The following is a 69,434-nucleotide window of genomic DNA, read 5'->3' on the forward strand; positions in this document are numbered from 1 at the left end:
GTCTCAAAAATCAGTTCGCCAAGAAAGAGGGGAAGCAGCATTGGCATCAAATCAACGTAACACTAGGGTAATTCCAACACGCACTAACATACTCCCAAAAGTTTAGTATCAAAACATAGGAAATATAATTACTGAATAAGCACAACGAGTAAATCACGTACCGAGCCTAATCTTCAGCTGCTCTTTCTGGATATCTTTGAAATATCGTCCCAAGTAACCCAGAAGCAACTGATGAACCAGTCCTTCAAACATTGCTGGAGAATTATCTTCGCAGTTGCAACATTACTATCTTAGTTTGATTTCACTCAAATCAAATACCAATCGAATATGGTGTTATAGATTTTCGTGTTTGATATCGTTGTAGTGATTCGAGCGATGATCGTTGTGGGCGGAAGAAGGGAGCAGAGAGAGAAAAGAGGAAGCCAGTGCTAGTTTTGAATCGAATAGAAAATGGAATACGCTACTTTTTCTGTTTTATATTTATTTTCTCTCTTTTGTAGGGTTTTTTCGGGTTTTCATGGTAGGAGTGACACGTCATTGGCGCTGGAACCCCGCGTTGGCTGAGGCGGGTAAGGAAATGGTAAAGCATTTCTTCTGCCTGCACAATTCACATTCTAAGTGTGAAAGTTTAAAAATCGAGCAAGCGGGCTGTCGGGCCGGCCGGCACTTGCGATGTTAATTGAGCAAGTGTACTGGGTGACCGGCCGGCAATTGCGATGTTAATCGAGCAAGCGGGCTTTGGGCGGCCGGCACTTGCGATCTTAATCGAGCAAGCGGGCGTTGGGCGGCCGGCACTTGCGATCTTAATCGAGCAAGCGTAGTGAGCGGCCGGTACTTGCGATGATAATCGAGCAAGTGTAGGTGGCGGTCGACCGGTACTTGCGATGATAATCGAGCAAGTGTAGGTGGCGGTCGACCGGTACTTGCGATGATAATCGAGCAAGTGTACGTGGTGATCGGCCGGTACTTGCGATGATAATCGAGCAAGTGTAGAGGGCGGCCGGCAATTACTTGCAATGATAACCGAGCAAATTTGGTAAGCGTTCGGCCGGCACTTGCGATGTTAATCGAGCAAGCGGGCGTTGGGCAAGCGGGCGTTGGGCAAGCGGGCGTTGTAGACTTGGCCGAACGACAGAGATGTCGAGACCTTTGGAGACTTAACCAAACGACCGAGAGGTTTGTAGACTTGGCCGAACGATGAAGATGTCGAGACCTTTGGAGACTTGGCCGAACGACAGAGATGTCGAGACCTTTGTAGACTTGGCCGAACGACAGAGATGTCGAGACCTTTGGAGACTTGGCCGAACGACTGAGATGTCGAGACCACGGGTATTTGGCCGACGGCGGAACCCCATTTCAATTAACGCTCAAACCGAGATCAGTGAAGCTAATCCATCATTAAGAATTAGGTAATGCAACCCTAAGCGGTACCCACCTCGATAAACAGGCCCAACAAGGAAGGCCCACTAGAATACTATAAATAGCGCACATCCCAGAGAGTAAGGTATGTCATTTATCACTCTGAGAGCTGATCACCAGCTTTACTGACTTGAGCGTCGGAGTGCCTTCGCAGGTACCCCACCATTCGGTGTTCAGCCGAGGCCGAGGGCCGAAGGAGAAGCAGGAGAAGCAGGAGGGCGAAGAGAAGCCCAGCTCACTACCCAGTCACCTAATCGACCGAAGGAAGGAGAAGAAGACTTCAATAGTTCTCTAGGTCCCATCTCCCTAGCAGGAACAATTACTATTTTAAGTCTTAATAGTGTTGGAAATTTCTTTTTTGTAATTTTTCATTTTTAAAACTTATAAACATAATATTTTGTATGTGTATGTTTCCTTCAATATTTTAATGTATTTTTTAAGTTAATGTTTCTATTCATTATTTTATATTTATAAATCTTCAAAATAGTATATTTTTAATAAATTAAAACAATGACCTTTTTTAAAAGATATTATGAAATTTATCATGGTAAACAGGTATTTCTTTGAAGGTTAAGAACTCAATGGTCATGATTTGCCACTAGGAATTGGCAAGGTATTTCACCTTCATTTGATGAAGCCATGACTATAATAATGGTATGTGTACCTGTATGGATATTGGGGACTGAGTAATGTTGATCCATATAATCATGATGGCTGTTAGCGGTTCAGCCTCAATCCATTTAGTAAAGTAATCTATGCCAACCAACAAGAACTTGCATTGTCCCTTTCCAGGTGTGAAAGGTCCGATAATATCCATGCCCCACTTCACAAATGGCCAAGGGGATAGGATATAGTGTAGGTGTTATGGCTTTTGGTGCGATAGGGTGCCGAACTCCTGACACTTTATACATCTTTGAACGTATTCGGTGCAGTCCCCTTGTACGGTCGGCCAGTAGTATCCGGCTCTATGCAGACCTGCGATCACTAGGGTCAATCACCGGCATCCGAGGTATTGTCCGCTTTGGAGGTCGGTGCTCCGTCACGGTTTTGTCCTTAAAAGGCGCCTCGAAGGGTGAAGGGAGGAAGGAGTATATAAACTGCCCTTGACCTCGATTCCTGAGCGATGTGGGACTGTATTGGCATACGGGAACAAAATATATATATATATATATATATATATATATATATATATTTGATATTTTAAAGATTATATACATCTGCATATTCATGTTGTATCACTATGTTAATGTCTCTCTTACATAGTATTAACAACGTATCAGTGTCTGAATTAATTAATGTGTGTACTAAATAATTTTAAAAAGGGTTATGATATTTTGACACTCATTGCTCCACCTTACATCCACAATAAATATTAATATTTGTAATAAAAAAAATTAAAAAAAAAACACCTTAATGAAAATACAAGCCAAATACAAAATATTTCAAAATTAAAAAAATTATAAATTTTTATAAATAATTAAAATATTAATATTTAGGGTTTAGGGTGTAGGACGGAGTATGAATGCCAAATAAACATTTTTGTTTTAAAAACTGAAGAAAAAAAATAAATAACCTATTTTATTTCATCTAGTGGAGCAAACTCTTCGAGCAAGGACACAACACTGGTCTATTAACTGCACTATCTGCTGTCACAATCCTCAACGTTTTTCAAGTAAAAAAAATAAAGTATTTATCAAGCCATATGATTGGCTTGGTTTTTAGTTAAAAAAAATGATTTAGTTTGATTTGAATATAAAAAAAAAAAAATTGAATCAAACTTAATAAATTTTTGTGGTTTGATATGAATTGGTTTTTATAGTTACATAGCATAATTTTTTATTTATTAATACATGTATTTAGTTTTAAATTTCTAGTCTAATGTTATATTATAATAAATATTTGTTTCATTATACTTAAGTATTCCTGTTTTTAATATTATGTATAATATTAAATAATTTGTGACATAATAAAAAAAATTATTACTAAAAGAAACTATAATAAAATACAAGAACATAATGAATATGCTTTTATGACAAAGAAAATAAATAAAGAACAAATTATAACTTAAACATGCTGTGTTTTTCATCACAACTTTATAGGCATTAACTACATTATACATATTAAAATTTCTTTCAGCACACAGTTTTTGAATAATAGGTAATATAATAATGTTTAAATAATTAATTTCGGTTGGAATCGATTTTAATATAAGACTGTAAACCAAGCAACTCGATTTTGAAAAAAAAAATCTAAACTGATAAAAAAATTGATTTTAATATATTATCAACATTTTTAGATTGATTTTCAATTATGTTTTTTAATTGGTGATACCTAATATTTATGTATTTATATCAAGTTTTTTTTTCACTTTTTCCACTAAATATGTCACAATATCTTTTTAATTAATTAATATTATATATATATATGTATTTCAATCATAAAATTAAATATGCTTTCATATTATATTTATTAATTGTTTTTTTTTATCTTTTACATAATATTTGGTTTTCTCTTTTTAATTTTTTTAATGTAAAAAAAAAATTTAAGTAAGAAAAAAAAATTGTTGTAAGCATGAAAAGTAACATGTCGTAAATGAATGTTAAGAAAAAATTTAGTATATTACAAATCAAACTATATATAAAAAAAAAAAACACATTAAGCTCTTTAACAAATTACATTGAAAATGTTTTGTAGAATGATGTAATACTACACTTGTATTTATTTATTTTATTTCTTCTTGCACTTCAACTATATTCAATTGATGTTAAAAGTTATAATTTCTTTAAATATAATTAAGTGGAGTGGCAAAAGTAATCTTAATATATATATATAAGATAATAGTTTCTGCAAAACTTAAAATCATATTAATTATATTATTTTTCATGTGACACGTGTTTGTTAACATAAATTTTATAAAAAAATTTATTAAAATAATATAATATTGCTCTTTTAACCCATTAAAATAAAAGTTTAGTAATACTTAATTGTTGTATAAAAGCTATAATCATACATGTTTTTTAACCAACTAAACTAAAATACTAGTCAATTATTCAATTAGAATACTTATTACACAGTGTTTTCATAAATTAATTTTTTTTACTTTTCTATAAAAAAATGGTTTTGTGATGTGATTAAAAAAAATGGTTTTTCACGAGGTTTAAAATCATGAAAAACTCTCACTGAACAATTAAAATTATCTTATTCATCCATTTTTAAAAAAATTCACTTTAAATTTAATTTAATTTTATAAAATTGGTTTATAAAGTGAGATTTATATCAAACTATATATTATTAAATGTTTTTATTTTTTAATTTTCTGATTTTCAACATCTCCATAAACAATTTATTAGAAACAAAGTTAAAAAAACATGTGAGATGTTCAACCTTCTTCTTTTTAATTTGTCTTTAATGTCATTTGAATGGTCTCATACTTGATCATATATAATTATTGCAAATAAAAAATATTTTTATATTTCATTTTTTACTTATTTATTTTACACTAAACAACACAATACAACATCTTATTTTATTATTTGATCCTTATGTAAGGTACTTTGAATATGGATCAATAAAAACAAGTTAAGTTTATTAATTTTTTTAGAAGGATGTTATCCGTGTACCAACTTAATTATTTTTAAAACTATATTCTCATTTTATAATACAAAACACACATTTTCGTAATATTTAATACAAGTCAAAATAATTTTACCTTACTGAAATATAATATACTTTACTTTTTAAATGAATAAAAAATATTTTGATGATCTAATTTAGAAAGGTGAAATGCAATAAAGAGTTGAATAAGACAAATTAGTTATGATAAACTCTTAATATCAATATTTATTTTTCTATACCAAAAATTTACAATAAGTAAATACTTGTAGATAAATAATATTTATTATAATAAATAATATAAATTATATTTTACATTTGGTGTATATTTGAGACAACATTATAGTTATACTTTCTACATGTAAATAATATTTTATTACATAATATTGTTGGAGATCTTACACTCAAGATACAAAATTTTCATAGTATTTAAACGACTGCAAAACTAATTTCATAAATCAAATTTATAAGATTGAATTAAACTTAAAATACAATTTTTAAGATATCAAATTCATTTATAGTCTATTTTAACAAGAGTTCGTTGAGTTTATCAGATCATATATTTTTTGACTACCTATAATATATAGTCTTATGCACGAGTTAACATCTTTAACGAGATAATGTATCGTGAAAATCTCACATCAAGTATTTTTTTTAAATATATAAGTGAATATAAATATTATCTTATAAATAAATTTTATAAAATTAAATTAAACTTAAAATTCACTTTTTAATAATATGCGTTATTAAAATTTTATAAAAAATAAAATTTAACATTTAGAAAATTAAAAAAGTAGATTATATTGAAGATATGGTGTATAAAATTGAATTTGTGGAGTAATTGATAAGAGTGATGAAAGGGGGTGGTTAAAGACAAATAAGAAGTGATTGGCATTATCATGTCTCTTGTTTTTTCTAATTCTCGTACTTTATGTATTTATTATCTTATCATTGTTTTGCCTTTTTCCATTAATGTTCTTATCTCTTCCTTTTTCATTATTCAATTTTATATGATTTTTGATGCAGTCATGTCACATGTGTGAAAAAATCCACTGAAATTATACTTCATTAATTTCTGCAACTTTCTTCTATTGGAAACTTCTACATAAAATGCAATGCTCTTCTATTTTTATAACTAATTATATTATTTATATTCAATGCTTTCTATCTCAATCACTACGAGAAAATCATGAAATAAAAATCAATTTCTAAAAACCAAAATAATTAGTTGCAATAGTAACTAAATTAAAGATCATTTTAAAAACTAAAAAAAAAATTGGTTTCTCTACATTAGTTTTTATTATTGTTAAATAGTTTCTAAATTGGTATCTAATTAGCAACCAAGGTTTTAGAGACTAAATTTAGAAACTAAATAATTGGTATCTAAAACCTTAGTTGCTAATTAGATACCAATTTAGAAACTATTTCACAATAATAAAAAATAATAGAAACTAATTTAGAAACCAATTTTTTTATTAGTTTCTAAAATGGTCTCTATTTTAGTTCCTATTGTAACTAATTATTTTGATCTCTAAAAATTGGTTTCTATTTCATGATTTTCTTGTAGTTAACTAATTAATTACTCTATTCAACTATTACAAACTTCTAAGGGTCAAAAACACTGTTGTTTAATTCAACATAATGATTTTTTTATTATCAAAGTTAAACAAATATTAAATACTGATCATCGTTTTTTATACATCAATTGCACAATTATTTATTTTCCCTCTTTATTGCAAGAATCACTAGAAAACTTAATGATTTTTAGTAAAGAAAACAAAAATTATAAGTTAAGTTCCTCCTTTGTGCTTGGAATTTGCATATTTGACATCATCAATAATAGCTAAAAGTCAAAATTTGACATGTGGTTCATCTAATAACCATTTTATACACAGTTATAGGATAATTATTTAATTTAGTGGACCCAAATCATAATTTTAAATTTGCTATTTTGATGAACACCTTACTATAAGTAATGTTGTTTAATTTTGAAATTATACTAGTGAAATACGATAAATTACGTCATTCGGTATTATGAGTTTATTCACCAGATAAATTGATTACATTAATAAAAAGTAAAAAGATATCTGATAAATAAGGTAATATGTTGTAAATTTGATAAACATGTAATGTTATTTTAGCAAATATATGTATTAGATATTGTCTATAAACGAACTAGTCAACTGTTAACACTATAAATAAATATGGTTATATCAAAGTAAAATATATTTTACCAATATATCATTCACTCTAATATATAAAATTTACTTATCGAAAAATATTTTTACTTAAAACAAAATACTAGAAAATAAAAAAAACAAAATAATAGCAACATAAACAATTATTCAACCCGATAACATATAATATCATATAATATCTAAGTTCTATACAAATAAAACACTAACTACATTATAATTGTTCTAATAAAATTAAATCACAAAACTTAAATAAAGATAAAATATACTCTACCAATCTATTAAAAAATTTATTACAACTTAAATGATACTTAAATCAATCAATACTTAGCTTTCTTAATCTATAAAAAGCATTTTTAAATGCTTTCTTATCATATTTATTTTCCAAAAGTTGTTATCAAAGACCTTTTAATGTGAAAACTTACAAGAAAATAAATTACCACCATTTTTTTTGGCTTAAAATTCAGGGGAAACATGGCAAAAAGTGACATTTTAAGAATTAAAAAAAATAAAAAAATTCAGTTGGATTGTATATTTAAAAAAATAGTGACAGAAGGATGAGAAGTTCCCTAATAATAGTAATATCCCTGTTAATTAGGGCACCTTGAGAATGACAGAATGACACGTGTATTCTTGTTTTCAAGTCACCATCACCCACTTTCCATCCTTAATTACTTTTCAACGTTCTAAGATCTTGCAAACGAGCTTTTGCTACCATTAACTGCTTATTTTTTCAATCATAATCTATTATACAAATTGAACTTTAATCCTAACTCAATCTCATAAAATTCATTTATAAGATTTTTGCATTCATTTATATATAATAAAATGTCTTTATCTCTTTCGTCTCGAAATAATATTGTTAGGATTAATATTCCTATACAAAAGATTGTTTACTTTAAAATTCTGAATTTTATATTTGAAAGGTCTTTTTGGAGTGTTAAAGAAAATAAATATATATAAATCCTTTTAATTTCAACTGTTAAATAATATAAAACTATTACACATTTAAATATAAACAATTGATTTTTTTAACTTTTATAAATTTGTAAGTATGTTAACAGATATTGATAAGATATATTTAAGATTCTACAATTTTAATTGTTGATTTTTTTAGTTATTTTCATAATGTAAATTTTATTCTACAATACATCGTCTTATAAAGATCGAATTTTCTATTTAAATATTACAAATTAAAGTATATACACAATTTAGAAAATTAGATTTTTATTTTCCTCACCTGTATGTGATGTCATTAGTATTTTATATATTCATTTTATACGACCTTTGTCATTAATAAAATATTTTTTCTCTAACCATTATTTTAAACCGTGATTCTTTATATATTTGATTTTCTTTTAAACATTCTTCATCTTGTATACAATAACTTTATTAGTGAGCGTCTTAAAAATATTTGTTAAAAATTAAAATATTTTCGAGAACACAAAAAAATTAAATATATTATATAGTAAAGGCTTATATATTTTAATTGAATAGTTTGATTTTTAATAAATATAAACAGCCGTTATGATTTAGTGATAAGTCACTGTCCTTCATGGGCAACGACTTTGGGGCTATGCATCAGAAATTTGTGGCCAATAAAATTTGTGGTCAATAATAAAACTGCAATAAATGTTCTATAGCAAAGTAATACCTCACGTCACCTTTTTCTTTCACTTTTCCTTCCTTTTCTTTAATCTATTTTTTTATTTATTTATAATAAACCCATTCCATTCTATCTATTTTTTCAAAAATATATTTTATTTAACTAAATTCAGTTTCACATCTAATTTCAAAATTAATTTAATCAAATACATTGCTTTATTTTGAAAGTAATGTATAACTCGGTTGAATAATTAGACACACAAAGAATTTATGGCTCATACACGTCTCTTAAATAGTGTGTTCGTGTCCGATACACGTATCGGACATCGACACTCGCTTAACACTTATAGGACATATATTGGTGAAGTGTCAAATTCAAAAAAATATTTGTTGAATTTATGACAATTCTAATACGATTCTAACGTAATTTTAAAAAAGAGAAATACATTAATTTTATAAAATTTTATTATAATTATAAAAATAAAAAACAAATCCTTTTGAATTAATCATAAAAAATATTTTTTTACTACAAGTCTCCTCTTATCCTAATTTTAGAGATTATACACATTTATGTGACGGTGTCCATGTAGCATAGAATTAATATACTAATTAAGATTGTGATAATTATATTTTTAAGTTAACTTTCATTAAGACTATGATATAATTTTAGGGTTTTACAGTGAATTATAATTCAAACTGTTTCAATCAGATTAAACTAACTTTTTATGAATGAAACCATTTTTTTGAAAACTCAATCAAACCAAATAGTCAACATCTCTATCCACCAACCAAAACTAAACAGTGAAGACAGTTCTTCTCTTTGATTAATTGATTTCAGGTAACTACAGTAACAAGTATATTTTTAAGAGTGATTGAATAAGATTTGAAAGAGGAAGAAATAATAAAGAGAAATGAGAAATGAAATTGTGGAAAAGTAAAGAATAATGGTGGAGGCTAAGAGGAAAAGGTGAAGTGTTGTAGTACGAAGTCTAGTAGATTGTCCACCAAGTGTTTGTATATATATAAATTATGGAGAATGGTGGGATGCAAGATTTGAGTGTGTAGGAAGCACTAGGAGTGTAGGACACAGTAGATTTGGTTGAAAAAGGAAAAGAAGAAAGGGGTAATAATGGGTACCGTTATCCGCGAGTAGCATAGAAGAGGAGAGAATTGAATAGAGCATTGAAAAGGTGGGAGCAGAGTGCGGGCTACTCAAGTAGTACAAGAGAAGAGAAGAGATGAGATGAGATGCACATGAAATGAAAGTGAGTTTTTTTTGCAACTTCTCCACTTCAATGAAATGCCCTTTGTCCTATACTTGCATATCACTAAGGACAAACATTGGGTTTCCTTCAAATAGCAAAACTTGAAGACTCAAAGCAACCAACTTCTTCATTCTCTATGCCAAATTCACACCACTTCACCACAATCACCAAACTCATAACACCACCACCACTACTTTCATATGGGACTCCACTAAACACAAAAAACATATAGAGATAAGGAGGAGGAGGAGGAAGAAGAAAGAGAAAGCTAAGTTTTTTTGTGTGTGTTTTCCAGTCCCACTACCAAGTTCCCCTTTAATTTTCTCTCTGGGACTGGGAAGTGCCTGTGACCCTCTATTTTCTCAAGTGGGTCATGCTTTGTGGCCCCTACCATCTCCCACTTGCTCCTAGTCTCTGCTGTCTTAGCCTCTGCCCTTTAATGTTGTCTTCACAACTCTCTTGTCTCTTCCATTTTTGTGCTCTTATTCCTTCCACAAACAGAAACAAAGATCCATTCTTTCTCCATATGGGGGCTAAGTGATTTTGGTTTCCCTGCTTCCTAAAGGTGGTGAATGGTATCAAACATCTGTTTGTGTTTCTTTTGGAATATTTCAGTCTTGTCTGCTGAATAGGAGACTGCTCCAGTTCAATTCAACCATCTGGATCGCCTCGCTCGGAAGCTTGCAAGGCCTGTTGCTTGCGACTGTTTTGGATTTGATTGTCTTGGTTCGGGAGCTGTTTGCAAAAAAGGGGTTCTTTGAATGGTTTTCTAGATACCGAAGACCATACTTGGAGTCGAGAGATTCATGCTTGGTCAAAGAACAAAATGGAGAGGTTTCCACTTCTTTAGCATTTAGTACTCTAGAGAATAGATATGAAGAACATTCTTAAGAAGCTTCATATCATGTCTAACCAATCGGATGATCCACAGGGGGCTACTTCATCGAAGAGCACCAAGTCCAGTGATGGCTCATCTTCATCCACTGCCCCTAAGAAGCTATCCAATTGGTTGCATTCAGTTTCTAATAGGCAGAGTCCCAGTCCTCCATCTCCCAACCTGGCCAGAGGAGAAAGAATGGACCCTTCTGATTCAGTGAGCAGTGGTGGTTTGGATGTTGTGTCTGATTCAGCAAGGCGTGATTCGGAGTCCAGCACGTCTAGAGATCCTGAAGTGGAAGAGGAATATCAGATACAATTGGCTTTGGAGCTGAGTGCAAAAGAGGATCCTGAGGCTGTGCAGATTGAAGCTGTTAAGCAGATCAGTTTGGGATCTTGTGACCCTGATAATACACCAGCTGAAGTTGTGGCCTACCGGTACTGGGTAAGTCATTTTGTTAGGCCATTGACTTAAAGGTTGATGTCACATTCTTCTAGTTATGCTTATGAGGGTGCCACCAGAGCAAAAGTATAATCTATCATAAACAGAGAAATGCAAAGCTTTAAAGAACTTCTGATTGCTTCATTTTCATAACTTGAATCATGGAATTGTAATACGTGTAAAGCCTGAAGAAAGGGAGGGGGCGGATTTTGAAAGCAAAGGATCTGTGACTCTTTATATTGCATTTGACCTGACTTGTTTTTTTGTCTTTAAACTTTCTTATCTGTGTGAAATGACAAAGATAACAACTCATGATTGTTGGTAGAATTTTGCCATCATTAAATTTATCAATAGCACTCTGAACAGTGCTGTAGGGCTGGAACTTCCTATATCACTAAGCATATTTGCTCTTAGAAGTTGGAGTTTCATAATGGCTACGATTTCTACCATGTCATATATATTGAAAGAGGATGCTGAAGTTGTGCCTGAGGTGCATTAAGATCTTTCAATTTGGACTTATACCACATACTTCCAGGACATCAAACGATTTATAATAGTAATAGTTTGTTGACATCTTGGGAAAGTAAATTTAGAGTTAATGATGCTGAATTGATCAGGATGTTGATGCATGAACTGGTGAAAGCTAACTTCTTTCTGTAAATTACTTAACTGTAATATGTCCTACTTTATATTCCTTTCTGACTTATCTCATATCGTAGATTTATCCGTGCTTCACAGAATTACAATGCTCTTGGTTATGATGACAAGATCTCAGATGGTTTCTATGATCTGTATGGGATCTTGACTGAGTCAACGTCTGCAAGAATGCCTTCTCTTGTAGATCTGCAAGGAAAACCGACCTCAGATGATGTGACATGGGAAGCAGTCTTGGTCAATAGGGCTGGTGATTCCAACTTGTTGAAACTTGAACAAGAAGCCATGAAGATGGCTGCCAATTCAGGAAAAGATTTTGAAGTAGTTTTAAATAGTAATTTGGTACGCAAGCTTGCAATAATGGTGGCTGACTATATGGGTGGATCAGTGAAGGATCCTGAAAGCATGTCCAGAGCCTGGAAGAGTCTTAGTTACAGTCTAAAAGCAACCCTTGGCAGCATGGTTTTGCCACTTGGTTCGCTCACCATTGGATTGGCTCGGCATCGCGCATTGTTATTTAAGGTACTTTTCCCAATATTCTTCTTTCTGGTTTACATTTCAATGAAGAATGGTTTGGCACTAATTATGGTTAGATTTAATATAAACAATATCATTTCAATGAGCAGGTAGGACCCCTATTTGCTATGAGATTTTTGTTATACTCTTCTGGAAATTCTCATCATTCATCTAATAAAGTTATATTTATCTGTATTAAATCTTAGTAAGAGGGTTCTCCAACATTATATGTAGGTTTTAGCTGACAGTTTGGGCATTCCATGTCGATTAGTGAAAGGACTGCAGTATATGGGTTCCGATGATGTGGCAATGAACTTTGTCAAGATTGATGATGGAAGGTAAGCACCATTAATATCTATCCATGGTCATTGAAACAAGATTTTTATACTCATGTACAATAGTTGTACCTGTTTTATGTGTGCAATGCTAAATTTCAGTAGAATATGCAGGAAATCTTGGTTATTAATGCTTCCTTTGTCTGTTCTTAACTTTTTTTATATAAAAGCTTTCATGTTAGGCATCACTTTGCAACTTGACATCTCAGTTAGGCTGACACCTCAAGTATTGTCTGTTCCTAACTTGAAAACGTGTTATATTACTATTACTAATACTGTTTACTAGTCTCTTTTGTTTGTCAGGTTTTCAATAAATCATTTAATATTGCCTAGAGCTGAATGTTCTCTCATTCTTTCTTTAACTTTCTTAAGTAGAAGTTGCAAACCCTTGTTAACATGTATCTGCAAGTTATGACTGATATGAATTTCAGGGAGTACATTGTGGACCTAATGGCAGCTCCTGGAGCACTTATTCCATCTGATGCTACTGGATCACACATTGAATGCGATGGATCTTCCTCTGTGGCCAGTCCTTCATCAAGAGAGCTAGATTCGTCCAATGTAGCATCATTCAGTAGCGGGGTTGGAAGTTCATCTGAAGAAACTTCAGACTGTGGAGGGAAAGAATCCGGTGTGAGTGGCCTTGCTGCAGTTAAGGAATATTTAAAGAAACCATCAATTGAATCCAAAAATACCCCCTATGCAGAGAAGATCAGAGTGAAGGAATCTTCCAGCAGACCTAACTATTCATACATGCATGGAAGATCTCCTTCTTGGACTGAAGGCATCAGTTCCCCTGCAGCACGTAGAATGAAAGTCAAAGATGTTTCTCAATACATGATTGATGCTGCTAAGGAGAATCCTAACTTGGCTCAAAAACTTCATGATGTTTTACTTGAAAGTGGTGTTGTTGCACCTCCTAACTTATTTTCTGAAATGTATCATGGGCAGTTAGGTACTTCAACTGGTACCAATTTTCTAACTGAACAAAAAGATGAAAATAAACAAGCAAGTGTGGAGCAAGAAATTAAGACTGATGACAGCCTAGTTCCTGCTCGATTTTTGCCTCCTTTGCCTTACCTCAAAATTCTTCGCAAATCAACTCCTGGCAGTCCGCTGGATTCTAGGCCTGTAGATGGCTTAGGAATTGGTCTTTCTCTTGATACAGGGGAAACTGCTGGACATGGCATACCATCTCAGGCAGAAGCAGCTCGGGTAAAGTATGGGAAGAATGTCCCAGTGGCAGCGGCTGCAGCTGCTGCTGCGGCTGTTGTTGCATCTTCTATGGTAGTTGCTGTGACAAAATCAAACACTGACTCAAATCTCGAGATTCCTGTAGCAGCAGCTGCTACTGCTACTGCTGCAGCTGTTGTAGCAACTACTGCTGCTGTCAGTAAGTATGAGCAGGGCAGTCGAAGTGATGGGGATACAGAGGGTGGTGGTTCTGAGTCAAAGGGTAGTGGTGATGGAGAGCCTAATGCTTTAGGAGAAAACTCAGAAGGTGAGAGAAAATCTGATAGATCTGTAAGTAATGACAGCACAAAATCTGATTCTGCACTGGACGAGGTTGCCGAGTATGACATTCCATGGGAGGAAATCAAAATGGGAGAGCGTATTGGACTAGGTATTAATTGTGCATTGTTCTATATCACTTGTACATTTTTCTGTTTGTTGTCCTTGTTCTGTAGAAAAATCTCAATTTGCAACTGTGTGGCTTGTGTTTCACATGCAGGATCATATGGGGAAGTTTACCGTGGTGAATGGCACGGAACTGTGAGTATCATACCATCATGAACCTTATCAATTGTATTATTTAGCGTACCACATAGGTTTTTCATCTTTCTTTTACTATTCATTTAGTCATTATTGTTTGCAATAAAATGTGAACCTTTTAAGCCTTCACTACTGCAATTGCACCTCTGTACATACAAGTACAACAGTTTATAAAATGTAATTTTGTTGCTGTATTGCCTACCTCATTGATGTTGCCACTTGTCAATATATATATATATAATCCTTTTACATTGCAGATTATATTTTTTATATATATATTTACAGTATGTTCCCTCTCTTTTCTTTATAGGAAGTTGCAGTAAAAAAGTTCTTATATCAGGATATCTCTGGTGAATTACTTGAAGAGTTCAAAAGTGAGGTAAGGCCATTGCTACCTAAGGTTTTTTTACTTATTTATGATTAATGATTCCATTGAGAGTAAATATTATAGCTTGGTCTGGTCAATAGAGGCTTTAGAGTTTTAGTGAGATAAGTGGATCAAATGGAACATAGTTTAATTTAGTCGTTTCTTTAATATTTCTAATTTAAGATTTACCAATTCAAAATTTGATGTGAAGTAATTTTTTCGTCAATTCTTCAGGTATTATGTAATATTGGTTGTTTTTGTTGTCCCACCATCTCATTTACATCTTTATATGGTTCCCTGTTCAATGATGGAGGTGATTGTTTAATTTATGTAAATTGCAATAGGTCCAAATAATGAAAAGACTGAGGCATCCAAATGTTGTTCTCTTCATGGGAGCAGTAACTCGGCCTCCAAATCTTTCAATTGTTTCTGAATTTCTTCCTAGGTAACTTGAATTTCTTCATTTCCTGAGCTTAATGAGACTGATATTGTGGATTTGCAATTTTTTAGAAGTTGATATTTGCTTGCACTACCAGCTTAATCAATTAAATAGACAAATAATTGTAACTGTTCTATGAGACAAGAGTAATGCTACATCTTCCAAAAATACTTTGTAAATTACTTTAGCGAATGATGTGGCATGTGCAGTAAGGAGAAAATCCTTATTGGATAGTATAATAGCATTTGGACCTCTCTCTTCTATCTTAATGACTCCTTGATTACATATACAAAATAGAAACACTTTTGAATGCATTCAGTGTATCCTTTTCATAAAACTATTTGTGACTGTGTTCAATACCATTTTCTAATAATATATGAATGCTGTGAACTGAAACTGTAGGCGTGTATTTGCAAATGTACCATTTACATGTTACTAATTCAAAGCCAACTTATGCTGATGTTTGTTAGGCTAGTGATGTAAGAAGTCCGAAATTATAGATAACCATACTCAAGGGTATTTATTATAGTTGATTAATGTCTTTCTGAGTTTGATTCTTTGAGTACTGATATGTTGATAATCTTTTGCAGAGGGAGTTTGTATAGATTAATTCACCGACCTAACAATCAATTAGATGAGCGGAGGCGGTTGCGGATGGCCCTTGATGCTGTAGGATCTTGTTGTCTTTAAGTGAATGCAGTTTCACTAAGTAAATTATTGCTGTAACAACCAGAGATCTCATGATATATAACCTTGTTCTCTTTTGATTATTCAGGCCCGAGGAATGAACTATCTGCACAGCAGTACTCCAGTGATAGTGCATCGTGATTTGAAGTCCCCAAATCTTCTTGTTGACAAAAACTGGGTTGTAAAGGTTATTATAATGAATCTTGTGGTTTATGTTCCTTATAGTGTTGTGAGTGACTTTATTTGTTGATAGGCTATCACTTTTTTGCTGTTGAATAGGTATGTGATTTTGGCTTATCACGAATGAAGCATAGCACCTTCCTTTCTTCCAGATCAACTGCAGGAACAGTAAGCTATCATAATTTTTATTTCCTTTGACCACTAGCTGTTATAAAATCTGCCCCCTTTGTTAAATAATATCATGCTAATGAACATATGTTCGAACACAAATTAAAGACACTTCGTATATCTTTTAACTAATAATTTTGGCATTGTTTATGACATCCATTTTCTTGCATCATCATTCTTTTATCTGCAATGATGAAAGACGGCCCAGTAGAACTCATTGGAATTGGATATACAAGAAAATACTCATGTGTATAATATATGTTTCAGGCTGAATGGATGGCTCCAGAAGTGTTGAGAAATGAACTTTCAGATGAAAAGTAAGCTCTATTATTCTTGGTAGTCGTTGTTTTGCTTTAAGGACACAAAGGTGTTGTGAAAACCCTTCCAATCTGACCACTCTTCCTCTATTTAACATTGCCACAAATGTATGACTAGCATATTGTGCATGCAAATATTTATGTAGATTTCATTAGTTTAACAAGTAGGCAGGACAAACTGATTCTTTTAGCCTATTCTAAATATCAGTAGCTAAATTTATTAATTTATATTAAGTGCACGTTTGATTCAGCTTATTTGAAGAAATAATTGCTCATGTTTGTTAGCTTTCTGAAAGAGCTTTTGGAAAATTTATTATTTGCTACAATTTAAACCATCCCAAGCAAGCCAGGTATACCAAACAAGAACAAACTACATGTCATACTTGGTAATTAAAAAGTTGGATATATAACTACAGATGCTATATGTAAGGTTCTACAATGTTCAGTTCAGAAGCTATGGTTTTTAAGACTTTAAACTGAGGAAGAATATATCTAAGTTTGGAGCAATAAATCAGGATAGGGTATTGGACAGTCTGAGTTTCATGATTGGATATCACATGTTTGTCTTCTATAATTTGATCAATGCCAATCATGGGGAAATAGAAGCATCAGTTGATCTTGGATGCTACATCTTGCTCGTAGTAACGAGGAAGAAAAGGAAAATGAAGAAACTATTGATCATAAATCTCCAATGTGGTCCAATTCTCTTTTTATTTTTCTGAAGTGATATATTGATAAGAACATTCATGGGCTTGCACCTAACAACTAAAGCTTTTGGGAGAGTTGGTTCTTGATGCTAACCTTCCACATTTTTTCCCCAGGAGGACTGTGATAATCCCTTTTTTCTCTTTGTAATTAAAGATTATTCTTTTATCAACAAAAAATAAGCTTGGTTAACTTGCTGAATCCTCTGCAATCTACAGTTTTAGGGAAATCAAAACAAGGTTTTTCTTTTCTTGTGCACTAAACACTGTTCTATCATTGTCTTTATCACGAACCAATTTTCTCATTGCCTCAGCCACTTTTTAGAACTCAATGCTTTTATGATGACATGTTGCTATTCATGTTCTAGGTGCGACGTTTTCAGCTATGGCGTCATATTGTGGGAGCTCTCTACTTTGCAGCAACCCTGGGGAGGAATGAATCCAATGCAAGTTGTCGGTGCAGTGGGTTTCCAACATCGCCGTCTTGACATTCCAGATGATGTAGACCCTGCCATTGCAGATATTATCAGACAATGCTGGCAGACGTGAGTGTACTTTCAATCATTTTGTCCTTCCATTCTGAACTGTGACTCAAATATGTCATACCCTTCTATTTAACCAGATAGAATTGTGGCATATCACTCTGAGAAGTTGTTCTTCTCATTCTGTTTAGATTGTTTGACATTCTCCAACTGTAAGGATGAATTTCTGAGTTTAAATGGTGAAACAGTTGGAGATTATGTGTTTTCTTTGAATGTGATCTTTTAAAGGGCATAAACATGTTTTTAAGGTTGTAGATACGAGTTTGCAATAATATATATCAGTCATTGCATGTTTGAATGAAAGAATATTTTTGTTTTCTACAGTAAGAAATATGACCGGATATGCTACTTTTCTGAATTGCAGAGATCCAAAGTTGAGGCCCACATTTGCTGAAATCATGGCTACTCTGAAGCCATTGCAGAGGCCAATTACTGTTTCTCAAGTGCCTAGATCAAGTGCTCAGTCATCACGAGTTGCTGAATTTCGTGCAGGATAGGAGACAATTATACAACTAACATTTTGTTTTTCCTTTTATTGCTAAAAATGTGAGGGCAAATTGTAGAGTATTTACCGTTTGGGATTGACAAAAGTGATTGGTTCAGCTAACTTACATTCTCATTCAAGCTTTCCACCCCTCTAGTTCCTTCTCCTTTGTTTTCGTCCATTTCCTTGTCTTTTCTGTGTAATCCACAGTGCAGCAAGTGTCAGGTTGTACCATTTGTTTGTACAAAATTCTTTGGAAAATGTTGTAATCAGTGTCTAAATTTTGTTGTTCATAAATAGTTATGGAAAATTGCATCTGTAATTTGGACAGAAGAAAGGATTAACGATAATTGAAAGTTGCTTGCTTCTGTAATCAGTGACCATGTTAACTGGTTAAATGTGCTAAATTTTCTGTGATTCTTGCAATTCTCTCTTGGACTTGCATACTGTTACAGGAAATATCATGTTTTATATTAAAATTAATAATACTTTAAAAAGGAAACAAACATGTGATTTAATATTGATTGATAAGATAAAATAGATTATTATGCAAACGACTAGTAATGGCTAATTATATAAATAAAGTTTTTAATGGTAGAATAAAAAGATTAGTTTTAAATTTGAGGATCAAAAGTAAATTTATCTCAGACTTTATAGAGCAAGTATCTGAAAGTAACATTACATGAATATATATAGATAGATATAGATTACATGCATTGGGAAGAGAGAGTGGCATGATGTAGCTATAGTTGGCATTGGCAGGGAAACTTTTCCTTTTTCCCCTTTAACACAGAAAGAAAGAAAGAAAGAAACGTGTCATTCTTTGTTTTACTGCAAAAGCAGAGAATCAAGTCTGCATAATTTATACGTAACAGCTAAGGTTTTATAGTTTATGTTATCATTTGTGACATGTGTGCAACTAAAGGCTAAGATGAATGTTGTAAGGGATAAGGTGGGGACTTGTGAGATATTTCTTTTTACCTTTTCTATCTAAACCAACCAACCTTCTTTCATCATCAACATGGCTACTTTCTTTGGTTCCCCACCCATTTTCTCCCTTCCCCTTGCCAGAACTCATCACATTTCTTCATCATCAGGGACTCCACCACCAACACCTCCACCAACTCCTCCCCCACAGTCTCAGCCCCCAACTTCCTCTCCACAGCTAAGAACAACAAACTTGAATGAGGAATCAGTGCAAGTGTCCACTGAAGCTAAGCAACAGAAGCCCATCAAACCAGTCACTTCATCCACTAAGGTTGATTCCACAGATTGGATAGCGACTTCCTTGACTAGACGGTTTGGGCTAGGAGCTGGTCTTGCATGGGTTGGTTTTCTTGCATTTGGTGTCATCTCAGAACAAATCAAGACTCGTCTTGAGGTGTCTCAGCAAGAGGCAAATACAAGGTCCGTGTTCCAAGTTTCCATACAAAAGTGTCTGTGAGTGTGTTTGAGAGAGTTTTTTGCTTCATCCTTAGGAAACTTCTTCAACCCCTACAGAAATTTATGACCTTGAAATATATATACTTTTCAAAAGAAAAATGTTAGTTTGATAACTGTAAATTGAAACAAAACAGTTTCCAACTGTGATTTTATCAATACAATTTTATAATTGCTCCATTTTAATAGAAAATTGTTTTTTTTTCCAGTTGTAATAATGCATCAAAGTTGTAATCCGGTACATAATTGTCAACATATCAACACTCTTTTTAAAATCCACTGAACACCTCAGTTATGAATGTAACAAGTTCTCTCACAAAATGTGGCAAAAGTATATCATTTGGTGGCACCAGTAGGCCTCTTAGGCTATGATAGAAGTTAGAAAATTACTTTTGTCATTCAAATACACAATTTCGAATTCCAATTCATGAAGGAAAAGAATATTTCTTTGAGAGTGAAAGTAGTTTTTAACTCCCAACTGAAATCTAAATATGCACTTACATATCTATCAATAACTTTCCGGCAATGTTTGAAAGTTACTAAAAGCATCTTTTTTTCTTCTACTGAGGTCACTTCTTCAAGAAAATTTACAGTTCTTAGGATTTGTGTTTGTACAGTAAAAACTTTCTGTGTCTTATAAGAACTACATTTGTCATATCTCTAAACACTACTTAGGTTTTACTTGGTCCTATTGGCTAGCCCTTCTATAAGTAGACCTTTTGAAGACCACTAACTCTAGGTTCCAATTAAGGCAGGTTAGAACTCATTGCAATTAAGATGAGTTTTCAACATTAACCCTCTTCTCTTATATATTAGTTAGTTCTTTAGTGATGACTGATGAGGTTCTTGTCTTGCATTGCATAGGAACGTTGAGAAGGTGGAAGAGGTGGTGCTGCCTAATGGCATAAGGTTCACTATCTTTTACACTCTATAATAAGCTAGGTAATTTCACACAGTTATATGCCTCATTTTCTGATGCTTTGAACTCAGGTACTATGAATTGAAAGTTGGTGGTGGCGCTTCACCAAGACAGGGTGATCTGATTGTGATTGATATTATGGGAAAAGTTGAAAACAATGGAGAAGTGTTTGTGAACACATTTGAGGGGGAGAAGAAACCATTGGCTCTAGTGATGGGATCAAGGCCATATAGCAAGGGATTGTGTGAAGGGATAGAATATGTTCTAAAAACTATGAAAGCAGGAGGCAAGAGGAAGGTAATAGTCCCTCCTCAATTGGGGTTTAGAGAGAATGGTGCTGACTTAGGCACTGGTGTGCAAATCCCTCCATTTGCAACCCTTGAATACATTGTAGAGGTGGACAAAGTCTCCATTGCTCCTGCTTAATGATTCAATGCAGATTTTCCTCTTGTAAGTCCTCATCATTGTTCATAATTCCTTGATCCAATAATGAATGTATCATAAGATTATCCATTTGTTTTCTCATTCTCTTCAATGGGATTGAAAGGTAATATACATTTCAATAATCAACAAGTTTTCCTAACAGACTTTTGGAGGCCAGAGGCAACAATAGTATCAACAGTTATCAGTAATTTAATTTAAAATATTATTATAAAGAGTTGTGAAATGAAAATGTGTTACTGTTGGATGTGTGAAAGAATCTTTATTGTTTGTTTAGAAGAAGTCCATTGATGGCATTGGCAGCTGTAATGAAGAATCAAAAGAAATCAATTTTCACATATCAGTAAGGGGTCAGGCTAAGACAGATAAACCAGAAACTTGTGAGAAATTTGAATTAGGCTGAGTTAGAAAGTTTTCTACTATTGGACCCTTACACTGACTCATGCATAGCTAAAACTTAAAAACACTGTTACTTTGGCTGATTCTCTGTGTACGATATCAATTCAAATCTATAACAAAAAATTGATGTAAAATGTCCATAATTTAAATTACAAAGTTCTGGATATACAAATATTTAAAAATTATATGATTTTGTAAGAAAATTGCTTGTTTTATATGTTTAAATTTTATAATTTATAATTTTTATAAAGAACTATTTATTTCTTTGGTTTTTCTACATAAAGGGAAAATGGAGATGGGGAGAAGCAAATTCAAATTATATAATCTAAAAATTTAAAATGCAAAATATCACTAATGTTATTTTGAATGTTAATTCAGGAAGTTTTTAAATTCTAGATTTCAGAAATAAAGTAAACATCAATAAAATATAGATTAATTTCGATATTTTAAGAAGTATGGAAATAAAAAATAAAGTATATGAAAGTGCGGTAAGAAAATATGAAGGTGCAGGAAGAAAATAACTTTTTAATGGACTTAATTTAAAAACAACTTTTTAATTAAGTAATGTTCTAATATTACTCTTGGATGAAAAAAAATGTTCTAGTAGAAAAAAACTATAGAATGAAGGAAAAAAATTTAAATTTTACTATTTGAAAAAAATGGTGGCGCGACTAACATAAAAATAAATAGTTTTCCTTAAGTTAGTGAAATAAATGGAAGGGAATCCTTTTTAAGTTTTTTTTTTAATTTTAATTTTTTTAAAATAACACTTAATTTTATGTTTGGAGAAAATAGTAAAACAAAAGTTTACAATTTTTTATCTAAATTATTTTAAAAAATGACTATATATTTTTTTATTAAAATATTTTTTTATTATAATAATATTTCTATTATTTGAAAAATAACATATATTAATAATACAAAACACTTTATATTATAATTTAATAGCAAATCATATATACTAAGTTTGCTAAGTTTTATTTTAAGTTTAAAAACTTTACATCTTCAGGAAATCTTATTCGAAGTGATCAGAAGGAGATAGGAAAAGGTGGTAGATTGATGAGTAACTCATTTTATAATATATGAGTTGTCTCTTTAATGAATGATTAGTAAATAAAATGCAAAATATTAATGTATTTCGAATATAGAAATTCATAATTTAAAAAAACATTCCGATCCATTAAAATATTAATGTATTTCGAATATAGAAATTCATAATTTAAAAAAATATTTTGATCCATCCATCAGTAATAGAAATTAGGTTTTTGAATTCAACAATTTATAAAAACTTTGCTACCAGAACACCTTTTTATCCAGAAAACAACACGATTTACTTATGAATTGATAATCCATAGCACACTCCAATATTTCGATTTTCGATAATCCAAAAAACTTCATATTTTTCAAATAAAAAATAAAGGTCAATTTTGGAATTTATAAAATTGTAGGGGTACAGGAAAAAAAAAAGCCTACCATTTTTAGTTGAATGAGAATGTAAAATATTTTATCTATTTATTTTTACGTTCAAGTGGAAAATATATTTATTTTGCTATTTTTCTTATATATAACTTTTTTAAAATTTTGCTTTCTCCGTATTCGTCTCTTGTGCCCTAACCCTATTTCCTTAGCACTCACAACACAACACAACACAACACAAAACGTTACACTGCACTTAACTCAGCTTAGTATCAAAAACCCCTAATTCTTCTTCACCAACCTTAATTCACGCATCCATTCCAAATTTCCAAATCTCATTCAATCTCTCTCTTTTCCCTAATCCCTTCGTTCGCGTCGCAAATCGGTAGGCACGCTATTTTGATCTTCTTCTCTACGCTCACATTTCCCTCTTTCTGAATGCGTGTTTCGTTTTCTCTGCTCCATTTTTAGATTTAATTCGTTTCCTACTGTGCTTGTGTGAAACAAGGGGGTCTATTTGGGTGTCATTGCATCACCCAACGTTGTGAGTTTTTCTGATAATTGGTTTGTGTGGGTTGAGAATTTTGTTACGCTTAATTATTTTAATGTTGAATATTGAGTCCTGCGCATGGTTGTTGAAAGACAGTTGAAAAACCCATGTTGTCCTTGTGCTTTTCTGTTCCGTGAACTGGGAAGAAGCCTCAATAGGATAGGGTTTCCCCCCCTTTGTTGTGAGACGATTGCTGTTGAAAAAATGGATTTTTTTATCTGATTTTATGGTTTCGTGATGCAGCTACAATTTGATATTGTGTCCATTTGCAGATTCTTGACGCTACTCACAACTTTTTGACAAAGGATGGCTTCTAGATTCTGGACCCAGGTTTTTAACACATTCTTAATTATGTTTTGGTTATTTGCTGTGTTGAGTTTAAGAAATATGTGATATCAAAGCGTTTTTTATTTACTGAATGGTAGGGTGGAAGTGATTCTGAGGAGGAGGAGAGTGATTATGATGAGGAGGTCGAAACGGCGGTTGGTGATTCTGCCAATCAAGCAGTGACAAGCAGGTACCTGCAGGACAATGCAAGTGACAGTGATGACTCCGATGGCCAGAAACGTGTTGTGCGGTCAGCAAAAGACAAGCGTTTTGAGGAGATGGTTTCCACTGTCGACCAGATGAAGAATGCCATGAAGATCAATGACTGGGTGAGCTTGCTAGAGAATTTTGACAAGATTAACAAACAGCTTGAGAAAGTCATGCGCATCACTGAGTCGGTGAAGGTCCCCAACCTTTACATCAAGGCACTTGTGATCTTGGAGGATTTCTTGGCTCAGGCTTTGGCTAATAAGGATGCCAAGAAGAAAATGAGTAGTAGCAATGCTAAAGCCTTGAACTCAATGAAGCAGAAGCTGAAGAAGAATAACAAGCAGTATGAGGAGTTGATTAATAAGTGCAGGGAGAACCCTGAGAGTGAGGAGGAGAAAGAAGAAGAGGAGAGTGAGGAAGATTATGAAAGTGATGATGAGATTATTGAGCCTGAGCAGCTTCGAAAACCAGAAGCGAAATCTGATTCGGAAGGCTCTCAATATGACGATGATAAGGCAGATGAAGGTCCTTGGGACCAAAAGCTTAGCAAGAAGGACAGACTTTTAGATAGACAGTTCATGAAAAACCCTAGTGAGATCACATGGGACACTGTTAACAAGAAGTTTAAAGAGGTTGTGTCTGCTAGGGGAAGGAAGGGAACTGGGAGGTTTGAGCAGGTTGAGCAGCTCACTTTCCTAACTAAAGTTGCTAAGACACCTGCACAGAAGCTGGAAATTCTTTTCAGTGTGGTTTCTGCTCAGTTTGATGTTAATCCAGGTCTGAATGGGTACATGCCCATAAATGTATGGAAAAAGTGTGTGCACAACATGCTGATCATTCTTGATATTTTAGTCCAGTACCCAAACATAGTGGTTGATGATTCTGTGGAACCAGATGAAAATGAGACTCAGAAAGGTATCGAACATAATGGACCAATTCGGGTTTGGGGTAACTTAGTTGCTTTCTTAGAAAGAATTGATGTTGAGTTTTTCAAGAGCTTGCAATGTATAGATCCTCATACACGTGACTATGTGGAGAGACTTAGGGATGAACCATTATTTCTGGTTCTTGCTCAGAATGTCCAGGAATATATTGAAAGAGTTGGAAATTTCAAAGCCGCTTCTAAGGTGGCCTTAAGGAGGGTTGAGCTCATTTACTACAAACCACAGGAGGTTTATGATGCTATGAGAAAATTGACTGAGTTGACAGAAGCTGGTGAGAATGCAGGGGAGGCAAGTGAGGAGTCAAAAGAATTTGAACCAAGAGTTCCAACTGCATTTGTTGTTACCCCAGAGGTTGTGGCACGGAAACCCACTTTCCCTGAGTATAGCAGGACCTTGATGGATGTATTGGTATCTTTGATATACAAATATGGAGATGAGCGAACTAAAGCACGAGCAATGCTCTGTGATATATATCAGCATGCACTTCTTGATGAGTTCTCAATTGCCCGTGATCTGCTGCTTATGAGCCATTTGCAAGATAGTGTTCAGCATTTAGACATTTCAACACAGATACTTTTTAACAGGGCTATGTCACAGTTAGGTTTATGTGCTTTTCGGGTTGGACTGATTTCTGAAGCACATGGCTGTCTGTCCGAACTCTACTCTGGTGGAAGGGTGAAGGAGTTGCTGGCACAAGGTGTGTCACAAAGTCGTTATCATGAGAAGACTCCAGAACAGGTATTGATCTCCTTTAATTGATTGATATGGTGGATGCTTATTAGGTGCTGGTCTTTGTTAAGAGTTCAATTCATTTATTGTTAAGGGAGTATTTGCTAGATATGTGTATGTATACATGTATGGTTATGCTATTTTTCTTATTGTAATATTTTCAAAATAGAATATATTTTAAAATGCCTAGATCCTCTTCAGCAAGGTTATCAAACTCGAGAGTCTGTGTAGACTCGTGGGAGTTCCGTAAACTAGATTCATAAACTCTTTCATATGAAAAAATATTTTAATAATAAAATAATCAAAGTACTTAAAAACAAAAGATCACAATACTATTAAAATAACTACATTTAGTAGTAAATGAAAATTATTTAAGTTCAAAGTACCCTAAATAAATAGGTTCATACAAATATTACAAAACATTATGTAATTGGGTTATGGAGAAATATTATCTTTTGGAGCATTTTTACTTCTACTTTGAATAGATGAGGATGCACTTAGTTTGCTTCCGAGTTAATTTGGAAAGAGTTAACGAGTTAACTTGCTAGTTTTATAACCATGCTCCTCAGTCATTTCGATCTCACCCTAGTCTCTCACTACCAAGATCAGGTAAGATGCTTCTCTGCCGTGAGGCATTAAGTGTTAAACTTCCTTTGTTTAGTGAAACTGTGCTTTTTTAATGTATGCATTGGATTGCAATTAATCAGAAAACTACATGGATTATTTAACTGCTTAGATGTACCATGTAAATCAGTACTAAAGAGCTAAACCTTTTTTATATGAAAAATGACATCATAGGATAATTTATAGCCAAAGAACTGAAAGAAATTGAAGTAATGTGAAACTGATAATAATTTGGTCAGCATGCTGATACTCAGTTCGTCAAGAGAGGGTTGATCTGGCTTTTTTGCTTTTTTGTTGGTTCTGCAATTATCAGGTTGCTTCCCAGTAGACACTAACTTTTCATCTTGTGTATTTTAATAGTGATCTGTGATTGGACAACAGTATTGTTAATGCCTTTTAAATCAATTCTTTGTTTTAGAATTGGATAATAAATTACATTATAATGGTGCTGATAACTCTTTTTAATTATCTTTCAGGAAAGGTTGGAAAGAAGACGGCAGATGCCATATCATATGCACATCAATCTTGAGCTCCTGGAGGCCGTACATCTTGTATCTGCTATGCTGCTGGAAGTTCCCAACTTGGCAGCCAATGTTCATGATGCCAAACGGAAGGTCATTAGTAAAAATTTCCGTCGCTTGCTCGAGGTAAGCGAGAAACAAACATTTACTGGTCCACCGGAAAATGTGAGAGATCATGTTATGGCTGCTACAAGGGTTCTACGCAAGGGAGACTTCCAGAAGGCTTTTGACATTATTGTGTCTCTTGATGTATGGAAATTTGTGAGAAATCGAGACACTGTGCTTGAAATGCTGAAGGACAAAATCAAGGAGGAGGCATTGAGAACGTACCTCTTTACCTTCTCTTCATCTTATGAATCCTTGTGCTTGGATCAGCTCTCAAAAAATTTTGATCTCTCTGTTTCTCGCACTCATAGCATTGTAAGTAGGATGATGATCAATGAGGAGCTTTATGCAAGCTGGGACCAGCCAACCAGGTGTATTCTTTTCCAAGATGTTGAACACTCTAGGCTGCAGGCATTGGCATTCCAGTTGACCGAGAAGTTATCTATTCTCGCAGAGAATAATGAAAAAGCAACAGAGGCAAGGATAGGTGGTAGTGGATTAGATCTGCCTCTAAGGCGGAGAGATGGCCAGGACTATGCTGCCGCCGCCGCAGGTGGCGGTGGAACATCTTCAGGTGGTAGATGGCAAGACATGTCCCTTTCTCAGCCAAGATCAGGCAGTGGGCGTACTGGATATGGTGGTGGTGGTGGAAGACCAATGGCATTAGGCCACACAGCTGGGAGTGGCTATTCAAGGGGACGAGGAACAGGTGCTTCATATGGAGGTTCAGGGAGGACTTCTCAAAGGGGTTCAGCATTAAGGGGATCCCATGGCGATGTATCTACTCGCATGGTTAGCCTCAAGGGAGCAGCTCGGGCTTGAACAAGTTTCAAATTATCTTCCCTATCAGTTTTGATAACTTGACTAAAGCACTATAGCATTCTGTTTTTCATTTTTTGTGGCATTCTATTTGGTTACAGATTTTATCTATAACTGCATTGAAATGTTTATACGGAGCTTGCTTTCATTTAATAATTTATGCGAATCACCCGAGTTTATTACAATGTGTGTAAGTGTAATTACTGTTAAAAGTTGTGGATTTTTGTGTTTATATTTTATTGGTACTCACTAAAATATGAGTGAAGAAAGGATATGGAATTTGAGATTGATTTTTCAAATGAGTTGAAGACAGTAAAAAGTTATTAGTTTTAGAATTTTGCTCTTGATTTAGCATGGAAGCAAATAGGTCAAAATAATTCTGTTGAGTTTTTTAAATTTTTATTTTATTATATGAAAAATTAATTTGAAAATTAAATCCGATTAGAAAAGTGACAGATATCTTGGTACAAATAATTTTAATATATATAATATTTTATTATTGTTGATTTGAACATATTTAAAAAAAGTTATTTTGATTTTTTTTAAAGTAGAAATGAAGTTAAGTTTAATTAAATATTAATTTGACATAAGTAAATTTGTTTCCTCATAAAATAAATTAAAATTAATAACAAATTAAAATTGAAGCAATTTAACTTTCAATTTTTTATGGAATTTTAAAATCTGAATTGAAACAAAGCTAACTTATATTTTTTATTTTGATTTTATTTTCTTGTAAAATAAATATTAATAAAAAATCAAAGTTATATATTCTATATAAAATTATATTAAAAAGTTAATTATTCTTTAAATTAATATAATTTTATGAAATATTATTATTAAAAAACTTGAATAATATTTCCAATTTTTTTAATTACTTACTTTATTATTAATCATCTTTCTATAAACAGCTTTATTATAATTTATTATATTAACTGATTGCTTTATTTCATTGGAATTTTTCATGTAATTTATAAAATAATTTTGTCATTCAAATAATTACTCACAAGTGAAATTTACCTTGCTCCATTGAGTGAGTTACCAATTTCTTCATCTGCAGAGCAAAGTATCCATTCATGCAAAGTGCACATGTCAATTTGATACAGATAATTCATGTACCTTCCTCATTCCACATTATTATATTTATTTTAAATCTATAACAATAAATTAATAATTTAGATTAAATATATAACATTAAATCAATTACTAAACATTTTTAATCTACTTTTCCAAACTTAGTCAGTTTTCATAAAAGAAGTCAATTTTGTTGTTCTTTTGTTTTTATTACATCTTATTTATAATGTATTTTTGTAAGTAAACCAATACAATAGAGAAAAATTATATACTTTACTGTTAAAATTTGCAATATTTTTATTTACCTAATTTATTTATTCATTTTTAGCTGTGGTCCTAAACATTAACTATAAAGAAATATACATTTCTCCCGCCAAAATTCATTAACAAAAATAAATAAAAAAAATACTAAATCTTGATTTATTAATAAAAAATGATTAATTAATAATTGTGGTGGGTGTGGATAAGTCGCATGGGTTCATGGTCTGGTACCCATATATAAACATTGGTCATACATTTGCCATTGACGTTTCTTCTTCTTTCTTCTTTCTTCTTCCTTCCTAAGCAAAACCAAAACCAAAGGCAATGGCTACTCTCATCGATTCTCATTTCTTAGCGTTCACCGCACTTATCACTGTAACCATTCTCAATTTCTTCTCTCTCTCTCTCGATTCCTATATTTATCATCATTTTTTTTCTCACACATTTTTTTTTTTTTTTTTACTTTTCTTTGTTTAATTTTTCAGATTGGATATCAGTTTCTGTTTTTCGTCGTCACTGCGCTCCTCAAATTCGACAAAGTCACTGATTTTGCCGGTATCACTATTCTCTAATGCACTTTGACCTTTTTTTCCACTTCAAAAAATAACTACTATTCTATTCTGTTATGGTAATAAACAAATAAGTAGCTAGTATATTTTATTGTTCTGTTCATGAATAAAACAAAGTGGTTGTTGAAATCTTCTGCCATGAATTTCTCCTTGAAGGAAGCACCAATTTCATTATAATTGCTGTGTTGACCCTCGTGATCAAAGGCTCCTGGTATTTTCGACAGGTGAGTCAACGTATCCTTTTCTTTTTTTGTATTTGGAATTATCAGGCTAAACGGAAATTGTAATTGAAGATTACAGAACAATCTTTATCCTCCTACCCTGAGTCCCGATCCATGTTGAATAAAATCACTCTTTTCAGATAATCCTGACTTTTTTTGTTGGGATATGGGGATTTCGCCTGGCGCTTTTCCTCTTGTTCAGGTATGTGTGTATATGTTTATGTTATATGACTGAATGATATCTTGTGTGGTTTTCTTGCGATTAAAGTGAATCGTGCACCTTGATGAATCTGTGGCCGTACCGTTGTAGTACTTCTATAGAGTATTGAGTATAACTTTGTTGAATTATGTGGTTTATTCCATGTATCACATACCATTTGGACCAATTTCATTCCAAATCCTTTTTCTTTTTATCTATTAGCTTTTACTTTGCCAGAACATGAATGTTTCATTTCATCTTCAACTTTATATGCTTGAATTGAACGGGTTATTTTTCTCTTTACTTTGCCAGAACATGAATCTATGATATGATTACCATATTGTATTGCTGATGTTTATTTTCTTAAAATCCCCTTTCAATTGGAGCTCTTTTATATTTTATACTGCACTGTTTAGCATGTACCTGACATAGTTGGTTTAGTGACCAATTTGTGATTAAAGAAAGTATCATAGCAAGGCACCATAATTGTTAAGAAAGTTATTACTCATTCAAGTTCTGTTAAATGCGTCAATTCTTCTAAATTCTCATGCTCAAGGTATATTTCCTTCAACATTAGGATGCAGCTTAATGTCAGGACTATTAGTTATTATGAGTGTCTCATAGTTGATCTAATTTCTAAATATGCTTGTCAGAATTTTGCAATGGGGAGAAGACCGACGCTTTGACGAAATGCGCAATAATTTGGGTAGACTGGCCATATTTTGGATATTTCAGGTTTCTTAGACTTGTAACATTTTTGTTTTAAGATTTAGCATGCTGATGTTTGTTTTTTCAGGAAATCTTCTCTTTTGATGTCTTGTAATGGTCAATTTACGTTGTCTTTTTACAGGCTGTTTGGGTGTGGGCTGTGAGTTTACCGGTTACACTGGTTAATGCAAGCGACAGAAATCCCTTTCTGCATGTTGTGGATATAATAGGGTGGATCTTGTGGGCTGTCGGTTTTATTGTGGAAGGTACAGCAGATCAACAAAAGCTGAATTTCAAAAGATCACCAGACAGTCGAGGGAGGTGGTGTAATGTTGGAGTCTGGAAATATTCTCGTCATCCTAACTATTTTGGTGAGGTATGTGCTATTATTGCTTTCAAGTGAAAATATTTTGTTATTGCAGGTTCTACATGGAAGAACGTACAATAAGTTTAGTTGAATTTGTGAATTCCCCTAGGATTATTTTTATAAGCTCTTTATAGCTTGTTCCAACAAGTTTTATTGTGTAGCTTTTTTATATAAGTTGTTCTTTTTCAACTCATTCAGTAAGGTTCAAGTCTAGTTTATGATATAATACAATTTCTCATTTGATAAACTTATTGATTAATTGTTTATTAAATTATTTACCCTAACACTATTAGTGGCAGTAAGGGGTATGCTTAGGACAAGTTTATCATTGTCCTTACTGGACTCAAAATTTGAAAGGGCCATCTATATAAATTTGAAACTGATCTAATAATATATCAATTTTAACATTATATTATTATATATAATTGAATTGTAGGATAAAATAAATATAAATTTTAAATTATATTATATTTTGAAATAAATAATATCAATATATGTATTAAATAACTTTTTTTTATTATACAGAGTGCTAGCAACACATTTTCTAAAACACTCTCTACTATTGGTAAAAAAAATTTGGAAACTACAAAATCATAAGTAGAGCTTATTAAATAAGAAATGAGACCTATAAAATTCTATATTTTGAAATAAATAATATCAATATATGTATTAAATAACTTTTTTTTATTATACAGAGTGCTAGCAACACATTTTCTAAAACACTCTCTACTATTGGTAAAAAAAATTTGGAAACTACAAAATCATAAGTAGAGCTTATTAAATAAGAAATGAGACCTATAAAATTCTATAATTTCAAGTAAATTTCAACCAATAATAAATAGTGTGACTTGGTATATTGTATAGCTATTTCCATGAAAATGTGCATAGGGTTGCTGAGATATGCCAGAATAGGCTATTTATTTACATTCCTGCCTCTCTTTTAGATAAATTAAAGTGATAATTTTTCCCTTTTTGCTGCTTAGCTAATGGTTGGTTTTGGGGTTTCAATGTTCTAACACTAACAATATTTCTTATTTTATTTGAAAACTAACGTAAAACCTTCATGGGCCATGAATGCTTAACTTAGATATTGCTTTGGTGGGGGATTTTTGTGGCATCTACACCTGTACTGGAGGGTGCTGAATGGCTGGTAGTCATTGGACCGATCTTTCTCACATTGTTGCTTCTTTTTGTCAGTGGCATTCCACTGCTTGAGGTTTGCTTCTTACCTATTATTATTTGAAAATTGTGCTGTAATTTCATGGCTTTCCTGACGATGAATTGCATGATGGAGACAGGATTCGGCAGATAAGAAGTTTGGCAATGTAGATGGATATAGGATATACAAAAAAAGAACAAGGTTAATTTACCTCCTCCATGTTATTATTTATTTTCAGTTTTATTAAGGAGAAATATTTTTCTACCCAATGGGATGAGGCTATTGTTGTTTTGTCGTTTAGAAAAAATGACTTAGTCAAATCATTTTCAGCCCTTTAATCCCATTGCCACCATCAGTCTATGGGAACTTACCGGCATGGTTCAAAACAGCCCTTCTCCTTGAGTTTCCATTCTACAGTCGTAATCTTCCACAAGAAGAGAACTGGTGAGATGCAATTTTAATTCCACTTGCATAATGTATTTGTGAATTTTTTATACTCTACCATTTTGGATTTCACGAGCCTTAGTATTTTATATCATATGAATTAATATTCAAAGTTTAATGATGTATAAAGTATCATTTGTTGGAAAGAAGAGAAAGAGTAACTCGAAATTTGCACCTTGGATTTGATTCAAGTCTGCTCTATGAATTAGAACATCGTATGCCCTAGATTATATTGTAGGCATAAATTAATTCATTAAGAATAAGGTGACTATGTTGGAAAGATAAGTCATCTAAATTATGAACGGGAGTCAGAGCCACACATATATACTATCAACATATCTGCGAAATACAATATGTAATTCTTTAGGAAGGTCAGATGTTGTCTCCGAATGATCTGGAAATGCTTTAAAATTCCTTATTGCGTCGCTTAATTGTAGGTGAGATGATATTTAACTATTTACTGTCTGCTCAAGGTGCAGAGAAAGCAGTGGGAAAAGCAGTGATGATCTGAAAATTGGCTAGCACTTCGTTCTTTGAATTTGTTCGATTCCTTTTCACACGTCACGCTCAAGTTGCAGCTGCCATAGTCCATGGTTATGATGCAATTATTGCTCGTTCTCTCATATATGTATAATTCACCTTCGTGTACTGTATGTTTGTTTGCAAGTATAATGGCTTGTGCAGGTACTAATGGACCATCAACTCCGTTTCTCATATTATTTTATTTCAACTCTCATTATGGACCTGTAACTTGCCAACCTTAGCAGGTATTGAACACAAATGATTTGTTGACGCATTCGAATATTGTATTTAGCAAAATTCATTTTTTTTAATACAATGTAGTTATAAGAGAACGCTTTTGTCTGGTGAATGTTGAGAATGTAATCTGTCATTGGGCATCTAAAGGTTGAGTTTTAATTATGCATCTGTGGTGTTTGGAGAGAGCACACAACGAGATAGTGATCGAGAATAAATAGACAAAATAATTTTATTTTCTAAAAAAGTGAGAAATAAAAGTATTTAGTGTAAAAGTAAATAATATATAAATAGGTGAATGAAAAAGCAAGAAATAAGATAAAAGTAACTAAAAAATTCCAATTTCATAAAGTTAATTCACTTTAGACTAAGACCACTGATTAATTGTTTATTAAATACATGGTACATATCAACATAATATCACGTGAATATAAATTGAATTAAATCAAAGAGTATGAGATTCCAATAGACAGATGAATAAATATTTATTAATAATTGTATAATAAAAAAAATGGATTATTTTTTTTTCTCTACAATATTCGAGATAATAATTTGGAAACTGCTTCTTTGATTTTTAATTCTATGGTGACAACAGAGGTCACATAAAAGCCCCTCCAACATCATCTGTTGCTAAACTGTACATACAAAATAGTTATTGCTACATTAATTGTCTCAACACTTATCAATTGTCATCATTAGATCTCAGCCATTGTGCGAATACAAATAGGACATTGCTCCTCTCATGGAGTCCCTTCCTTATCCAAATAGGAAGCTATGAAGTCCTGCATTTTTCTGGTCAAAAGTGTTGGGCATGCCTGCATGTCAAGTGCAGATGTTTGATATATTCTGGCGTAACAAAATATATCCAATATATTGAGAGCCTCCAATGACACATTCCAACACAATCATACTCCTCCAGTGTTATTAATGTTCTCCAACGAGATCTGGGCACCAGATCTACCCTCATTTGCGGGGCTAGAATGTGATAAAAGAATATAAAGCACCCAGAGATGAAGGCAAACAAGATATATCAAAGCCCACCATTTTGCAGTTGTGTTCCTTTTCAGAAAAAGTGCACCGGTCACGAAAATATAATCTAGTTGTTGAAGTAATGATCCAAGCTGTCTCTTGCCAGAATGAATTCTGGCCTTTAGCATAGGCTTCAACTTTGAATTGGAGAGCTCCCATAATCCTGATTCTAAGTCACTTGATGAAGAGGCAGGATTCATATTTGTTGCACCTGATGCTGACGTGTTCTCATCCAGCAACCTTGACACAGCCTGCCGAATTGATTATGAAAATTGAAAATCAAGTATATAGAGTTTCAAGAATTAGTATCATAGCATCAGTAAAAAGTATACCTCGATTCTGAATACAAGACTTGCCTTCTCTGAAGAGAGTGATTCCACCTGTTGACAGACAGAACAATTTGCTTAAACATTCACACACATTACAGTCAACTAGATGTATTAAAAGACACACCTTTGCTTGTTTCTGTATTAAATGGTCAGTCATTTGTTGAAGTCTTTGCTTGAGCTCAACTTCAATTTCTGTTGGCTCTTCCATCTCTTTCCTTGTTATTTCAATGTCAGCTTCCAGCTTTCTTGCCTTTCATGTACAAATATATCAAACAATTCCAGACAGCAAGAGGAAATCATATTAGCTTCACAGGCATAAAGCAATCTATAATAATGCAAGAACAAAAGATGCAGGTTAGAAATAATTCATGATAGCATAGTATATTTCATATTTTAATTTTCAAATTTGTATGGAAATTGACTTAAAAACTTGCAATATATTTAAAAGAAATTAAAAGGTTCCTTAGAAAAAGGAAACATGTCCAAGAGTTGAGCGTTTGTAATTGATTTAAATAAAATCATAACTGCTCACTTGGTAAAACATTTCAGCTTTCGCAAAAGTATAAAAAGGACACCAAATAGCGAAATATTATTAATATTATAATTTCCTATCAACCAAACTTAGTTACTGAAGTAGTAGCCTTTAACAAGGTTTATCAGTGAGACTCGTTTTTATCCTTACAGTATTTGCTTTTAAAATATAACTAGAAAACACGAGAAAACCCTATTTAATACAAAGAAGAAAAAATGAGACACCAAATTTCAAGATAGAAAAATCTATGCAAACTACTAAAAGTCATGAAATACCTTACCTTTTCCTCCAATTGAGTAACTTTATCATTAATTGAAGAGTGCTCTGCCTCAAGAATTTCCCGTTCAAACTCCACACCTTTCGAAGCTAGCTACAACAATATCAGCATAAACAAAACGAGATAGTGAGCATAGAAGTTTTATAAGGGAAATACAAGATCTAACAAAATAAAATATGAGAGACACCCTCTTAAAAGCCCCCCACTTGGAGAAGTTAACAAAAGAAACCGATAGATCAATGTGTACCCGTTTCAGTAAATAATCAGATAACTTACTTGATTTTGTGAAGCTCCAGTTTGAGAAGGATTCTTCATTCTCCTTCTGAGCTCTACAAAAGGTTAAAGGATTAGCTCATTTCAACAACTCCCACACACTAGCCAACCCAATTTGACAAATTAATGATATCCATAGCTATTATTAGCCAGGAAATGCAGAAAGAAAGACAGTAGTATTACATATTCTTTGTCAGACATATTCTTGGGCAAGAGAGAGGCACATCCCAAGTTTATTGGTTCCCGAAATCCCTATAGCAGCTGAGCACATAATTGCTTTGACTGCAAACCTATCCTTCGATCACATACTAAGTTTACTACTAACCACCTAATCACCAGTCCCTAGCATAATTGCATATGCTTAAATTAATAATTAATTCATTACACTTTTGTTAAAATATAGTGACTAATTGTTAAGGATAAAAATACATATTCAAAAGTAAAATGAGACAGCTATGACATATAAACCTAAGCAGTTAACCAGTCCCATGAAAAGACAACATTGCATCCTCCTTTGAAAATAAATAATGTACCAAACAATGTGAAAATACTTTGCAAAGATCCAGTACCTTCATGAAGCAACTCCTTTGATGAGATTTGCTGTCTAAGTTCTGCTACTTGTTTAACCTAATAAAACATATACGAAAAATTAATACACCTTTCCAGATATATATGAGGACAATCTGAGGATCAAGGAACCATGGGAATTGAAGCAGCACATACTGCTTGGCTCATTCAATTTCTGTTGAAAATTTCATCGACTAGAAATTAGGCCAATCCTGACTAGAGATTAAACAAAATTATAATATATAAATGAGGGAGAGTGTTGTAAATAGCAGATTATCAGGATAAAAAATATTCTTGATATCTCCATAATAATTAGGAAAAAATATCTTCAAAATCTTCCTATATATTTCAGCATATTTTTATTTCCTTTTTTTAAGTTTTGGTTATTACAAATAGAGATAATGAGAATGTAATTAGTGTGATAAATATCAATAAAATAATTCTTTATTTTTCAAGTTGGTATCAGAGTTCGCGATCTTGGGAACCTTGTTACCAAAGCCTTGCTAATCATTGTCATGTTATTGTCGTTGAGGTTAGTGGTGTGCCCCACCTGCTGCCGCCACATACAGGGTCGTTGGGACCTCTTCAGCACCAAGGGGTGGCATCTCATTTAACTCTAATTTGGTTCCCTTGTCAAACAGGTTTTTTTTTGTTACGAATCAAAACAATAAATCTTTATTATCTCGTTGTTTGTGTGTTTTTCAATGTCTAGTGTGAAAGCTTTTAAAGAGCAACAAAATCATTTGAAAATAATGATTGAATCAATGACTAAATTCTCTAGATCGTACACCCTACCCATGAAAGATAAGAGCACATTCAATATTATCAGCCCTTTGTTTCAGGGTGTTTGGATCCTTTATTCAGAAGCAATTGATCACTTGACTCCTTTTGTCAAAATGACCAGAGAACAACTCATTACAGTTGCAAATGGTGATAGTGTACCCATATTCTAATCCAAAAATATAACTTTAGAATAATCTATTGCATTAAAGGATGTTTTATATGTCCCACAACCACAACCACAACTAACCAATAACCTTATCTCTATACAAAAGCTAACAAAAGATTTGAATTATTCAGTAACTTTTTTCTCTTTCTATTGTGTATGGCAAGACCTTGCCACAAGGAAGACAATTTTAATTGCACGACCTTGAATTTCGAGCCCTTGCTCAAGGTGTGTGTGAAGGACTCAAGATGAAGATCATACTCCATGACCTCAAAATTAAGGTTGACATCCCTGTGCAATTGTATTGTGATAACATGTCACCCATGAGCATTGCCCATAATCCAGTCCAACATGATAGGACCAAACATTTTAAAATGGACAGACATTTCATCAAAGATAATCTTGACAGAGACTTAGGAGTTACAAAACTCATGTTCCTACAAGATCTGAGATATCAGACAGTTTCATCAAAGGGCTCCTCCAAGCAGATTAAAATATCTTGTGGGCAAGTTGGGAATGATCGATATTCATTTACTAACTTGAGGGAGAGTGTTGTAAATAGCCAAATATTAAGATAAAAAGTATTCTCGATATCTCCATAGTAACTAGGAAAAAATTTCTTCAAAATCTTCCTATTTAATACAACATATTTTTATTTCCTTTTTTTAAAGGTTTTGGTTATTACAAATAGAGATGATGAGAATGTAACATTTTGTGGGAATTGATTGGTTCATTCAGTTAAGGTTTTCATTTTTCAGTTCCAGCATCAGAGTCAGTAACAGGGTTAAGGTCTTGAGATATATGACGCTGATCAGCTTCATTATGCTGTCAGATTAGTCATATTAAATTATTAATCATTTTATTTATTATGTCACCACTAATTTTAGGAAATCATAAGTCATCACGGAATTAGGACTAGAATCCAAATCGATGAAAGAGGTACTAGCAAGCAACTATATTTTTTCTATTCAATTATTATAGACCCACAAAGCTTATTTTCTGTGGATCATACGGAGGGAAGTCATCTAAGAATCTAAATATACCTCAATTTCAAGGTTCCACTGCACAGCCGCAAAAGATCTTGAAAGATCAGCATTGGCAGTCTGCAATCAATCCAAACATTTATCAACAAGCTTATCTCGATATATTTGTGCAAACAAAAACATTATAAATTATTTATAGAAAGGTACAGTAAGTTATGCTACAATATAAAGTATAAACTAACGGTTTGAATAAGTTAAATCAACATACCTCCAGTTTAGCTAAACGAGCAAGAAATTCCATTCTAGTATTATTATGTTTCTGCTTTTCTAACTCAACAGCGTCCATCGTTTCCATTGTAGTGCTCTGAAGCTGTGAAGCCTAAAGCAAGGAACAAAAAGGATTAGATAAATAACCCATTCATAAACATTAAGTTAGAGGAAATTTCTATACTACGGTAAGTAGCATTTCGTAGAAGTGTTAGAATAGGATATAACATAAAATGTGGTTTCCATTTCCTGTTTAGTGCATTTTAAAAACAAATCAGAACAGGACATTGGATTAAAAATAGTGGTCCATTTTGATTCTACTCAGAGGGTGAAACCAAAAGCAGAACATAACCATTCCAGTGTGTTATATCTGCAACCAAAACAGTGCCTATGGAGTTTGACATTTTAATTTTTCCACCAAATCACCGCAAGCAGGAAAAAAAGTTAAGAAAATTGTCTAGCATTACCTATATCCTACAGAAGACACCATGTTGAGTGTAACCAGTATACAAAAAAAAATGAAAAAAGCAAACACAAAGATCAGATCTTAAATTGTCATCATGTTACCTCTTGTGCTTGTTCTTTAGCTCGCTCCTCAAGTATTTTCTCTAGACTCTCCTTCTCCCCCTCTAATTTGGCCACCATATTTTCCCGTTCCTTGATAGCGTTTATAGCTTTAACTGCTGCTTTTTCAGCCAGAATCCTTTCCCTCCTCTTTCTCCTTTCCTCCCTCTCACGTTCACTTCCAGAATCAGATGTCGAACCAGAATCCGTATCCGAATCAGAAGTTCCATCACTAGCCATGGGAGAACCTCTTTTCAAATCATCAGATATAGAATTCCCAGAGATTGAATTAAGCTCACGCCTCTCTTTTATCGCACTTCTTAATTGACTGCCATCATAATCTACCACAATCTTAGGTTCTTGCACCTTATCAATCCCCAATTCTGGTATCGTTTCTGCAGCCAAAGTTTGGTCGCCTTCCTGCAACGACTCCGGTGGAGAAATGTCCCTATAGTTAAACTGATGCTCATTTTCTTCATTTCCCTTTTCCTCGATCAAAAGCTTCTCAGAACTGTCCTTATCGGAATACTTCGGTTCTTTACCCCATTTACCATCAGTCTCTGATTCTACAGCCGAATTCCTCCCTGTTGAAGTCGAAGAGATAGATTCCTTCCCATCATCAGTGGCTTTTCCACTCAATTTATGTTCTTTCACATAGTCAGACTTCTGGAAGGACCTCGAACCACTGTTTCCACTTCTTGCATTCCTCCTTACCTCGGACACCGACGAAGCTGAAGACAAACCCTTCAGCTTCCGACTATTATTTCTGCTCAAAACACGAGGTGCAGGTGACCCATTACCATGATTGCTCCCAGAAGCAGAAGCTGTAGACTGAGTAAGTGGAGGTGCACTAAGGAGTTCAGTCCAATCATCGTCTGTTAGAGTCGGGCCAAATTTGGGAGATAATTTGGGTGCACTGGCTGTCGCTTTAAGGCCATAAACATTAGGATCACTGCGCAATTTTCCACCATAATCACTGCTCTCCGAGGGTTTCTTCTTCAATTGATCCTTCAGAGACAAACTGCTTCCTGATTTCGCGGGAGCATCAATGCTGAGTTCCTCGGATCGAAAACCCTCGTTCTTGCGAAGAGATTCAGCCGCTTGCTGATCGAGCTGAACCGTCCATTACACAATTAACAAATTAATATATTTCAAGATAACATAAAGATAAAGATAACTAAAATAATTATAATCGCGCTATACATTAAAATTGACGATGAGAATTACAACTCCTATTGCTAGGGATTCAGAAAACGCAAAAACAGAAAAGAAAATGTGAAGCATTGCAATAGTTGGACTTGCCTGGTGGAGAATGCTCTCTGCGGCTTTGAGTTTGGAGGAGATCCAATTCGCCATGGTTTGAGAGAACGAGATGAAAGGGAAAGAAAAGGTGGCGTATCCGCAATAGGCACATGTATATCGAAAAGGGAAGAGGTTACGCGCGTGGCGAAAAGATTATTGAAGAGGATGATGATTTTGTGAGCGCGAGATCCATGGTGGTGGTAATGATGAAGAAGAAGGGCGCCATGAAAGCTGAAAGGAAGAAGATCGAGTGAGAAAGTTAGAGTGACACGCGGGTCATGGAACATGCTTTGTTGGGCCAATCAATGTTGAGTGAATCGCACTGCTTTGCTTGGGTCCCACTCCGCGTACCAATGATTTCTGCCTCGCAACTACCAAACTGTCCAAACTGCCATATACCGGGCTTCAACGCTGGGTCTTTCCAGCCCATTAAAGTTTATACAGTCCAATACAAGCCCTTTATCTTGGGCTTTTACTTCATGCACCCATAATTTTTAAAGGCAGTTTCTTCCTAAAACCCCTACATTTTTCTTCATGCATCCTCAAAATGTTATGCAAAGACAAAACTGTCCCTATGCAAAAACTGTACATTTATTTCGGATTACGAAATCCGGTAAATTTTGGGATTGACGCTTTCGATAAAATTTCGGATTGGCATGTTCAGTAACCTCCTGGATTGGTGTTTCCAATAGTACATGAATGACAGTATTAATCCAAAATAAAAAAATACAAAACATTCATAAATAAAAAAAAAACATTTTGAATTCGTCAATCCATAATTCAAAATATTCATTTCAGATTCAAAAATCCATAATTGAAAAGGATTATTCGAGATGCACCAATCCATAATAGAAATTAGGCTTCCATATTCAGCAATCCAGAAATCAACAATTTATGCAAACTTTACTTCCAAAACTCCCTCATCTGGAAAGCAACATGATCCACTTCCAGATTGATGAACCCGTAACACACTCCCAGATCCCGATTTCAAATAAAAGGTGAAGGATAGTTTCGGGATTATAAAATTATGGGGGTGCAGGAAAAAACTGCCACTTTTAAAATATACTTTTTACCCTCTTATGACTATTCCTTAGAGCTTGTGGCAGCAAGAAGCGCAGGTCCCGTTGTTGCAGCTTTCATCTTCAATTTATTCATTATTTGAAGCTCACTGTTTCTATTATCAATTTTGATGGTGATTATGACTTTTTGTACATTTTTATATAATATTGGAACAAAGTAATTCTATTCTAGTTGTTGAATTTCCATATACTTCATTTTTTTTAAATCAAATAACCGTTATGTTGTACCCATTCACTTACATGGATTAAGATCAAGAAATTTTGTAAAGGGAAGCAGAGAAAATACGAAGAATGAATTACTGAAAGATTATCGCAAAATTTTTCCCAGAAAATGTCTCATCTTGAACAGCAGCTACTAGCTTGTTTGGTTGCAGTGACTTCATCAGTAACATGAATCTCCTTCCCATTCAGAAGATTAATCGGCTTGTCCTCCATTTTTGCTGCCAAATTTTTCTGCCTTGTCATCTCATAAATCCTTGTGATCATTTGCAAGAACACTTGCTCAACGTTGAGATTCTTCAAAGCAGAGGTTTCCATGAAGCATAACCCTTCTGTTTCAGCATACCCTTTTCCCTCTTCTTTCTCAACCTCTCTTGATTGATCCAGATCGCATTTGTTTCCCACCAGAACAATCACCATGTCTTCTCCTCCAAACTCTCTCAGCTCCAACAACCACTTCCTCACATTCTCATAACTTGATCTCATGGTTATGTCATACACTAGCACTGCCCCTGAGGCTCCTCTGTAGTATGAACTTGTGATTGCTCTAAACCTGACACCACCAAGTTATAACCATGCTTTTTAGACTGGATTATATATATATACATTCAAAACTTTCATTTCAATGTATAAATTCTAATAAAAAAAATTATATTTTGAAATTCAACCAAATTTAAAAAATATATACTAATTAGGTAAACCGATAGACCGTCTATCTACATGTGGACTATTCGGATTTTCAATCAAGTAAGATATGACTAAGTCTGATAATTAGAAAATAAAACCTAATTATGCATTAAAAGTATGATTAGATAAGTATTGGGTTTGGGCTAATTTTTTTTGCAAGAAAAGTTCTTTAGAAAACTATGAATAGGAGAGGATAGATAATCACTGTTTTAATCATAAACTTACAAAATCAAATATATTTACTACTGACTTATGTGTGTATTGCAAATACCTCTATCATATAAGAGGATAGACAGAGAAAAAGGTTAAATAACGATTTTTTGATATGATGAAGTTTTTTTTTTGTTTTTACCAAAATGGGGTCTGTTTAAAAAAATTACAAATTTAGGCAAGTCGTGCCAATTCGGCACGACTTCATATGCAGAAATCGTTCCAATTAGGCACGACTTCTGCCATGTCATGCATAAATCGTTTCAATTAGGCACGACTTCTGTATGACAAGGCAGAAATCGTACTAAGTTGGCACGACTTCATTATGACATAGCAGAAGTCGTGCCTAATTGAGACGACTTCTGCATATGAAGTCGTCCCAATTAAGCAGGACTTGCCTAAATTTGTAATTTTTTTTAAACGGACCTATTTTGGTAAAAACCAAAAAAAGTAACCCATCATAGTCAAAAAAAACTTCAAATAACCCTAAACTAAGGATTGAATAGCTTAGTGATCAAACATATACAAAATATATTTGATTTTGCACTTTGTATTTGTTGTTGTGATGCAAGATTTAGAATTATAAAAAAGCAGGATTCCAAAATGAATCACTCTGATTAAGGTAAGAGTTGTGACATACCTTAAATAGAAATATAGTTTATGGGAAATGCATTGATAGGTAGGTAGAGTGGCTAAGAATGTGTAGATAATTAGAAAGAAGAAATGAAATGTTTGAGTATGTGATTGGGCACCAAAATGTTCACCATCTTACATTCATTTCCACACCAGACTCATTGATTGCTGTTTGTCTTTCTGCTCTTTCTCTCAGTCACTTTCATCATGTTTTCTTTCTGTAACAAAGCTCGAACAAGTCCACGTCTTGGACCCGCATCGTCTAATAGTTACGCTATATAGATTGCATTGCATGATCAAACAAATAAAGAAAAGAAAACTTGGTTTCTACACTTGCACAACCTACACTCACCCTCACTTTTTTGGTTCACATCATTCAAACCCCATTTAATGGAACGTTGTGCTCATTATTCAACTCTGCTACATAATACTTCTGAATAATTCATCATGAGATAGTAAATTACTATTCCTTTTGTAAATTTGGAATACAACGAAAGTTACATGCAGTCACGGAAAAGGAGGAAATTACGGCAAGGTTTTCAATAAAGCACCTACTTTGGAGGGAGAACAAGTTTTGGATTTTTTAATTATATAATATAGTGTGCTCCTTACAACAAGAACTACAATAATCACTCTAAGACCGAGACGTCTAAAGTTATTATGTCTAAAGACGTCTAAAGTAATTATGTCTAAACAGAAGATTAATAAAATACTAGATAATACACTATTAATCATGATTTAAAATCTTAATTCGATCCACTAATAAAAGTTCCATGAAAATTATATAAATAGACACAAATTTCAAGAATAATGTACATCATTATTTAATACTAATAACACCGAGTGTCGAATATCGAAATCTCACTTGAACGTCGGAGTATCTTTTGCAGATACCATTACTATTTGGAGTTCACGAATATGAGAAATAAAGAATAATGCGAAAACTAATTCAAGAAGAAAGGAGACAAGATAGACCGACCGACCGAAAAGAAACACAATCGTTCTCTTGTTTTCAACCCGTTTGAAAAGATATAATGTTGGTTTTTGATTTGCTAAGTTGCTGTACTAAACTCAAACACATACAAATCGAGGCATGGAATTCAATCATGATAGTGTTAGGGTCCCACTGGTTGGATTCTAGAGTTATTCTTTTCTAATTTCATTCCCCCACGTAATTAAACCAGTACTCAATTGGCATTTGGCACCCATCACATTCTTTAATCATCAAATCTAAGAGATCATCACGGATGAACAGTTCAGCCCACAGAACTATTCTTGTTTAGTTAACAAAACAGAACCTTGAAGTTCATTGCAATTTCAAATGTTAAAATCTTCTATATTAAGCAAATCCACTGAACACCCACTTAGAAATCGAAACCCCGGTTTATAAAGCCTCAATCTTTCATCAAAACAAGTTCCATGAACCTCTGATCTACCATATATGCAACTGAATTCTTAACTACAAACTCAAAATTTAACAACATTCTATAAATGTTATTCTTATGAGCTGATGAACTTTGTTCACTTCTGAAACAGGATGAGTATGATCAAATCAAAACAATGAAAGTTAAAAGTGATGATCAATTGAAGAGAGAACAAAGACTCATTCATTGGAAGGATGAAAAGAAAAAGAAGGAACTGTGAGTTCTTTACCTCTCTTGGCCTGCAGTGTCCCATATTTGAGCTTTGATGAGTTTATCTCCAACCTTGATGTTCCTGTAAGCAAATTCCACTCCTATGGTGGGTTTAGAATCCAACCGAAATTCATCTTTTGCAAACCTTGAGAGAAGATTTGATTTTCCAACTCCAGAGTCTCCAATCAGAACAGCCTTGAAGAGATAGTCACACTCTTCATCAAATGTATCAGCCATAAATATGACCCTTGTTTGTTAATCTCTATCTTCACCACTTGAGTTATTTTCCCCTGTGAGAAGAAACTCAAAGGGAAGAACAAACAAGAACAATGAGAGGAGAAAAAACTTAACCAAAAAGAAAATGTTGATGATGAGCCATTGGAGCAAGGAAGAGGGTTAAAATAGGGTGCAAGGTCATGATCATATTTATATAGTGGTAGAATGCAAAAGAAAAGGGGCACTAGACTACACAATTGTTTGGTATTTTATTTGGGAGGGTGCTGCTGAGTATTTATTTACATGTGAAACCATTGAAAAAGCCATTACCAGTAATAATCCTTGATGTTGTCTAAATCAGTGGAAGAGGCAGACATGGTTGGCTCCATCTTCAGAGAAGGTCCAATGGTATTGTTCCATCTGTCACCATCAGTTTTTTCAATATGAAACTTGGCCTTTTCATGCCTATGTGGCCTCTTCAGATTGGTCATGGAGTGACATTGTTTAGATCATAATCATCTCAAGGAGGTTAAAGAAGTGCACAGTGTAATCATTCCTAATTATATATCTCCTCTTTGGAAAATATAGTTTTACAAGGAATGATCATACATGTCTGTGGTTAGTACCTCTATAATCATCAAATTAAAAGGGTTTTGGAATAATAATCAAAATAACTATCTATATCTTTCTACAACTATTTATTTTTTTTAAGTAAATCTTTTCACTTTAAATTGATTTAAATTGATTGAGATAACATTACAAGTCTCAATTAGTGAATTGAATTAGTGAATTTGAAGTATTGTTCATTTCAAAAGTCGGTGTTCTACCATTTAAAGTCGGTGTTCTACCATTTAAAAAAAGCTTCGATAAATTAAGAAAAAAATATATATTTAAATTTTCATTAATTTCAATTTTTAAGTAATGTGTGAGTTTAAAAACTCACTCTCTGTTTGACTATGAGTGAAGGTTCTTGTCATAACATTAAATAAACCACAATAAACCAAATAAATAGTTCCAACAAAATAAAATTTATCATACAAAACACCTAGTCATAATTGATTATGTAAAAATATACAGAGTTAAAATTAAAATAATTTTTAAAAAGTAATACAAAATAAGCTATTCTTGTGAAAACAAAAATGATAGAATTATAAAAAATAATGTGTGTTCATTAAATGTATTTTTCCGTATTTTTGAAAACTGTTTTCACGCTAGCTAATTTTGATAATTTAGTGTGAATTTGCTTTATTTTTTTTAAGAAAAAAAACACATTTTTAACGCAACAGTACTTTGATGCTTGTTTAAACTTAAAAAACAAAAAATTGAAAAGTTTGAAACAATTTATTAAGTTAGTCAGAGTATCTTATTAAATAAACTCACATTAAACTTATTTTTTTATTAAGAAAACTATTTTTAATAGCAAATAATTATCACGAAAGCAAGTGTACTTTTCAAATTTTGATAAACTACTTTTAGAATTTGAAATTTTATAAAATGTAAAAATGTAATTAAGCCTCTGTTTTATGTTATGTTATTGGTTCTGGCTAGAAAATGCTAGCTATTTGGAGGGCTCACTCGTACGTAAGACTGTGTTTAGAGGAAACATAGCCCAATTAATGTGTTAGTGATTAATAATTGGGCTGGGTGAGTGTAAGTAGAAATTATGTTAACTTTAAGATACACTCAACACCCAACATTGAAGTAGTAAATTTTGTCTTCGAGATATGTATATCTAGAATTTTTATTTTTTTTCGGATATGTATATCCATAAGTGTTTTTTTTTATTCTGAAAGTGTATATCTGGAGGGGTTCTAGATGGTTATGTTCAAAAGGTTTTTTGTGATTTATTATTTCTGGATATGAATATTCGTATGGGTTATGGATGAGAAAATTTGGAAGGTAATGTTAAAAAAAACCTTTAAAGTCAATTCAATATAGAAGAAGTCTTGATATGACTCTTGAAGGTTTAATTTGGAATGTTATAAGTATTGCTAACAAAAAATATCTAAGTATGTTGCAGCACATTATTCCATATCACAAAATTTGTTTTGTTTTTGTTTTTTAACCTAAGATTAGTTACACAAATGTGCATGTTGCTTTATTTTATTATCTGAATTTTCGTCAGCCTAAGCCTTATATGAATAATAAAATGGTTGATTTGGACTGCATGTTTTCAACCTCCAATTCAAAATATTGATGAACTGAGACAAATGGGATTTGGTCATGGTGAGATTTTTCTAATAAGATTTTACAAAGATATGGTTATGTATAATTTTTTTTAAATTGAAAGTTACATGTCTATTGTGAGTGGCCCATACAGGTCAAACATTATAGGGTACAATGCCTTTTTTTATAATATTACGATTAAACTATCTACATTTATTGTTAAAGTTTTCAGAATTAGTATTTGAAGTTCCTAAGATATGTAGGGCTTAATATGGTTAGGATTTTATGCAAGGGATAACATGATTTCTACTATGCATATCTAAAAGTACCAAAAATGCCATTAAAAAAACTGAGGATTGATATGTATAACCAAAAGCATAATGATGCCTTATGGATAAACATATTCGTAGCCAAATAGTACAATTCTGAATGATAATATTCGTAGGTAAACATGACACTTTCGAATATCAATATCCATAAATAAAAATGACACTTCTGGATGTCAATCAATATCCATAGACAGATAGGTGACATGGACATAGTTAGATTTCAAAATTTACGTTGGATACATATAAAAAATGATATGGTGCATAAAGAAATTGTCCCAATCTTTATGAAAATTATCTATTTATTTATTTTTATTTTATATGTTTTTGACCCAGATGGTAGAAAAATTAAAATAGATTAAGCATATGTTTGAATAGAAAATTTATTATTTTATTTTTTAAAATGTTTTTAAATAATTTATTTAGATCAAATAACTTACATTTATTGAATTTTAAGATAATTTTTTAGATTCATTTACATATGAATTCCTTTAACATTTATATCATCATATTTACCTTTTAGAAAGATTCAACTATTAGGATAGATAATTTTTTAATTCCTTTACACATAAATTCCTTTAACATTTATGTCTATGTGGCTTTTAGATAATAAAAAAAAGTTAAATTTAACGTCAAATTCTTAAAAAAATGTTAAATATACGTGTTAAACATTGAGAAGAAGACTTCAAATTATAATAAGAAATTATATATATATATATATATTTTAATACTTCTATTATTATTTTTTATAATTTTATTATTATAATTATTTTTTATGATTTTATTATTATTTTAATATATTATTATTCTATAAATTTATTTTGATTATTATTATTATTTTAAAATTTTGTTGTTATTATTTATTTTATAATTTTACTTTTATTATATTATAATCTATATGTTATAACATATAAGATAATGTATTATGCTGACATATATAATTGATTTTTTTTAAAGCATCACCATGTATTAAATCACGAATAACATATTTTTATACTGTTCATAATCAAAGCTAAACTGAGGAATCAAATTATGTGAAAGCAAAACATAACAACTATAAAAGAAAATCAGTATAGTAGTGGAAACGATAATGAAAAGGTTAAATTTGTTAGAGTTTCCTTTTGGGATTTTTGCTAATCCACCTTTCCTCGTGTCAAACCAAAAGTAGTTTCAATGGCCCATGACACATCTTTTCTATCCACTACCATTCAACTCTCTGCTACCAATTTCCATTACCCTGTTCTGTTCTGTTACCATCGTTTCCTTTTCCGTATACAAATATCTAATTCAAATCATTCTCTGCATCAAAAACAAGTTGGAATCAATTCACGGCGTGATTCCGCAGGCCACAATTTCCTCTTCACACCTTATTCCACAACCGCAAACACATGGAGATTGGCATTTTCGGACGAATCCGATCGTTTATCGCCGCCACTGACGACAAATTCATTGAAGAAAACGTAACAAATAAATTTAGGAGTAAAATAGAATTCACATTCCACTAAAACGGCAAGCATAGGAACATTTTTTCATTAATTTTCTAATTCTAATTCTACTCAGAGCGATTGAACACAAAATAAAAAAACGGAACAAGGAGAAAGTAAGGAAAGAGCACAAGAGGCGCAGATCCACAAGTCAGAGATTACGGAAAGAAAGTGCTAGCCATTCGAAGAAATCGCTAATCTATTATTCTTCAGCAGGTATTTTCGCGGTTGCACATCATGCGCTTAAACTCCTCGAAGTTGACGTCGCCGTCGCCGTCGGAATCGACGGATTTGATCATGCTGTGGCATTCGTCGATGGAGCATCTCATTCCGAGGCGGTTCAGCACCTGGCAGAGCTCGGTGGCGGAGATGAGGCCGTTCTTGTCCTGGTCGTACAGGTTGAAGGCGTCCTGGAGCTCCGTGTCACCGCCATCTGCGGTTTCGGCGCGGCAGAACGCGGCGAACTCAGAGAGGTTAATGAAGCCGTCGTGGTCGGTGTCGAGGTCGTCCATGACGTTCTGGAGCTCTTCCGGCGGCACGCCGGATCCGAGAGAACGGAGGACGTTGTCTAGCTCGCTGACGGAGATCTTGCCGTCGCCGTTGGTGTCGAAGCGACTGAAAACTCGCTTCATCTCGTCCATGTCCTGGAGGTACACGGAGGATTTGGCACCGGCGTCAGGGTTTGGTGCGGCGTCGCCATTTCCCGTTGCAATTGGATTCGTTGCCATCTTCTCCAATAAATGAGATTAAAGGATTTGGTTTTATCTGTTAACGAAAGAGAAGGTTATTGAAATTGTAAGGTGAATGGAGCGTGCCATTTTATACACTCGTTTCGTTTGGAAGTCGACGGAAAAACCGTTGATTTTTTAAGAAATTAATATTTATTATTTTTTTACATAAAATATTATGTCTTTTCAGTATTTTTGTTAGGAACTTTCTAAAAGTGTGCTTAGAGACGTAAGATAAGATCATAGAAATATGTTTTACTACAAAATCACAGAATCAAGAGTATTATTTTTGTTAGGTAATTCAAAATTTTCTGTTATGTATTAATGTAACATAATAAAAATTAATTTTGATATCATAATAATTAGAGATTCAAAATTTGATTGCTTTTTTCCACTGGGATTCTATGTCATGCAACTGCAATTTAAAAGAAAATTAACCCACAAAAAAAAAAAAAAAAAAAACATAATATTACTTTTTTATTTTGAAGTGATTAAAAAAAACTCAAGATATATATAGTCAATATTCTGACCACAAACATAATCTTATTTGGCAAATTTATACTAATTTTCAAGAATAATACTTTTAAAGGAAAGTTAATAAACCCATTATACATATCTTTAAAAGAGTATTTAAATATAAAAGTGAAATTGTCATTTTTTATTAGGATTTTTAACATACTTTTAAGAAACGTTTATACCTTAATTATTTAATAAAAATATTTATTATCAATACAAAACATTTTTTATTTTCCATTTCATCAGTTGCATTGACTACATAACATAACTGTTACTAAGTAATTTAACGATTAAAAAAATAAATAAATAAATTACATAATTCTAAAGGTGAAGATAATGTCACACATAGAATATCCAAATAAAGAGGATAGGAAAAGACAACACTGGTAAATTACAAAAAATAAATTATGAAACTATCATAATGAAGACAAAATGATAGTTAGTGTTCTGTAACGTCATGTTAAAAGATGCTAATAATTAAACGTACTAAAAGTGTTACAAGAACTTGTTTATAAATTAAAAATAAAATTATTTAATAACTGCATGTCTCTGTAAAAGTAAAAATATTCGTTTTCTTAAAACTGTTAACAGATATTCTAAAAACACTTATTAGCATATTTGACTAATTCAAACAGATTTGAATAACTCAATTCTTAAAAAAAATAAAAAAATCAAATTGATATTTTTTTTTAATTTTATTCCACTGTCAGTTCTTTTATCAATTTGTAATTATTTTTATCAATGGAATACCACTACTTATTTTTAAGTATATTCATTAACTATAGTTAATTAAAGCTATAAATTCATAGTTTTTCTTTTGTTACAAAGTTTTCTATAAAAAATTTTATGTTTTTCACAAAATTATTTTCATAATAAAGTTTGAGTTTTATTAGTTAAACAATATCATTGTGATAAAAATATCGTATTAGTTTGATTAAACAGCTTAAGATGATAATAATTAAAATTTATAATTTAGCAAGTTACTCGATTATTTCATAAAACTCTTTTCTGGATCATCGTAAATATTATATAAATATTTTTAAAATATATTTTTTGTCAATAAATGTTATTTTTTAAATATATAATTAACTATATATATGTTTAGTAGACAATTAATTATTCTGTTGCATGATCTATTATTAATTTGGCCATTTAATCGATTATTAGAATCAAAATTAAGTTTCAGCATGCTTTTGCTTGTTTACTTGTTTTTATTTATTCATTATTAATGTACTTATATATATAATTATTAATGCTTGTGCACACCTAATTTAATGAAAAAATTTATAAATTCAATTCAAATGCTTCTGAAAATTCTTCTCATTATTCATTATTCTTATAAGTAAACATTTAAGACATATTCTTTTCTCCTTTTTACTAAGTGATGACATAAGCAGTATTTATTTACATCTTTCATATAAGTATAATTATGAATTATATAAATTTATAAATTTATAGTAAAAATTTATGTATATAATTATATTTTAGTTTTTTAAAATATAAGAATGTTTCTCATAATTAATTTAAAAGTATTTATTCTTTATTTTTATAATTATAAAAATAATTTATATATTAAATTTAAAATTTTAGAAAATTATATATTTTTCATTTCTAAAATTGTGGTAAAACTATTATAAAAAATCAAACAAATATTTTTAAATTAAATACTTCATATATACGTATTTTATGAGTGTTTTTCAAATATTGATATTCGATACACATCATTAAAAAAGCGTGTTCAAATCTTAAAATAGGAAATCACAATATAATTTTTTTTCATTGTGGTAATATTTTAGTCAATTTTTGTTTTATAAAAAAACTCAGTGTGTTATATTAATTAATTACAATTTAATGATATTTTGACTAAGATATTTGGCAACCGACAGACAGATAGCCGACGAGACTGCTTGTGGTTCGTGCTAATCTAGAAAAACGTGTGACGTGTTCAATGATCTCGTTACGTGTGCAACTATTTTTTTATTTTCTATTATTATTATATTTATTTATTTGTGGCTAATTCTGACAGTAAATAAAAAAAATCATTCGTGGCTACCCTTCAAATAGGACACGCCACTTATCAACACGGCTTCAACACGCATGTAACTTTAATACGTGAAAAGGATATGAAGATAAATTATTTTTTATTGTCCTCTTTTTATAAAATAAATAAATAGGACTATTTGCCAACTACTATTTTAGGAAAATATACATCAAAGCTAACAAGTAATCAAAAAACAAATACAAGTTTGGGATTTTTAGAAAAACTATTTCAGGATAAGCATTTTATTTTTTAATTATATCCTTTCTACCGTGTTAAATAATACTAATTCAGAAAATTTAATTAAAAAGTAATATATTTTTAAATAAAAGGTAACAAATAATAATTTGAAAAACAAATTATACATGAAATTAAGAATGATTGTCATGATATTGGTTTTGTTAATCACAAAATCTCATATGACTTATATATCAAAACTATTTTAAAATATATTGTCATTTGATGCCTTCAAAACCTAAATATAATTAAAAAAAAAGTCATTCAAGAACATATGATTTTACCTTTACTAAATAAAAAAAAGTAACATTTAAAAAAAATTGAAGTAGTCATCCATTTGACAACTTTGTCAAAAATATTTTAAACAAAACACGATAATTCAAAAAACTTGAAACACTATGGAGAACTTAAAAAAATTATATTTGGAAGCAAGATTCTATTATTTCAAATCGTGCTTCCAAGCCTCATTTACACATTTATGTAAATTTTCAAAATTTATTCATATTCATAAATTTTTAAGAAAATTAAATTATCCTAAGATGCTCACTCAATCTACATACCCAATAATCAATTGTTACCACATTACAAATTAAATTATGCTTCTTGATAATCTCTGAAAATCAAATCCTAATAATAAAATATCCCACACTATACTCAAAATTACCAAAATATGGAAGTTGAATAAGTAAAGGGTGAGAGAAAAGTTTACTTAAGGTAGAATTTGTGGCTATCTTGAAAAAGAAAAAGAAAAGTTGGAATGAAGAATAAGGTGTTTGGAATGAATGAATAATGTTTTTGAAGTTTCTAAGTGTAACTCCTATGTTACTACTCATTTGACCCCTATCTGTTTTTAATTTTTATTATGTTGCAGTCCAAAAGCAAAATTCAACAACAAGGCCCATACCCGCTTCTACTCTTTACACCCCTCTAAAATGCTATTTTCAAATGAAATTTTAACCAACAACCTCACATGCATTCTTTAAATAAAAATAAAAATATATAATAAATTTAACTACCCCTTTTTAATTAATTTCAAACAACTGTATTATCACATAGAAATAAATCCTTATTGTTCCTGCCGAAAATAAGTTTTGGGAGTGCAACTCGATGAAGATGGTATATTTCTTAAAGAATGAGTTTTTTAATTAGTCTCCAATGAGAGTGAGATATCCAAATGAAAATGACTATTCGATGCTTAAGTCACTAGGAGCACACAAAAATGACAAGTTCTTAATAATATGAGAGTTGGGAGTATGAGATAAAATAGATTGTACTTTATAGATAGTAAATATTTATAGATTAATAAGATAATATCCTCTGACTGATCGAGTAATTTGGATTAACCACATAATTTATTATTTTATAATAGTTGTTCATCATTTAAGATTAATTGATCAAATCATTTTATTCATGATGATCATCGTTCAAAATATAAACTCGGTTAAAAAAGTTGTGTAGTGACTCAAAGCTCTTAAATATTCTTGATCTTAACATTTACACAATTAATACTTCATATATTTAACCATGATTGATAGGTATGAAAGGATTAAATAAGTGGCAATCGAAATGCTTGGAAATGTTATTTTCGTAATAAAAAAGTTTCACATTCTTTAGAACATTGTTGAACATAGTATGTTCATCACTATAGTATTTATCAACAATTAAATTTCATTTAAAAATGTGGTTTAAGATTCCCATTTTTGTCTTTGTAAAAGTTAATAACTTTCTCAAAATAAATCTCAAAAACTCAAACTTTTTTAGTCTTCGGCTCTACTAATATATAGATAACCAAAAAAATAAGGAAGTTATAACTTTCATTTGTAAATGCTATTAGAAACGAGGGTAGCAACCTCCCAAAATAATTTTTGAGTCTAAAAATACTTCCGAATGAAATTTAAGCAAATATTTAATATATGTTTGAGTTAAAATGAATAGAACTCAAATTATTTTACTCAGGAAACAAATAATTAATCCTTCTGAATTCATACTATGAAGCACACATTTTTATATGAAATTCGTAAAACTAGTTTCGTAATTTGAAACCAAGCATGCACATGACATGGTCCGCAACTCTTGTTACTTGTCATGGATGATCTTCTCTTCCATTGCTTTTCCTTTGTTTATCGATGTTCTTCCAAAATCTAAGCATGTGGAATGAAGGTATCTGATTTTTTCAAGGGCATAAACAGTCAGTAGTGTGTGTTTTTTTCTTAGTTTAAATTAATACTACAAACGACCTTTGAGTGGTTAGAAACATAAAAACAAAAAGCAGCCACTAAGTGTATGCCCCATTGGCATACACACACCATTGGCTATTATTGATCAACAATGTATTTTCCAAAGCCTTCAATACATTCACAATCTCTTATCGAATTTATGTCCATAGTCTTGTAGGTAAAATAGGAGGGTGCCTCTAAATTAAGGTTCAAATCCTTTACTTTGTTGTGTTATTGATTTTAGCGATGTTATCTTTTGTATTTGAGTTTGAAACATTTACGCTGTTTGTAGAAACGAAAAATGTATTCCAAACACTTCAATTTGGGAAATTCACCCTTAGGTCTAGATTAAAGAGATTGTTTCAGTACTGTCAATATAGTCTTACATTGTTTAAGAGTCGATGTCAAGGATAATATATAATTCCTTCTCCCTCAATCCGTCGAAAAGTTTTTTAAAGATAAAATCATGACAAAACACTTACCTCCAAAACAAACTATACCTTAAATACAATGATTGACCCTCTTACAATCCTATCTCTCGGATTTGAGATCTGAAATTCTTGAATTAGTATGTAACCAGAAGCAAGCATACTCTACTCCCATGTGCTGTTATCCATCATCATTTCACTATCAAGTTATCCCATAATGAAACCAATGAAGTGAACAGAATAAGAATGTGGAGGCAGGTTTTAATTTCATTAATCACGTGAAGAGAACAGCTTTTAAGGTTAGTGTTTGCAAAATCCAAGTACATCAGTATCAAGCTCCAAAGCCAAACAGACAAACTAAGCACCAAATTCGCGAAATAGACTAATCATAAGCCAATTAGGGACAAAAAAGGTACACAGACGATGTGGGGTTATAGAAAAATAATAGAATGTGCTTTACCACCTCACATTTGAACACATTAGGTAATAATACTGAACAAACCAAAACAAATCAAAGTCTTCAAAAGTGGCATGCCATAGCACATTGTGTGACATAGATCGAAAATGAATTGCCAAATATAGGAATACACAACATAGAGTATTATACTAAGAGATAATAGAAGGGTAGGTGGGTAAAAAGTAACTAGGTTAAAGTGGTAGGTGAATAGTTGAGTTGAGTTCAGTGGCGATGAGGGCAGAAAGTGATTAAATAGTTAGCTTTGGTGCAAGTGGCGATGCTAGTGGGGTCATCGTAGGCGTAGGAGTAGGCCTTCGGGCATGCGCTCTTGAAGATCTTCGAATACACCGTGGGCTTGCAGGCCTGCGGGCTTCCGTACGAGCCCGTGCAGCAGTACTTCGGGGAGTTGAAGGCGGAGCAAGCGCTCTTGCAGGCCACCACGCGCTTGTTGTCGCGTGAACGCACCTGAAGGCCCACCGGGCACATGGTGTTCAGGTCGCTCACGCAGCCCGCGTAGCTGCATTTTCCGGATCCCTTGAAGGGGGTGATGGAGATGGGCAGGTTGTACCCGTCCACCAGGCTCACGTCGTAGAAGTCCTGCTCGTTGCCCAGGGTGAACTCCGCCAGGGTGGCCGGCGGGGTGCCGCCGATGCCGTTGCAGTAGAGGGACCCGCCGCAGTCGCCGGTGGCGCAGCGGCCGCGTCCGGAGGCGTCGAAGGCGCAGCCGTGGCGGCCCCAGAAGCGGCCGGACCAGAGGGCGGGGAGTTGGAGGGAGTAGGCCCGGTTGGGGGCGAGCTTGAAGCCTCCGCGGGCGAGAATGGGCTTTCCGGCGCTGGGCTGGATCCCGGGCCACACTGGGTGCGGACACTTGTTGTAGAATACGAATGAGGAGGCTGCTGAAGCCTTGAGCGGTGAGAGGGTGGAGAGTAGGAAGAAGAGTGCGGTGAGAGTGATGGGCTTTGAGGCCATGGTGAGAGTGATGAATGTGTTGTGTTTCGCAGTTAGTAGCTTTTATAGACTCATAAGTGTGTTTAAGCAAGATTAGTAAATGATGTTGTTGTTTTGATTTGTTGTGGTTCAAAATTAGGTTAAAATGTGGACCCTATGCACATATATACGTTGGGCGAGGCAGCTTTTATAAAGTGTGAAAATCGAGGAGGAAGGTTGGAAAGGAAAAGTGAAAAAAAATGAAAAGAAATGGAAACATATGCTACAATATTCAGATACACAAACAAACTATCAGCCTTTGATACGATTTCTGAGATATTAACCTAAGTCGTGTAAAGTTGATACGATTTCTGAGATATTAACCTAAGTCGTGTAAAGTTGATACGATTTATTTCAGATTTATAATTTTTTTCTATAACGATTTTATTTTAATAAAAACAAGAAAAAAAAATTCATATAAAAAAACTAAAATTGGTTAAATTATTTTTAAATGATAAAACATTGTGAATAACTTAAAAAGAGTAAAATTGCAAGCTGATTTGGCTCAGGTTTTGACACGACCGTTTCCTCCTTGCAAGGTTGTGGTGGATGGGAAACTTGTGTAAGATACTTGAAGTATGTTTATATTTGAACTTTCTTTGTCACGTACACTTTTTTTTTTGTATAAATAATTTATGAGTACTCCATTAATTGGTTATTCATATTCATTTCCAAGGAAGTACTGCAGCAGGTTGAGGAATTGGGAACACTCACTGTTAGAGAACGTGACAGCATAACATGATCATCACCTTCAAACATATATTCTCCATATAATAACCAATAGTGTAATAAAAATAATTATACTTTCTTCACTTTAATTATACACTGTATTATACTTGTTTAAGGTTTTTATATATACTTGTTCTCCTTCAAAGTTTTTTTTTTCAATAATTTTTTTTTTCAAATTAATTACAAAAATGTTATATTTTTTCTATAAGAATTTATTTTTTAAATATCATAGATTAGTTGATATTTTTAGAATTTTTTGCCAAAATAGAACTTTAAAAATATATTTAAGGAAATTGAGAAATAGACATTCTCAGAATTTGAATGATCTATTATTGCATTTATTTTTCAATTTTATAGTTGAGCATAAAGTAGGTGAAGTTAGGATTTTGACAGAGCGCGTGACAAAACAGTAGCATAGAATCTTTGTGTAGAAAACAGAATCTCAGAAACTTACGAATCCAATAGGAAAGAGACGCGCCCATGCATGCACGTCCATCCCACTGTCGGTGTGTGTACGGCTACGATGATTTTACAAAGTTGGTTAAGGAGGGGAAGTGAAGGTGTGGTTAAAGGAGAATTAGAGAGTGCAGAAGGTAAAAAGGCTAAACGACATGTAACCCACGTGAGCTACTAATTTTAAGGACAACCTCTTCTGCTCCTCCTTTGGGCCACAAAGTCAAATATGTCTGTTAAATGTAAATTCGTCTTGTTAAATAAAATTAATTATTATATAATTGTATTTAAGTCTAATCGAACTGATTCATAATTAAAGTTTGTCACCCATTTATATATAATAAAATGGTCTGGTTGATATATTCTAACATTAAATTAAAAACTTCTACTGCAGTATTTTTCAAAATTACTTTGCTAATATTACCCAACTTCAGTATAAAAAGGATCCACGTTCTCAAGGTCATGCTATTCAGTTTTAAACAACTTTTTCCCAACGGTTACCTAACGTTTACAAACTTTAGGCATCATCATATCCTTTACTCAACCATATTCGTTATATGCTTTATTAATGGCTAAGGATTATTTTCATTTTCTGAATAAAAAAAAAGTTAAAATAACCAGTTTAATCAAATAATAAGCTATGTTTCTTGGCGTTTTTATTATTTACAAATTTTGGTGTTTGAAAATGGTTTTTCTTTGGCCATAAACAATCATTAGACTGTTACTTTATGCATTGTGACTCATAGTGGTAAAAAATCCAAATTACAAAATTCAATCTATTCAAATTCATATTAATGATCTAAATTCATATTAGTTTTAATCCATTTAAATGGATTTATCTCAAATCCAAATCCATATTTTTTTTATTTTAAATCCAATCCATTTAATTGGATATGGATTATATATGGATTGGATACATTTTTGGATTATCCAAATTGTATTTTGGATTAGATTTTGACTTGGGTTCGATATGGAGTTGAGCGGGCCTAGGCCGATATCCAGATGATTGGGCCAAGGCTGATGTCGAGCCGAGCGGACCCAAGCCAATGTCGATCCGCATCCAAGTTGAGTCGGATTAAGCCCAATTTGAGCCAAGTTAGTTTGTGTTCATATCAAAATGAATTTAATGTATTTGACAAAGTGGATTTAATCTAGTTAAGAAAGTGGATTTAATCTAGATTTAATCCACTTTAAATGGATTTAAGAAAAATCCAAATAAATTTGATCTAGTTTAAATGGATATGGATTTTAAATCATGTATCCAATCCATGACCACTCCTAATTGTGACAAATGGTTGCTTGCACCTATCATTTTAGAATATTGTTTTACCCCTTTTAAAAATGACTTATGAATTTATTTTTTCAAAATATTTTTGAAATATATTTTCTAGAATGTTAATTCTGGATTTATCAATTTGAAAATAAAAAAAATGTGTTTTGGAAAGGATATTTTGAAATCTGAAAACACTCTTGCTTACGGAACTCTTAATTTGAGAACACTTTCATGGAACCCTTATTCTTGAATCACCAAAAACTGTGAAAGGGTAATTTTGGTATTTAAATGAATATATACGGTGCAGAAAGAAATTTCCAAATGATTAACACAATGAAGCTCCTTGAAGAATGGCCCAGCTTGTTTTGCGTATTGTCATACATTTGTTTTTAAAAATATTATCTCTTATTATCAGTGAAGTGATGACAATTTTTAAGGTATAATTTTTTCTTAATTTTCTTCTCAGTTCATTAAATTTGAATTATAACATTCTGAGGTATTTTTTAATAAATAATGTCTAGCATGTATTTGCCCGTCCACGTGACATCTTTTTCAGAAAACTGTTAAATAAATAACTTTTAAAATTAATAAATTTTCATGAAAATTGCATTTAAAATAAATAAGTAAATCCAAATAATAAAATACAACAATAAACTAATAAATATATGACCAAATAAATAGAGTATTATATTTTATTTTTCCATCAAACACTATTATATTATCTCGATAATAGTCACATGTGTGGATTCGATCATTACAAAGACACTTAAAGTAGTATTCTTAAACTCCCTTTCATGTCTTTTTAATTCTTTCTTAGCACTTAAGGATTGTGTAATAATTTTTTTTTTGGCTTCCATACACCAGTGGAAACAAACATAACATAAGTATCACTAAAAAACTATAAAAAAATTACTAACATAAGATTTAACCTTATATGGGAAACAATTAGTATTTTGATAATTTGTATTTTCATTTGTTTATCTATTTGTATTTAAAACATATTAAACTATATAACTTTCTTTGTTTTACGTAATATTTATATAATTATAATTTATTATCTATCTAATCTTTAAAATCTGGAGTGAATATAGTTTTAGTTTCAAATTTTAAACAAATATATATATATATATATATATATATATATTCAATTAAAAAATGTGAACCATATTTGATGAAATAAATTTCAAATTTATTTTCAATCCTCTAACACTAAATTTGAGAAAATAGAATTGTATTTTTAAAAAACCAAAGATTAATTTGTTTATATGTTCGGAACGATGAAAACTCATCTCACTTAAAATTCCATAGACTAAAACCATTTTACAACAGAAATTAAGGATTAAAAATATAAATAAGTTTTGAATTAATTTTGAGTAAAAGTTGTTAGGAAGTGTACTTTAACTCTCTTAAAAAAAAATAGTCATCGAATTTATTTCTGTACTTTATTTATTTGAGTTATTTAATTACTTTTGGAAAAGTTACCACAGGTAGTTTTGACATTGACATGGCAATTTTTTTTTCCAAATTTCTAGTGTCATGAGTTGCGGTCCAATTTTGTTTTATATAAAAGACACGTTATGCTAAAATTTGAGATGTGGCTTAACCATCTGCATGCATGGGATAAATGATAAGTTCAAACTCCTAATAAATTTAATAACTATTTCATACTCATTATCTTGATTTTTTTTTAAATTATAAAATTTTATTTTTTTATTTATTGTGTTACCTTAAATACAGGTTCTGAAACCAGTCTGGTTTTACCCTTGACATGTGAATTTCTGCACTTTTATTATTATTGTCTACCTAGTTTCTAAAATGATATTTAGGAACATTAGGGTAAGTTTCCTAAGTTACTAAATAGCTTATTTGGTTTAATTACACCATCAGAAAATGTAGTTGAACATGTACATATATGCACTGATTTGTAAATCAGTTTTTCTCCTCTCAGAAAGTATATGATTAATGCTTTAACACATGTAATACACTGTCCAACCCTACCAAACAAAACAAAATAGCATGCTTATTCTGGATTTAAGAACCAAAGTAATCACAAAACTTTGCAGCACATGAGCTTCAACTTACAAAATCCAAATGAGAGTGAAATGCATTATTTTGAACATTTTTCAGATACCCCAAATCCAAGTCCTTGAAATACAGTTTTCATTATGAAAATTTAAATCAAAATGATGTTACTTGTGTAGCTTTTGTCTTTGATTTATGAACTGTGATGCATATAGAAGTGCAGTGAATATCCACTTGAGTTCCATGCGTAAGAAAGAAGGAAGTGAGAAATGAAAAACAGATGTAGCAAGAAAAGAGAAGAAAATGTATGGCCCTTAGTCCGTGTTGTTGGTTCAGTTTGGTTCTAAAGCGACCGATCTGTGAAGGGCTTGGATTTTAGTTTCTGCAACTTTGGAGTAGATGCTGTAGGGACTAATAGAGGACCAAGTAGGTAGGTAAGCCACAGCTTGAAAATCACCCCTTTTCACAAACTATTGCACCACCCGTGATCACGAACCAACCATCTCTCTTCTCTCTCCATACATGCATTCATCTTCCAACATATTTTAATATCTCTCACTGCATTTCCCTATTCATTCGTCACACTTCCCAACTAATCTTGGATTTTTATCCTCTATTATGTCTTTATTCGGTTAGTCTGGTTTGGTGTTGGAGTTGATTTTTTGAGAGGGTTAGTATTTTGAGAAATTGTCTGTGTTACATTAATAGGTTGTCCTTGTTTCTTTGTAAATGAATTTAGGGTCTAATGTCTTTGTAAATTGTTTATTACTGATGAAAAAAAGTCCTTCTATTTCACTCCCCTCTTCAAGAAAAAGAAGACAAAAACATTGTATGATTTACTTTGTAGCCATGAGCATGCATGCTAGCTAGCTAAATACCAGGTTGTCTTGTGAATTAGATGTAAAGGAAACACGGAAATATGTATGGTTCAAACTATGAGGGTTGTTATGCATGCATATTGTTTAAACTGTATAATGGTCCCCCACTCACGGCTTAAATGGCTGCAGAGGGAATATTTTGGCCATCCTTTTACCCTGGTGATGCTTGACGCCTCTTGAGTGACACGTCCTAGTCTTAGGCCTTAAGATTTTTGAAAGATTGATCATATGCCCTAATGTAATAAACCCTACCTCACAGATGCACAGTGTCTTCAAGGAACTAGCCAAATGTTCCAGGTTTAGCCATACACAATGATCAGAACTCTCAGAACTGCTCTTCTAGATACTTATTTATTTGGACTTTTTCTCTCTTTCTCTTATATAATTATATTAAAAATTTAATTTTTTATAGTAGTATTCATATAATTAACTTATTAGCTCAGATGGGTAGGCTTAGGAGATGTTTGGACAAAGGATAGGAAGCACTTCTTAAAGATAAAAAATGGTCATATATACATGGACAAAGAAGTTATATGTGTTGCATTGAATATATTGTGTTGGTTGGTGAAGCATGATAGGTGGATATTCTCTTCTTTTCGTAAAACTAAAATTCTAGTCTGACTATATCAGGATTATTTAATTAGGTAGCAAAACAATTTAAACTTGTTTCAATTGAATTCACGAACGTTACCTTAAATGTTCTGTTCCTTTTAGGTGCATTGATGTGATTTCTTTATTGTAATAAATTGGACTACAGAGTTCACCCGATCAGAACATTGATGGTAATGTACAGTATTGTTTTCCAACTATGCAACAAAAGAACAAAAGTAATTCTCCAACCCATGCTCATAGTTACTTCAACATCCTACTGTCACATCTTATTCCCATTTCAGATACCATGTCTTTAATCAAACCCTCACATCAAATTCCTTATACATTCTTTATTTAAGTCCCTCACTCCTTCTTCCACCACCTTTTCCTGTTTCTCTCACCATACATATCAGAAGCAGAAGCAGCAACAACAACAACGTGTGTACATACATATCAAGTTCCATAAACAACAAACCCTTGGACTTAAGTAATTTTTTGATTCAATCAACATAGTCAAAATGCATTTTAAGGCAAAATACCTCACTCAAACTAGCGTCCTATTACAGCACCAATTCCTTGATACATAACATCCATGACAATAAAAGTAGTACTATTTTCTAACAAAATACAATGTCTAAACGCAGCCCCATGATTTTACATACACGGCAAGTTTTTCCTTTCTAATAACTTCACTTCTTCAATGGAAGGAACTCAAAAAACTGGCTGGGGGCATTCATTGCTGAGACCGATACCTCTGTCTCTTTGTGGTGGTTAAGGTTGTCACTGCTTTCATCCCCGTTCCTTATTGGGAAAAGTTGAAGTGTTTGAGATTCCACAGAATTATCATCGGTGTTGATACTGCTTAAGTGGATAATACCGTTTTCTCGGTTAGGTGAAATGAAGAAGCTGAGATCATGAGTCTTAATGAGCTTTGGGTCCATTACTCTTGCTGTGACAGAGGGTGTGGTGGCCATGCTAGAAGTAGAGATGGTAGGAGGTGTGTTTATGAGGTGGGGTGAAACCGAAGGAGGGGGAGGACAAGATAACTGCATCATGTGCCACGTGGCATTCCTCTCCATTAAGTTTCTTGTGTGCTGTGTGTGGTGTAACTCTTCTTCATCGAATTGGAGCCATCCTTCTGTTCTACAATCTGCTTTTGCTGCTGCCCTTTGTATTGAAACAGATTCCTGAAGATTTTAAATGTAGGCATGCAATGGAAACAAACTGGTGAAAACCTCAACATGTGTGGTAAAAAGCCAAAGGGCAAAGGAAAAAAGTTATTGGAGAGCACAGATTTCAAATGGGCATGCACTCCTAGTTGGTAGTATTTTCAAATAAAGTTGCATGGTCTATGAGAAGTCAAATTAAAGTAGGGTGAGAGTTGTCTTTTCCACCATGAATATGGTGCTCAATTCCATAGAATATTGTATGGAGTGTCCAAAAGCTACTGGCCTGAATGACATGAATAAGCACAAGCCCCAAAAGCCCAGCTAAGTTTCATCACAGCAGCCCCGACAGAAAGGAAGGAATGCAGCTTTTAGGACCTTTTCATTTCCCAACAAACAAAGCTTTTGTTAGGGTCCTTTCCCTAGCTAAACCTAGCTGGCTAGTGCATATCTTTCTATTCAACTTCATTCTCTAGTAATCATATGCCAATAATTAATTAAATCACTGCTTAATGGACCCTTATCATACCCTTAAACTTTTTGCTGATTAAGTACTCAAAATCCAAAGTTGAAAAGACAAAGGAGGATATAGAATAATAATAGACCTTTGCAAGGGTACTGCAGTTTGTAGAGGATTCCCAGTTCTTGGTCTGTTCCACTTCAAACACTGTCCTACTTGCCCCTGTAGACAAAAAGAAAAACAAAAAAGAATATAACTTTACATCTCAAGCAACAACCCGGATGAGAGAAAAAAAGAAACAAAACAAAACTCAATTGGAGAAAATAAAAAAGAAACAAATCAACACACTCTCATTATTTGTCTCTTTCATGCAAAGAAACAAGCATGGTGGTAATTATGTGGTCTGGTTTTTACCTAAGTCTTTCTTGTCAAGAGTACCATCAAAGTCACGGGTGTGATGACCCTCAGCCGCTGACTCCATTTGACGGCGGCGTTTCTGTCTTTCCCTCGCTTTGTGATTCTGAAACCAATAGAAAACATTCTTCCCTTCAATTTTTCCAAACCTTCGAAGCTGTGCCGTGATTTGTTGGATTTGCTCGGCAGATGGTGTTCTTGTCCCTCTTCTGTACAATTCCTCCAATGCCCTTAGCTGCTCCGGAGTTGGATTCCACCTTGAACTCACCACTACGGGTGGAGGATTGAACTCTCTCTTGCCCTGATCCGCCACTGATGCTAATAGAAAAAAAACTCTTCACACAAGTGTATACACACACCATGTCTGCATGCAAACAAACACAGCCAGAGAAACAGAGAGGACAGAGAAAAAGAGGCTGGTAAAAAAAAAAAGTAACATACCCAGATTGTGATATTGTGAAAAAAAGTCGTTGCCATGATGGATGCGGCTCAAGCATGGAGAGTTTGTGTTTGGAGTGTTGTTGGGAGAAGTGACTGGCCTTGGCATGAGAGGCCTGAGTTTTCTTCCATTGAGTCCATAATCAGCCATGCTGAACTCACCACCTTCGTTGTAACCAACCATCCACATTGCTGCAGGGTTGTTCTTGAGTTATTAATGAGGAAAAGTTAGGGTTTATGGCAGTGTTGGGGTGGTGGGGGATGGAAAGGGGTTATAAATAGGTGAAGGAAGGTAGTATACCTATATTTAGTATCTAGAATCAATGAAGTGCAATAATAAGTAGGGGGGAAAAGTGGGGTTCTCTTCGGTTGTGTTGTGGAAATTGAAATGGAGGAGTGGGGGAGAATGGGAGAATGGGAGTTAAAGTTGAGAATCTAAAAAGGGGTGGGGAGGATGCAAGGCAGTGAGTGATGTGAAGGTGGCCCAGAAAATGGTAAGAGCTAGCTACTTGAGATGAAAAGTAGAGAAGGCTTATATATGGCATGGGTGGATGGTAATAAAGAGGTGAAGGGAGAAGGGCATTCTTGGACATCCATATCAACTAGATATTAGATGGTGTATAAGTAGGTGCAAACCTGACTTTCTAGGTATGAGATCGAGTTAGATTTAAAGTACTCTTCTTAATGACATCAAAACCATTTAAAGTCTATCTTAACAAGAGTTTGTTGGATCTACAGTGTGATATAGTATGGAAGAAGTGTATTATGAAAGTACCCATGTTGAAAGTGAGTAGTTAGTTGAAGTTGAAGCTGAAAGTAGAGTAGTGTGTGAAGTATTTTGTGTCTGAGAGGGAGAGAGAATGAGAAAGGGAGTTGTTGGTTTAATATGGGACAAAGTGAGGGGGACATGAGGTTGACTAGGCTATTTAGAGAGAGAAGGTGTGAGAGAGGACAAAGGCAAAAAAGAAAAGCAAAGAAGGGAGTCAGTGAGGAAGCGTGGAATTCTGGGAGATTTTTGGGAGTAGCAAATGAAAAACGACGTGACGATCATGAGGGTTATCATGAGCCTCATCACCCCTTCTCTTTTCCCCCTCTCATTTATTGTTCCCTTCACGTCTCGTGCCTTTCACACTAATTCTCAATCCGAACTGCCCCTCTCTCCCTCTCTGCTACTCCTAACCTTTTCTTTGTCTAATATGCTGTCCATTGTCCATGCACACCACACTCTCTCTCTCTCTCTCTCCCTCCCTGCACAATCCACTGTACGGACTTCAATTCTTCTCTCTCTCTCTCTCAATCTTCATTTTCATCTCACCATATGTCTTTCTATCTATCACTATTCTGTCTATATTTTCCTTTTCCAATAGTCATTTTTAAACGGTGCTGTGTGTTTTTGGGAGCATGACATCTTCTTTGTTCAAGTAGGTTGGCTAGGTACCTAAAAGTTAAAATGCCCCAGAGACGATAAATAGTTGAAAAGTAATGAAAATAACCTTAGTTCATATCATGAATCACAAGTTGTTGTATATTAGAAGAGCTTGTGGAAGTATTATTGTAAATAGTTGCACCTTTGAGTTTGGTGGATGCAGCAATTAAAGAAGGAAAATTACTGCATGTTATGTTACCCATTTGGAATCTTTTTGCATGGTCCAGATGAATTAATTGGATTAAATTGATGGAGCAATTGTGTCCATGTGCTCTGTGTGTGTGGCCTGCTTCGTCTGTTTTCTCTCTCCTTTTGCCTCTTAGGTATAATCCCTTGGTCATAATGAAGGAATGACTCAATTCTCGAGTTGCTCATATGGAATTTCAAACCTATAATTGATTAATTATTTCTAGCTTTTCGTTGGGTGGAGGGCCTACTTCCTGCAAATTCTGAATCCCTACTATTTGTATGTCTGTTATTTATGAGATGTGCATGCAAAATATGTAATGAGAGTACCATGCAAACTACACCACTATCCACTCTCTACTGTGATTCTGTAATGTTGTGCATTTCCCCTACTCCTGCACTGCCAATAAAAGCCCTAATCACTTGTCATTTCTGGCTGGCTAGGGAAAACCAAACCAAACCAAACAAAACAAAACAAGCACCACCACCACACTCACCTACTCAATGCATCTCTTCCTAGGGTGGCCCCCTAAACTGTTCTCTATTAAGACCCTTCACCTGCATTTTCATTTAGTCAATGCTGCATAACATTGTGTATGGGAATGTTTTCTTCTCCAAGGCCTCTTCGTCGTTTAGCATGTTTAAACAATAATAAAACAAACTCCATAACTAACATACCATCAATCAACCCAACTTGTCAAGTCCTATTCAATGTAATCTTGTGTTTTTCCTTTTCTCTTTTTCCCCTCATACTCTTCTCCATTCTAAATATATATCATGGTATATATCATATGTTACCCGTGAATCTGAATCCTTTCCATAGAGTGTCTTGGAGTATGCATGTTAAGTTTCTAAAGATGTGCATGAATATTCTTGCTTCAGTTGGCCACTATTTTTCTCCATGTACGTTCTTCCAATGTGCTTATCCTGCGCTTGTGTTTGTCATTTAAAATTAGTTTTTTGGTACTTGTATCTGAAAAAAGTGTGGGAAGGTTTCAGTGGTGAAACTTGAAAGACAAAACAAGTCCTTTTTAGGGCAGGGAGATAAACTTTAGCAAGAAATGACCTTCCATAATTAGGCAGGTTTCAAAAGCTAAACCACATTAATGTCGTGTCTTTAGTTTCATGAAGTTTGTGTTCTTTTTCATTATTCTTATTCTAGGAAAACACTTTAATATTTAATACACCTATATACTTAATATTTGAACTAAATCCTTAAATTGAAACATTATTGATTCATATGTAAACTTGGTGGTACAATTTGATTTTTTTTTTTATCAATAAGAAACAAATAAATTAAGCAGACTCACTTAAGGGATGATCCAACCTTCATACAGAGCAAGATAAACAAAAGTACATTTCTCCCTACTCAAACAAATCCCAAAAGAATCGCCTACTGTCTATCCCAACACTACTAACTAAATACAAGATCAACGATCAACTTCGTCACCCTAATAGTAACTTTAAATTGAATGGATACGTAAGACGTGGGATTCTATACACCATTTAGAGAACGTGAACAGAAATTCACTGATGATACATTTAAAAAAATTCAAAAACCAAACCTTAACCTATTATAAATAATCTTAATTTTTTTTAAGTTTACATTGTATTAATCCATTTTTGTATTTAAACAACAATAGAGGTTTTGGATAATATGATGAAAAAAAAACTGAATCAGTGTAATAGTTTTTATAAATATCCTACAACTTATATATATTTTTTAAAAAGTTTATTTATGAGAAAGTATTTAAAATAATAATTTTTAATTATAGTAAGATTTTATGTTATTATTGTTGTGATTAATAAAAAAAATGAAAAATGTTTGTGTACACATATTGTGTATATGTGCACGCGTTGGCATTTATTGTTTTCACAAAAAATGAGGTGACATTGGTCTCACTCTTACTCGAGAATTTGTGTATTTCCCAAGAGTATAGTAAACTCTCAATCTCCCATGATGAAAAGGAATCACACTGCAACCACCACAGTTCAGAGTCAACAGTTATAGCTTTTCCCTCATAAAAATTATTTATATATATATATATATATAAACATGATTAACTTTTAACTTTTAACTTTTAAACATAAGTTTCTAACTAACTGTTAAACATAAGTTTCTAACTAACTGTTAAACATAAGTTTCTAACTAACTTTTAAACACTAATTAACATGTCAATTTTGCTTAAAACACTAAAAAATAATAATGGTGATTGCTATTTTAAGTATTAAAAGGGCATCTTTTATATTAAATTAGTAAAAAAAAATCTTTTTATTTTAAAATTGTAT

The 69,434-nt window shown here is 32.8% G+C and overlaps 10 protein-coding genes across 19 annotated transcripts in view; 4 read left to right on the top strand and 6 right to left on the bottom strand.

Moving 5' to 3' along the window:
* LOC137813030 (intermembrane lipid transfer protein VPS13-like) overlaps positions 1-712 on the bottom strand; it is a 30,836-nt gene extending 30,124 nt beyond the window's left edge. For 3 of the 4 annotated variants that reach the window (XM_068615307.1, XM_068615309.1, XM_068615305.1), the window contains exon 1: positions 162-711. In XM_068615307.1, coding sequence (XP_068471408.1) covers positions 162-252 — 91 coding nt within the window. In that variant the 5' untranslated portion in view covers positions 253-711. Of the gene's footprint in view, positions 1-161 lie in introns of all 4 variants that reach the window. The other variant, XM_068615306.1, reaches the window with a different exon arrangement.
* A 9,275-nt stretch (positions 713-9,987) lies between these two features.
* LOC137813031 (probable serine/threonine-protein kinase SIS8) lies at positions 9,988-18,956 on the top strand. 3 transcript variants are annotated; one of them, XM_068615311.1, is made up of 14 exons: positions 9,988-10,930; positions 11,028-11,417; positions 12,153-12,590; positions 12,819-12,922; positions 13,351-14,543; positions 14,652-14,692; positions 15,003-15,071; positions 15,404-15,504; positions 16,089-16,167; positions 16,274-16,372; positions 16,465-16,533; positions 16,801-16,850; positions 17,923-18,099; positions 18,461-18,956. In XM_068615311.1, the coding sequence occupies exons 2-14, from the start codon at positions 11,172-11,174 to the stop codon at positions 18,591-18,593; spliced, it is 2,799 nt and encodes a 932-aa protein (XP_068471412.1). In that variant the 5' UTR covers positions 9,988-10,930; positions 11,028-11,171; the 3' UTR covers positions 18,594-18,956. The 3 variants fall into 3 exon arrangements, with proteins under 3 accessions (XP_068471412.1, XP_068471411.1, XP_068471413.1); XM_068615310.1 differs by having other exon boundaries at positions 10,822-11,417; XM_068615312.1 differs by lacking the exon at positions 9,988-10,930 and having other exon boundaries at positions 11,218-11,417; positions 12,134-12,590.
* A 621-nt stretch (positions 18,957-19,577) lies between these two features.
* On the top strand, positions 19,578-21,913 carry LOC137813032 (peptidyl-prolyl cis-trans isomerase FKBP17-2, chloroplastic). 2 transcript variants are annotated; one of them, XM_068615313.1, is made up of 4 exons: positions 19,578-19,987; positions 20,885-20,929; positions 21,011-21,389; positions 21,658-21,913. In XM_068615313.1, the coding sequence occupies exons 1-3, from the start codon at positions 19,602-19,604 to the stop codon at positions 21,363-21,365; spliced, it is 786 nt and encodes a 261-aa protein (XP_068471414.1). In that variant the 5' UTR covers positions 19,578-19,601; the 3' UTR covers positions 21,366-21,389; positions 21,658-21,913. The 2 variants fall into 2 exon arrangements, with proteins under 2 accessions (XP_068471414.1, XP_068471415.1); XM_068615314.1 differs by having other exon boundaries at positions 21,661-21,913.
* A 1,406-nt stretch (positions 21,914-23,319) lies between these two features.
* LOC137813033 (eukaryotic translation initiation factor 3 subunit C-like) lies at positions 23,320-28,209 on the top strand. Of its 2 annotated transcripts, none has more exons than XM_068615315.1 (4): positions 23,320-23,580; positions 24,018-24,075; positions 24,171-25,964; positions 27,056-28,209. In XM_068615315.1, exons 2-4 carry the CDS (start codon positions 24,052-24,054, stop codon positions 28,025-28,027), a joined length of 2,790 nt encoding a protein of 929 aa, XP_068471416.1. In that variant the 5' UTR covers positions 23,320-23,580; positions 24,018-24,051; the 3' UTR covers positions 28,028-28,209. The 2 variants fall into 2 exon arrangements, with proteins under 2 accessions (XP_068471416.1, XP_068471417.1); XM_068615316.1 differs by having other exon boundaries at positions 23,406-23,580; positions 23,989-24,075.
* Positions 28,210-29,567: 1,358 nt separating this feature from the next.
* LOC137813039 (uncharacterized) lies at positions 29,568-33,877 on the top strand. Of its 3 annotated transcripts, none has more exons than XM_068615323.1 (10): positions 29,568-29,731; positions 29,842-29,911; positions 30,082-30,149; positions 30,287-30,348; positions 30,999-31,080; positions 31,196-31,429; positions 32,508-32,636; positions 32,719-32,780; positions 32,910-33,023; positions 33,461-33,877. In XM_068615323.1, the coding sequence occupies exons 1-10, from the start codon at positions 29,681-29,683 to the stop codon at positions 33,462-33,464; spliced, it is 876 nt and encodes a 291-aa protein (XP_068471424.1). In that variant the 5' UTR covers positions 29,568-29,680; the 3' UTR covers positions 33,465-33,877. The 3 variants fall into 3 exon arrangements, with proteins under 3 accessions (XP_068471424.1, XP_068471423.1, XP_068471425.1); XM_068615322.1 differs by having other exon boundaries at positions 33,497-33,877; XM_068615324.1 differs by having other exon boundaries at positions 33,503-33,877.
* A 453-nt stretch (positions 33,878-34,330) lies between these two features.
* On the bottom strand, positions 34,331-41,220 carry LOC137813038 (golgin candidate 2). The gene is made up of 10 exons (XM_068615321.1): positions 40,849-41,220; positions 39,550-40,659; positions 38,984-39,094; positions 38,776-38,835; positions 36,789-36,846; positions 36,223-36,275; positions 35,950-36,039; positions 35,262-35,387; positions 35,141-35,188; positions 34,331-35,059 (listed from the first exon to the last, which is right to left on the bottom strand). Exons 1-10 carry the CDS (start codon positions 40,900-40,902, stop codon positions 34,685-34,687), a joined length of 2,085 nt encoding a protein of 694 aa, XP_068471422.1. The 5' UTR covers positions 40,903-41,220; the 3' UTR covers positions 34,331-34,684.
* Positions 41,221-42,088: 868 nt separating this feature from the next.
* On the bottom strand, positions 42,089-45,797 carry LOC137813040 (ras-related protein RABA6a-like). Its single transcript, XM_068615325.1, has 2 exons — positions 45,330-45,797; positions 42,089-42,699 (listed from the first exon to the last, which is right to left on the bottom strand). Exons 1-2 carry the CDS (start codon positions 45,545-45,547, stop codon positions 42,264-42,266), a joined length of 654 nt encoding a protein of 217 aa, XP_068471426.1. The 5' UTR covers positions 45,548-45,797; the 3' UTR covers positions 42,089-42,263.
* Positions 45,798-49,490: 3,693 nt separating this feature from the next.
* LOC137813036 (calcium-binding allergen Ole e 8-like) lies at positions 49,491-50,299 on the bottom strand. Its single transcript, XM_068615318.1, has one exon. The coding sequence runs from the start codon at positions 50,228-50,230 to the stop codon at positions 49,712-49,714; it is 519 nt and encodes a 172-aa protein (XP_068471419.1). The 5' UTR covers positions 50,231-50,299; the 3' UTR covers positions 49,491-49,711.
* A 5,797-nt stretch (positions 50,300-56,096) lies between these two features.
* LOC137813035 (thaumatin-like protein) lies at positions 56,097-57,129 on the bottom strand. The gene has a single exon (XM_068615317.1). The coding sequence runs from the start codon at positions 57,089-57,091 to the stop codon at positions 56,345-56,347; it is 747 nt and encodes a 248-aa protein (XP_068471418.1). The 5' UTR covers positions 57,092-57,129; the 3' UTR covers positions 56,097-56,344.
* A 6,352-nt stretch (positions 57,130-63,481) lies between these two features.
* On the bottom strand, positions 63,482-66,124 carry LOC137813037 (WUSCHEL-related homeobox 1). Its single transcript, XM_068615319.1, has 4 exons — positions 65,537-66,124; positions 65,096-65,413; positions 64,827-64,903; positions 63,482-64,242 (listed from the first exon to the last, which is right to left on the bottom strand). Exons 1-4 carry the CDS (start codon positions 65,721-65,723, stop codon positions 63,745-63,747), a joined length of 1,080 nt encoding a protein of 359 aa, XP_068471420.1. The 5' UTR covers positions 65,724-66,124; the 3' UTR covers positions 63,482-63,744.
* Positions 66,125-69,434: the final 3,310 nt, after the last annotated feature.

Source organism: Phaseolus vulgaris, chromosome 2 (genome assembly GCF_000499845.2).
Source record: "Phaseolus vulgaris cultivar G19833 chromosome 2, P. vulgaris v2.0, whole genome shotgun sequence".
Taxonomy (NCBI): Eukaryota; Viridiplantae; Streptophyta; class Magnoliopsida; order Fabales; family Fabaceae; genus Phaseolus; species Phaseolus vulgaris.

Excerpts from the sequence above, each read along its gene's own strand:
- LOC137813031 (XM_068615310.1), top strand. The coding sequence starts at position 10,971 with ATGAAGAACATTCTTAAGAAGCTTCATATCATGTCTAACCAATCGGAT. Across the intron at positions 12,591-12,818 it reads ATCGCGCATTGTTATTTAAG|GTTTTAGCTGACAGTTTGGG; the intron begins GTACTTTTCCCA and ends CATTATATGTAG. Across the intron at positions 18,100-18,460 it reads ATCAGACAATGCTGGCAGAC|AGATCCAAAGTTGAGGCCCA; the intron begins GTGAGTGTACTT and ends TCTGAATTGCAG.
- LOC137813032 (XM_068615313.1), top strand. The coding sequence starts at position 19,602 with ATGGCTACTTTCTTTGGTTCCCCACCCATTTTCTCCCTTCCCCTTGCC. Across the intron at positions 19,988-20,884 it reads CAGCAAGAGGCAAATACAAG|GAACGTTGAGAAGGTGGAAG; the intron begins GTCCGTGTTCCA and ends TGCATTGCATAG. Across the intron at positions 20,930-21,010 it reads GTGCTGCCTAATGGCATAAG|GTACTATGAATTGAAAGTTG; the intron begins GTTCACTATCTT and ends CTTTGAACTCAG.
- LOC137813033 (XM_068615315.1), top strand. The coding sequence starts at position 24,052 with ATGGCTTCTAGATTCTGGACCCAG. Across the intron at positions 24,076-24,170 it reads CTTCTAGATTCTGGACCCAG|GGTGGAAGTGATTCTGAGGA; the intron begins GTTTTTAACACA and ends ACTGAATGGTAG. Across the intron at positions 25,965-27,055 it reads ATGAGAAGACTCCAGAACAG|GAAAGGTTGGAAAGAAGACG; the intron begins GTATTGATCTCC and ends ATTATCTTTCAG.
- LOC137813039 (XM_068615322.1), top strand. The coding sequence starts at position 29,681 with ATGGCTACTCTCATCGATTCTCATTTCTTAGCGTTCACCGCACTTATC. Across the intron at positions 32,781-32,909 it reads ATATACAAAAAAAGAACAAG|CCCTTTAATCCCATTGCCAC; the intron begins GTTAATTTACCT and ends AATCATTTTCAG. Across the intron at positions 33,024-33,496 it reads CTTCCACAAGAAGAGAACTG|GTGCAGAGAAAGCAGTGGGA; the intron begins GTGAGATGCAAT and ends TGTCTGCTCAAG.
- LOC137813038 (XM_068615321.1), bottom strand. The coding sequence starts at position 40,902 with ATGGCGAATTGGATCTCCTCCAAACTCAAAGCCGCAGAGAGCATTCTC. Across the intron at positions 36,847-38,775 it reads AGTGGAACCTTGAAATTGAG|GTTAAACAAGTAGCAGAACT; the intron begins GTATATTTAGAT and ends ATGTTTTATTAG. Across the intron at positions 35,060-35,140 it reads GTCTTGTATTCAGAATCGAG|GCTGTGTCAAGGTTGCTGGA; the intron begins GTATACTTTTTA and ends TCAATTCGGCAG.
- LOC137813040 (XM_068615325.1), bottom strand. The coding sequence starts at position 45,547 with ATGGCTGATACATTTGATGAAGAGTGTGACTATCTCTTCAAGGCTGTT. Across the intron at positions 42,700-45,329 it reads GACACTGCAGGCCAAGAGAG|GTTTAGAGCAATCACAAGTT; the intron begins GTAAAGAACTCA and ends TGGTGGTGTCAG.
- LOC137813036 (XM_068615318.1), bottom strand. The coding sequence starts at position 50,230 with ATGGCAACGAATCCAATTGCAACGGGAAATGGCGACGCCGCACCAAAC.
- LOC137813035 (XM_068615317.1), bottom strand. The coding sequence starts at position 57,091 with ATGGCCTCAAAGCCCATCACTCTCACCGCACTCTTCTTCCTACTCTCC.
- LOC137813037 (XM_068615319.1), bottom strand. The coding sequence starts at position 65,723 with ATGTGGATGGTTGGTTACAACGAAGGTGGTGAGTTCAGCATGGCTGAT. Across the intron at positions 64,904-65,095 it reads TCTTGACAAGAAAGACTTAG|GGGCAAGTAGGACAGTGTTT; the intron begins GTAAAAACCAGA and ends TTTTGTCTACAG. Across the intron at positions 64,243-64,826 it reads ACTGCAGTACCCTTGCAAAG|GAATCTGTTTCAATACAAAG; the intron begins GTCTATTATTAT and ends TAAAATCTTCAG.